Here is a 72,089-nt window from a genome sequence, read left to right on the forward strand (position 1 = left end):
ATGACATATGACATGTACTATATGTATTCCTGATTATATGTGGTTTCAAATAGGTCATACTGAGTTTCAGTATAAAAAAGTATCAACCATTTGGGAGTGATCTCTCAAGAATTTTGTGGGACTGCTGTAATGAAAACAGATGCTTCACTTTTCAGAAGAAACCCACTGACACTGCCAGTTATTTCACACCGCAATTCCTCCGTGAAGAAATCTCAAGCCTAACTCAAATCACAGGGATGTTGTAAAAAGAGGAAAACAGATCCTTCCTGTATTTTGTGTTTAGGTCCTTTTCTAACTTAAGAAGTTAAGGCACCACAGGAAGATAAGAGAAGTCAAGTTTTCTAGTAACATTTGGAAATCTTCAAAATGACACCTAAAGAAATGGAAGCCAAGCTGGTTACTTGCTGAAGGACACACCCAATGCTAAGCAGAGCTGGGATTAGTACCCGGTCTGGTGCTCAGCCCTGCCTTTAATCAAGCCTTCCTCAGGCGGAGCAGCTGACCTTGTCTTTAGTCACTTAACCACCAGGTCAGGGAGGCCTGTGGCGTGATAAAAGGAAGGCTGTTAAGGGAGGCTCATGCACCGTTTCCAGTTCGGATTCAATTTCTTAAATAGGTGACAAAATACACCTCCAGGGTGGATCATTGGAAGAGGCAGACTCTGTGCACATACTTTTTATCACCATGTCCTCCAGGGGCTTATACCACAGGCTCGCAAAGCACGCAGCTTTCCCAGGCCACTCAGCTTCTAAATCAGGGGTCGGGAACCTTTCTGCCTGAGAGCCATGAACCCCACATATTTTAAAATGTCATTCCTGTGAGAGCCATACAACGACCCAGGTATGTTACACATTAGCCAATAAAAATTTGGTGTTTTCCCGTAGGACAGCTGTAATTGGCTCCAGCCACCCGCAACCATGAACATGAGCAGTAGGAAATGAAGACTGTAATACATGAGAATGTTTTATATTTTTAACGTTATTTTTTTTTATTAAAGATTTGTCTGCGAGCTAGATGCAGCCAACAAAAGAGCCACATCCGGCTCTCCAGCCATAGGTTCCCGGCCCCTGTTCTAAAGGGTTAACCCTCAGCCGGTGCGTGGACAACTGGGGACTCCCACTTCCCCTCATCACCTGTCCACGGACCAGCACCCGTCTCTACCTCACTTGTGACGAAAACCCCTTATTCTGTTTCTCCAGGCTTTCCTCCACCCTTTCCCCTCTTATCTTCCACGCACTGCCCTTCCCTCTGCCGAGAACTCGCTCTCCCATTGTTCCCTTCCTAGCGCACCTCCAAGGAAGTTCTCCCTCTCAGCGGACCTCCCGCTCGCCTTTGTCTCTCTCCACTTCCGGGATCACCGTCCGGAAAAGCAGGGAAAGGTGCTGCGCACGCGCATTAACAGTGTCCCACCGGGCCCATGGGTACAATGGGCTGGTTTGACACTCTCACGCCTTGCTGAAGCCGCGTTGTGAGAAATCCCGCGATACTTGCTTCAGCCAGTCGGTTGCGGGCGACTGATTCTGAATCTGGTCCTTTTTCCGCCCGCGCTGCTGAGGGTCCCGGAGAGTTGGGACCAGCGCCATGACGTCCGCTCTGGAGAACTACATCAACCGTATCCTCTGGCGGCCGCCGCCGGCGCGAGCCGGAGCGGGGCAAGGCCCACGCTTCACTGGAGAGGGTCGGTGCTGCGGGGGCCGGGGCCGGGCCGGCGGGCGTTGGGACTGGCGGCCACTAAGCGGCCCGGTACGGGGCTAAGGAGCCAGCTTCCACCTGTCCCGCCCGGGGCTGGAGCGCGCCGCGGCCCCGGTGGGCCCAAGGCGCCTTTTAATTTTAACCTTTCAAAATGTGGTTCTTCTGAACTTGTCCCTGTGTGTAGGAGTCAGCTGTTGATGGATCCTTTACTTCTCCCCTGGGGGCCTGTGCAGTCAAGTTTGGGGCGAGGGGGCAGCCCCAGTGGCGACGGGAGCCGGTAGGTCCCTGTACTCGGTCTCTTCTGGGCTTGGCTCGTGATCGAGGGCAGCAAGCATCGGACGGGTGGTGCACAAACTGAATTTCTGCCCTTTGCCTCTTGGAGCCTCAGCTTCTTTGTTGATAGAATGGAAATAGTGCTGCTTAATGGATCGTCACACGGGGCAGTGACTGAAAAAGGCTCTGTGAAGTCTTCAGGTACTATTTGCATTTTTTTGGTTTGTTTGTTTCCGTTTAAAGTCAGGCCAGAAATGCTTCATTGTTTTCATATCAAGTGTGGGACACAAGTTTAATACTAAAGACTTTTAATGCAAAGGAGATTTCTACCTTGTGACACTTGATTATAGCTTTTCTATTGAATTTCAGAAGCCAAGTCCTGGAAGACATTGTCTTATGACACTTTCAATCATTTCAACGTTAACTGAACTCTGAACCATTTTAGAGATGAAGGAACAAGTATAGAAAAGCGGGAGATGACTTGCTCCAAGTGAGAGGCAGTATTTCCTGCTTCTAAGCTGTTTTGAGACAGGTTCCACCTGATCGCATGCAGAAAAGGCTTTTCTTTTGCTGTTTTTACCTTTTCTAATTGCATAATTGCCAGAGGAATTAAGGAAGTTAGAAACTTTAAGTTTTGATGCGAATGTAATGTTTGTGTTGCATAGTTGTCTCTTAATTCTGTCATTTTCCCCCTAGTAATTAAACTACTTTCTTACCAGATTCTAAGTTTTCAGTTTGCATTCCCCAAGCAGTCCTTTCCTTGATTCAGTTATCAGGAACTGTTGCTGTTATTACCTCTGACGGGAGAATGATAGTGGTAAGTATTTGGCATATTCATTCTCTGCTTTCTTGAGGTTTATTGGTTGTGTATTCCTCTGTAGAAGTTCTGATCTCTAATGCCTGTGCACTATAATATCGTATACCTGTATGGTAGATTCCTTGTGATTCAGCTTTTAACCTGAAAGATCACATACAGAAAAGGATGTTCTTTTTCCATTTTTTCCTTTTCTATTTGTGTAATTGTCACAAGGAATTGAAGAAATTAGAAACTTTAATTTTTTGTTGTAAATGTAGTAATTTTTCTTTATTAATATTCCTTTATTATGAAATGTTGAGTGTAAGTTACAAAGCATCTAGGAGCTAGGATGAAAAATAGATTGTGCCCTCAGACAGGGTTCAGTCGAGTCTGCAGATATCTATCTGCCTGTATGTCATATTTATCTTCCTCTTCCATGTTTTCTGTTTCCACTCTTTGATATTCACTACATGAATCATAGAATGTTTTTGAGATTTTGTATATGCATCTTAGAAACTTTTTAAATGATTTTAGATACTACCTATATAATGATGAACATTTAAGGCTTGTATGGTGTTAATATTCTTTGACTATTCTTAGGTTGTATGACTTGTCTTCTGTAAGGACAAATTATGATGATGACCCTACATTTATTCCATCTCATTTGTCTGTTTGTCGCAGTATCCCTTTAATTCCAGAAAAGTCTTGGATTCTCTTCTTGACCTGTACCTTGATTTGAGGAATTTATCCCAGAATTTTTGGCCACTTAATCCCTTCTTCACTTATAATTGATACAGCTGTTTGCTTTCAAAAAAGCTTTAAGACTACTAAACTTCCTCTATTTTTCTAACTGTATCTAATTCATACCATTTAATATTTTGTTTCTTGTTTTCTATTTAATCCTTGTCATTTTTCTCAATGTGTCCTTAAGTGACTGTTACAAAGTGTTAGACTTTGCCATTTATTAAATTAGATTATGTGCCAGGCATTTTACATGCATTATATCTATCATTTAACCTTCAGTATGATTCTGTGAAGAAGAATTATCCCTGTATTCTAGGTTAGGCATCAAGCTCAGAGAAAGCGAGCCACTTTCCCATAGTAACGGGTAATAAGTGGCAGAATCCAAGTTGGGATTTAAATTGAATTTGACTCCAAAGTAAAGTCCAGTTGCCTTCCTTCATTCTTAATCATGTGAACAATTATGTTTTCTTTTAGGCACCTCACTTTATATTTTGTCAAGGACAGTTTTAAATATTTTAATCTTACCTTAACAGTTTGAGAATCCTATCACTATTAACAAATATTTGCAAATAGGTTTTTATTTTGCAAAAGCAAGTTTAAATTTTTCCATTTTTGTTAACAGGATAGATAATGAATTGGAAAATTATTTTAGTTTTATAGAAGAAGGAAAATTATTTAAAAAGCATTTTGAGTACAAAGTTTGGTAGTTATGGATTTCTTTGGCACATGATTCACTTGAGAGAACAGTTATGTTTAAAATAAAGCCAAGAGGCTCTGTACGGGTTTGATTACTGTTTACTAAGTAATATAGTAAGTACTCTGTATTTAGTTTCTTTTCCAAGTTCTAGGTCATCATTTTCTCTTAATTTCAATCCAATTTTATGTATCTTTATTTTCAAAACATGAGACAGTTTAATAGTGAGCTTGAGAGATTTACACAATCAAAACCAATATAAGTTGATGTTTCTTCAAAAACTTGAGTAGTCTGAGTTAATGTGTTCTGCTAGTACCACGTCTTCCTTTATTCAAAATCAGGATTCTTATTTTTTCTTTCTTCTTTTCCAAGTGAGAGGAGGAGAGATAGAGAGACAGACTCCCACATTCACCCCTGACTGGGATCCACCCGGCAACTCCCTTCTGGGGCTGATGCACTGCCCATCTGGGACTGATACTCTGCCTGTCTGGGGCCATGCTCTCAACTGAACTAATTTTAGTGCCTGAGATGGAGGCTCCATGGAGCCATCCTCATAGTCCAGGGCTGATGCGCTGGGACCAGTTGAACCATGACTGCAGGGGTGGGGTGGTCACTTCTGTGTGCCCTGACTGGGAATCAAATCCAAGACTTCCACATGCTAGGCTGATGCTCTACCACTGAGCCAATCAGTCAGGGCATAGGATTCTTCCATAGAACTTTATCTGAGCATTTCTTCAAGGTTTGGTTCTAATTTTTGCAGTCATGTTCATATCCACCTTAGGGAGTGATTAGGAGGATCCAAAAAGTAAATAGATGTGAGGCCATTAAAACAGTTCTGGCAAATATTATGTACTCATTAAGTGTTAGCTGTTAACAACAGTTGAAGTTTGTACTTATTTATGGGACTTATTTGAATCTCTGTCAACGGTAAATTATATTAGCTTTTTCATAGTAGTAGTTATCTGGCTTACAAGCTGTCCTAGCTCCACTACTTGCTACCTATGAAACTGTGAGAGAGTACTTAACCTCCTCCCTATGCCTTAATTTTTCATCTGTGAAGTGGGAATAATTTTATCTACTTCAAAGAGTAAATAAAAAAATAGTTGAGATAATCTGTGCAGGTGTTTAGCACAGGGCCTAGTACTAGTATGGAGCATGAATAATAGTGCCACATTGCTATAAGCTGGTATGTATGCTTACACACCTAAACACGCACACACACGGGAGGGCAAAAGTAGGTTTACAGTTGTATGTGAAACAATTTATTTTTGTATTATATGTTTTTCCATACGAACGACTGTAAACCTACTTTTGCTGAGCCCTATATAGTTTTCCCTTAAATTTTAGTTGTTTTAGTTTGTGTCTTTAGAAAGTTAGCTCCTGGACAGGACTACCTGGGCTTTTATGCGACATTCTTGGAAATACACTGGTACATAGATGTCCTCTGTAACTCTCAACAACTTGGCACACTAGTCAGATGTATGGCATATTTTTTATGTCTTAAAATAAGAGATGTTTTGTGCCAGAAAACTGTTAATTATAAAAAGAAATTCTATTTTACAGTGGACTTATATTTAAATCAGCTACTTCTCTTAGAAGATCCAGCAAGTAAAATTGTTCTGTGGTTAAATTTATACATTCAAGTAAACTAGAATATTTATCGTTTATTCTTGAACTTTTTTTTTTTTTTTTTTACAGGGAACACTGAAAGGTTTTGACCAGACCATTAATTTGATTTTGGATGAAAGCCATGAACGAGTGTTCAGCTCTTCACAAGGAGTAGAACAAGTGGTCCTAGGGTTATACATCGTAAGAGGTGACAATGTGTAAGTCAAATATGTCTTTTTAAAGACATATTAAATGTACTTTAGGTGTACTGCTCTGCTATATGCAGAAGACGTTTTTATCCACTGAGAGTTGCCATATTTTTAGTGGGTAAATGGCCTGGAGAGGATCCAGAAAGGGTCCTGTCATACACCGACCACTTACAGAAGCTTCTTAGAATGTTTTTCTAAAATACCCCTTATTTCAGAGAAGTATAAACATACTTCTACAGTACCAAAGGTAGGATTTGAAATGTCTGCATGAACAATTTTAAATGATTCATGCTCTATAATATAGCTGAATTTATAAACAAGTACTTAGCATAATCGGCATACTTAATCTGTTCTTTGTTTATGCTGTGGCCTCAGTTAATTTGTCCACACTAATAGGACATTTTGAGAAGATATTTTGGTGGTGGCTATTTAGGAAACGTCAGTAGCAGTGTAGAGCAAACTGTTCGGTAGAGCGTTTGGAGGTGGTGGGAATGCTGTTTCTCTGCATTACCCTACTGGCCGTGTATGGCTACTGAGGACTTGGACAGCGGCTGGAGTGACTGAAGAACTGAATTTAAAAATTTTAATTATAATTAATAGTCACTTGTGGCTAGTTACTACTGTATTAGTGCAGTTATAGCAATTAGGGAGCTGTTGAATCACATTTTCTAGTGAGTATCGTACAGAATTAAAGCATGGCTGAAGCGTGGCAAAAGATCTCTGATTATTTGCAGGGACAGGCAAGAGATAGACAATGAAGGGATACTGTTCATTTGAATTGTTTATCTTACGAAAATCATCTTTAAATTATTTGATCTTTAGTAAAAATATTAGGGGTTTATAAAGTATTCTGAAGAAATGACATTGAGGTGCAGAGTTATAAAGTGAGCTGCAAAGAAGAGGAAGGCTGTACAGGTGGGCCCAGTCCCCTGACCAGAACACTGATTCTTTAATGGGGGTTCTATATAATAAGTGATTCTAAGAAGCTTTCTCTCCTGCATTAAAAAATCAAAACAAAACTATTTTTGGACTGCAATTTTAAAAACTTTGCTGTAGACCCAGTAGTATGCTGAAGCCAGCTTCTGCTGGCTCACAAAAGCAAATTGATGCTATCAGTTTTGCAGGCTGGTTGATTGATGTTTTCTTGGTAGCTTGAAATTGGCCATAGTGGGAGTATTTGTACTATGGGTGTCAGTAAGTGCTGTGAACTAGCCTCCCATTTTTTTCTTTAGATGACTGGTTTTAAAACATTTACCAGCACTCCACTGCCTTCCATAAGGATTTCAAGTGGTACTAAATTTTTAAGGGTGCAGTTGAAATCCTTTTTTTTTATATTGAGAAAATTGTGTTTTCCCAGGTTGGTACTTTCTATTATTAGAGAACTGAAGGCTTTATAGAGTTTAAAATGTAATTGGGTAAATTCTGTATTAAGATATTTATTTATAGAATTTACTCTCATTAAAACTAAATTTAAACAACCAATTTTTAGTGAAATAACATTCCATACATGTTTTGTGGTCTGAATGTGTAACAATGACTATCCAGCTAGAAACTCATGACATGTTTATTAATGTTATAGATGTTATGTTTGTATTGAATTAAGGAAAAATTTACTGGCTTTAACTCTAACCAATAATATCAAAAAATCATTTGTTACTTAAGTAGTTGTTACTGCTATTAATTTTGTATATAAAAAACTACTTTTTGATCTTGAATTTAAATTGAGTAAACTGAGAAATCAGGAGAATCATTAACAGATACTATATACCAGTGGTTCTCAAAGTGTGTGCCCTAGAAGATTTCCAGGTGCGCCCTATTCCAGAGAAATATGTGCCTGTTGGGGACCAAAAAACCAACAGGGTTTTTGGAGTTTAGATTTTTGGGGGGATAGAGGTGTGGGGAATTGGCTGTAAGCTGACAGTCTGCCCAACCCCCCACCTCACTTGCCTGACTAGGTTGCAAAAGGCTATTAAGCTGTGGTGCTGGATTGTTTACACTACCCCCCATGTTCCCCGGAAAGACTGGAGGCAAGTTTCTTCTATCCTTTGTTTGGTGTAAAGTTAAGATGCTATGTATGGTGGGGGTTTTCTTCACTCAACACAAGAGTAAAAAGAGAGGAATTCTTTAATGTATTGATGAGGAAATGAGAGTTTGCCTTTCAAATATATGCCCAAACATTGAAGAAATAGCTGGGACACATCAGGCTCATGTTTCTCATAAACACAAGAATGAAAAAATTTAACACATTTGTGCTGGGACCTGCCAAATTTACTAAATCTTACTAAGAATGTATCTATATATATAAAAAGATAACTTGTCGTTTTTTTATTTTTTAACCCCTTTTTTTTACGAATTCTAAAAAGCGTAACTCAAAAAATATAACATAAAATGTTTTTTAATGTCAGAATAAATTTAATTTTGTCATATTTATTTCAATTAATTACCATAAAAGCATGCTTGGACTTTATATTTTTTCTTTAATATTTGACTTAATTATTATAACATATTTCTTAGAAATTTGTATATAGTGCGCCTATATAGAAAGCTTTGTACAGAAACTGATTGTTCTGAGGTGACATATGGAATTTTTATGGTTGTGTACTTGTACAATTTTGACTCCATATTGATTCATTGTAATATGATATGTAAATTATTGGTAGGATTTTAAATGTGCCCTGACTTCAAAAAGTTTGAGAACCACTGCTATACGCCATTGATGGATTTAGTTCATTGAAGTTACTTAAATAATAGATGTTTTTATTTCCTTCTTTTGTAGTGATTTTGTGATTTACTCCCCTCTCCCCAGACTCCCCCAAAATAGTTCCTGGAATTGAAATCATAGAATTGGAAATTTTAGGTTGTTATATAGTGTGTCCATAAAGTCATGGTGCACTTTTGACCGGTCACAGGAAAGCAATAAAAGATTATAGAAATGTGAAATCTGCACAAAATAAAAGGAAAACCCTCCCAGTTGCTGTAGGATGATGTGGCAGCATGTGTGCATACGCAGATGATGACGTAAGACCATGTATACGTGGAGCAGCCTATGGTCATGCCAGTCGAGATGTGAACAGTACAGAGGAAAGTTCAGTGTGTTCTGTGGCTTGCTAAATTCAAATCTGTGACCAAAGTGCAATGTGAATATCGGCACGTTTATAAAGAAGCGCCACCACATAGGAATAACATTACTCGGTGGGATAAGCAGTTGAAGGAAACCGGCAGTTTGGTGGAGAAACCTGTTCTGGTAGGCCATCAATCAGTGATGAGTCTGTAGAGGCTATACAGGATAGCTACCTAAGGAGCCCTAAAAAATCTGTGCATGAGCCCACATCGAACTGCACTGAATAGGTATGAAACTGGGAGAGTTTTCCTTTTATTTGGTGCAGATTTAACATTTCTATTATCTTTTGTTGTTTTCCTGTGACCGGTCAAAAGTGCACCATGACTTTACGGACACACTGTATCTCATCTATCCTATTTGTGTATCTTTTCCCTTTAAAGACTTATGATCCAATCACTATATGAAATATGTCCTTTAATATTGGTTTCTGTAATAACGTTGCCTTCAAATGATTCTTTCTTGAGTTTTGCCACTTGACCTCATGAAAAGTTTTGTTTTCACCATAAGGAGTCCTTTTTACTTTGTCCTCTCAGGTTTATTCAGAAATGAAGATGGTCTGAACTCATTTTTTTCTTCTCTACAAATTGCAGTGCAGTCATTGGAGAAATTGATGAAGAAACAGATTCTGCGCTTGATTTGGGGAATATTCGGGCAGAGCCTCTGAACTCAGTAGCACACTGAAGAGAATTACATATACATTGGACATCTGTAAATCTTTGTACAGAAACTGATTATTCTGAGGTGACATGGAATTTTATGGGTGTGTAATTGTACAATTTTGACTCCGTATTGATTGATTGTAATATGATATGTAAATTAAAATATTTTTACATTTTCTTGAATAAACATTTTTTTGCCTGAATCATAGGTTTGGTAGCTTGATTTTATTTTTCTAATAGTTTAAAAATCTAATGATTATTTTGAGAACTTTTAGAAGATTCAAAAATTGAGGGTTAACAGGGTTGCATGCCTTATAAAAGGTCACATATGTGAATAACGGATCTAATTTACCCAGGCTTTGTGCTCCTTGTATAATACTGCTTCCAGCAGAAAGTGCATTCTCAAAATCTCTGCTCTCAAGTACCTGTCAGAAGCCTGATCGAAAGAAATACTTAGATGATCTAAGGCCAATCCCAAAGCTTCATTGTGGACCACTTCTGTAGTTACCTGAGATACTTTCACTATTCTTGGGCCTCCCTCTTACTGTTGAGGTTCAGTAGCTCTGGGATGCTACGAAATGGCATCTTCTTGCTAAAGAGCAAGTAAGGGAAGTGTGGAATTACTGAAAGAGCACTTGTCATGTCTGATGAGTCCCTAATTGTGCCTCAGAGTCCTTACCTTTTTGAGACAGGGATAATACCTGTCTTATGGAGTTGTGAAAAATAGAATTAGGCTGCATTTAAAACTTGCTATGATTTGGCCCTGGCCGGTTGGCTCAGTGATGGAGCGTTGGCCTGGCGTGTGGAAGTCCCGGGTTTGATTCCCGGCCAGGGCACACAGGAGAGGCACCCATCTGCTTCTCCACCCCTCCCCCTCTCCTTCCTCTCTGTCTCTCTTCCCCTCCCACAGCCAACACTCCATTGGAGCAAAGATGGCCTGGGCGCTGGGGATGGCTCTATGGCCTCTGCCTCAGGCTCTAGAGTGGCTCTGGTCGCAACAGATGGGCAGAGCATCGCCCCCTGGTGGGCGTGCCAGGTGGATCCCGGTCGGGCACATGCGGGAGTCTGTCTGACTGCCTCCCCGTTTCCAGCTTCAGAAAATACAAAAATAAAACAAAAAAATACTTGCTATGATTTGATTTGGGGATATAATTATAGTACTTAGAATAATAACATTTATTATTCTAGGTATTTAAAAGCCAATGTGAAAAAGTGAACAAATGTGGGTCTTGGCACCTTAGTTTATCAGAATCCCACTGGCTGTCATATCTTTGTAAGAGTGGAGTCTATAAATTAGGAGGATTTCAAGCCTCTATCATAATGTATTATATAGTAACAAATATATAATAAGATTACAGTTTTATAACAGTCTATAATTAAATATTTTATTGGATTTATTAGGGTTACATTGGTTAATGAAATCATACAAGTTTTAGGTGTACAATTCTATAATGTATCATCTGTATATTGCATTGTGTGTTCACCACCCCAAGTTATGTCTCCCTCCATCACCATCTTTTCCCCTCCTACCCTTCTCCATCTTCTCCCACCCACTTCTTCCCTCCTGTAATCCCCACAGTGTTGTCTGTATCTGTGGTTTTTTTTTTCCTTTGCTTAATCCTTTTATATACTCTTAATTTATGGAGTTGGAAAAAGAAAACTCAGGAGTCACGTTGAAACGGACCTCTCCATTCCAAGCTTGCATAGCTATAAATACCTTGTCTTATAAATTTACTTTTACTAATTTTAAACTTTATCTTACTAATTTTAGGCTCTTTTTAAAAAAAAAAATTGGCCTGTTGGCTCAGCGGTAGAGCATCAGCCTGACATGTGGATGGATGTCCTGGCTTCAATCCCAGTCAGGGATAAGGACACACAGAAGAAGCACCCATCTGCTTCTCCACCCTTACCCCTCTCCTTTCTCTCCCTCTCGTACTCTCCAGCAGCCATGGCTCCATTGGAGCAAAGTTGGCCTGGGTGCTGAGTATGGCTCCATGGCCTCTGCCTCAGGTGCTAGAATGGCTCCAGTTGCAATGGAGCAATGCCCCTGGTGGGCATGCTGGGTGGATCCTGGTTGAGCACATGCAGGAGTCAGCCTATCTGCCTGTTTCTAACTTCAGAAAAAAAAAAAAATGGGCTGTAATTCTCAGTTTGAAATTATGGGAAGATTTGGTAAAAATTCATTTCTGTTTACATTTAAGAAAAAGGATGTTGCCATGTCAGAGGTATCTCCATCCAGGTTGATCCTGGTCCATTTGGCAACATAGTTTTCTCATTCCACCAGTTGCAAATAAGTTAATTGCAAAGTACTTCATTCTTATTTTCCATCTTGCTTATAGGGATTATTCGTGTGAAATTGAGCCACATGCTTTGATGTGATCTTCATTTCTTTATATAGTGGGGACCTATGTGCCATGGGTGTTGGTCTTTGTGAGTCGATTTTCCCTCCTAGTAATCACTGTTTTTCTATATGTCCACAAACTAAAGCAAACAAACAAACAAATGGATTTTAGGAAATTTGTCAAACTATTAGTGCATATTACGGACTGTGCTCGAAGCTATGGATATGTCAGGGAATAATATTAACAAGCTCTTGTTCTTGTGAAACATAGTTTAGTTCTTTAGTACTAAATCATCTTGACTCAAAGATTTACCATAAGAGGTCATGAGTTATTTTATGAAATTTGTTAGTACTCTAGGATATAACTTGTGGAGCTTGAATTCATTTACAGCAACTAAAAACTGTCTTTTTAAGTTGGATCTAATTTGTACTGGTATTGAATTTTGCCAGCCTTTTTTCTGTTCTGAGACTGCAGAGTCTAGGTTGCACTAGGCAAAGGGTTAAGTACAAACTGGACTTCCCCAGCAGTTCATTGTTAACCAACAGCACACCATTCGTGCCTCCTGGCACCATGTGGAGAATGAAGAAGAAAATAACTCTCCAAGACATCATTTCTTAGATTTAGCATTAAAAAAATTTTAAACAGTCAATTTTTATATTTTGTTATACCTTTTCTTCCATATTTCTGTACATGTTTCTCTTTAAAGCACTTTTATAGATGTACGTCTTGCCAGAAGTGGCAACTCCTTTGCTGCTGCCTTGAATCAGAAAAATCTATTTTGAAAAAGAAGTGAAATGACCTATCACAGCATTTTCACTATTTGTTTGAAGAAAAGTTTTTTAAATTGAGAGCAATTTTCACTTAGAAGATGTGAAGAAATTTCAAAATATAAATGTCTGTCTCAGGAACAATCAATAGAAAAGATACAGTTGTGTTCAGCATATAGGCAGTGAGAAACTTTCCCAAAATACTAAATGGAATATCAATAAGTAAACTTTGCAACATATTGTTGCATTGGAGTGTTTAAATAAAAATTTGAGCATTTCAGCTACGAAATAAAGGGAAATTATAAACCTGTGCAATTGGAAATTCTCTTTTATTTACAAGTACTTTCAATAAGTCTTAGTTTTTAAAAATACTACATTAATACACATTCAAAAAATTGGGGTTTTATAGAAAAAAAATGCATTACCATAGGCTCATCATTGAAACAAAACGTTCAATTTTTGGCATGTTTTTGTAGTTTTAAAAATTTTGTACAGTTTTTTTTTTTTCTCAAAGGGAGTTTACAACTTTGCGTTAAAGAAAACCAGCACAGAGTATGCAGTCTTCATCGTGCCCCTTGCCATACCTTGAGCACATTCAGTGGGGTCTGGCTCCAGACTTGCCCCCGGACTGCCTTTCGCTGTCTCCTTGGGCAGCTTCCTTGCCCATATGGGACCTCAGTCAGTGCAGCCCTTCCCGGTTGTCCCTCCCTCCTGTCATTTGCAGTGTTTCTTAAGTCCTTCCTCTCTTCACCTTTTGGATTGTGAGTTCCATGAGAGCTTGAATTTTTTGCTCATAGTGAGATCCTTATCTATTGTAAAATGCCTGGTGTATAGTAGTTATTCTCCTTGTCAAATACATCATAATATAGCTTATCAGGCACTGCTCCAAGCACTTGACATATGTCATCTTCACCCAGTCTTGCTGAGGGAAGTACTGTTCGTATCCTCGTCATAAAATGAGGTACAGCACAGTGTAATGACTTGTTCCAGGTGACTGGATTACAATAGAAAGCTGAGAGCCGGATGCAGGCCCAGACATTATAGATTTGAACCCACTCTGTCTGACTCCAGGATTTGCCCCATTAACCAATATACCACACAGTTTCCCTCATGAAAAGATGAATGTATATCATCCTTGTAAACTGTTTTATGGTTTAGAGGGAAGATTTTGGTATTATTTCCGTCTTATTTAAACTATTTGCTCATTTAACTACGGTTGTTGAACCCCCAGCTAGTGCCGGGTGGTGTGGAGGAGGTGAAGCGGATCAGAAACACCTGACAATTCTTGACACCAAGTCAACACACATTTAATCTCCACTTTGGTTTAGAGCAGAGGTTTTCAATGGGACAATTTTGTCCCCCAGGGAATATTTGTCAATGTCTGGAGAGAGTTTGGTTGTCAAGACTGAGGAGGAAAAGTGGTAAAAAGCCCACATGCACAGGACAACCCCATAACAAGAATTTACCTGGCTCCAAATGTCAACAGTGCCCAGGCTTAGAAACGCTGATCTAGAGTCTATAAGTATGTATAGGGGAGTAAAGGTGAAAAATAATGTCTTACGTCTTCTGCCCTCAATGAGCACACAAACATTTAGTATTTCTCAACTACGTAATTAATGAGGGTCAGACCATGCGTTCTCTACCCTTATTAGCATAGAGGGAGGGAGTCATAAATTACCTAGAGCAGGTTAGGGAGGGTCAGGGGTGATTTCAAATGAAAAATTACTTTTTGGCTGAACTTGAAAGGCAATTAATATTTCACTGGATCTTGCGATGAAAACTTACTCATAGTGAACGCTAATTCATAAGAGAGGCACAAACGAGACATACAAGAATTGAAGGGAAGGATCATTTGTGGAAGCTTTACCAAGATTAACCCTGGTGGGGAAGAAGGGACTGGAATTAGGTCCCAAAGGTTGGGTGAGATTTTGACAAGGGACATCTAATAAAAACCTAGATGGGATAGAGGAAGAACTTTGTATAGTTTATCATTGGATTTGTGCTGACTAACCATTTGGGGAACATGCATACTCAAACACAGGACATTGTATAGTGCAGGCAAAGTGCAGAAATATTTGACAAGTTTAAATGTCTGCTCATTGTTGTGAATTCTCCCCAAGTATTTAAAAATCCTAGAATACTATCAAATTGTGAGTTGTTTTTTAAGTGTGCTTGGAGCAAGTGGGGTTGAGCAAACCATGTGCCCTGACACAGGTCTGTGCCAGAGGAAGAGTGGGTGCAGTTTTCCGATTTCTTCAACTTTCCTTAATGATACGTTCCTGGATTACCATCATGGAACACAAACTATAAGAACTTGGGCAAGAATCTTAAACTTTTTGCACTTGTTTCCTCATCTAAAGAACTTGTGAAAGTAAATGAGAATGAAACTATTCACCACAGTACCTAATAAGGAGGTGTCGCCTATATAAGTATTAGTTTACCTTCCTTTTACTTTGTGTTGAAAAAACAAAACTGTAACCCACTTCTTTTCTTTTGTCAATTTCCTTACTATTTCAGTTAGGTGCTGACCTTAATTGTAAAGCTCACCATAAACTTGCCTATCACCAAATTTCACATGACACTGGGTATATCATAATATTCCAAGCCTTTACAGAAGTGTTATCATATTATAGTAAATTGGAATACTGTTCAGCAAATATTCACTCACCTCTTCCTCACCCTCTTCCCTATCCTGCTGACTTGGCTTGCCCATGTGACTTCAGGAGTCCCAGTCTGATTTAGTGCAAATCTGAACTCATGCCCAGCTGATACCAGGAACCAAGTGAGGCCTAGCAGAGTTATAGCCAATGCTCATGAATAAGAAATAATTGTTTATTGTTTAAACCACTGAGACTTTGGAATTGTTTACTGTCCCAGCAAAAAGCTGACTAACACAAAAATCATGAAGAGAGGGCCCCAGCACGTAACTCCTGGCCATTTTATTTATACAGTTCCCAGGACAACTCTTCTGCGTCTTCTTGGATTCTACATTCCTCCCCTCTTCTAGCTGTCCCATAGCAGCTCATTGGGACCCTGTCATTGGTCTCTTCTGTTGTGAAGAATTGTTTTTCTTTTGTCAGTGAAACTTGCAAGGGACTTGTCAGCCTCAGAGTGTGTATCTTATGTGCTATATACTTACACAAGTACATTACTGTCAAGAAATCAGGCGTTTCTCCACAGTAATTCTACCAGATGCCAGGAAAAAAGTTTTCATTATGTGTTACGTTAGATGGATTCTTTCATCCTATAATCTTTTCTGACATATAAGTGAATCTTATTCAAGTTTAGGTAATCATTTTCTTGCTTTCAAAGAAATATCTGATATTTCTTCCTAAAGAGTTGTATCAGTTTCTTATTGTTGCCATAACAAATGGCCACAAACACAGTGGCTTAAAACAATACAGATTTTTTTATTTTAGAGTTCTGAAAGTCAGAAGTCCAAGATGGGTCTCACAGGGCTAAAGTCAAGGTGTCAGCAGACTGCATTTCTCTCTGGAGGTGCCTGGGGACGTTCTGTTTCTTTGCCTTTTCTAGCTTCTGGACACTGCCCATACTCCTTGGCTCCTCACTCCCAGAAAGTGAGTTACTCTGACCTCTGTTTCTATCCTCCCCTTTGCACACATAAGGGCCCTTGTACATATACTGGGCCCACCTAGAAAATCTAAAATAATCTCCCAGAGCAAGACCTTAAATCCAATCATTTCCTTCCCCTTTGTATTAATATATATCTTGTAAATAGGTACTTTCTGATAACAGCCATACTAACAGGTGTGAAGTAATATCTCATCAAAGTTTTAATTGCATTTCCCTGATGCTTTGTGATGTTGAGTACATTTTTATGTACTTCTTGGCCATTTGTACGTCTTCTTAAAACTGTCTATTCAGTTCTTCTGCCCATTTTTTAATTGTATTATTATCTTTTTTTGCTCTTGAGTTGTATAAGTTATTTATATAGAATATTAATCCCTTACTAGATATATGATTTGCAAATATGTTGTCCCGTTTTATAGGTTTTCTTTGTATTTTGTTGATTTTTTAAATTTACTACGCAGAAGCTTTTTAGTTTGCTGTAGTCCCACTTGCTTATTGATTTGTCTGAATACTTGAAAAATCAATGTTTCTGACCTATTGTCATTTTATTGAATATGTCCTTTTTCTTTCTTATAAGAGAGATGATTTTAATTTGGTTTAACATATTTGAATTCTGTAATTTCTTGTAGCAATCAACTCTACTCCTAATAATAAATTTATTCTTCCTTGAGCTATCATGTAATTTGAATATGTTTTCTTCATATGGTCATTAATATTTCTTCTTTAGGCATAGTTATCATTTATAAATGATTACACTGTTTTTAAATCTAGAGCATTTTACTCAGAGTTACTTTTGGTACATTTTCGTTTGAATCCTATTTCAATGGTGAATAGTTGTGAATTTTTTGTTTAGTTCTTACAACTAAGGGACATTTTCTGTACATAACTTTTCTCTATTTATTTATTTATTTATTTTTGCTTTGCTTCTGATTCATAAATAATTATATGGTAATAGGAATTTGGATAAGAATTTAAGGTCATTTTAGGATATTTTATTTTTTTTATTTTGTACATGCTTCATTTTTTTTTAAAAAAGCAAAACACACACACAAAAACTGCCTTTATAACAAAATTTATATTTCTATGATTATTTTTTGATCATTCTCCTTGTGTAATTGTTTGCCATCTAGTGGACAATATAAGTACTGCTCTGCTTTGTAAAATTGGGTTCTATGTAGGATACCTAGAGATGGAAACTAATCTGAGATATTTGGGGGCGATGTGTGTTTTACATTAATAAATACTAATTCAGATTATATAGGACAAAAATGTTTAATCTTTCTTTTGTCTTGTTATTATAGGCTGATATTATAGATATTCACGTTTATCATAGCTAAAACATATTGTCCTTATCACAGACATTATTGTTTAGGACCTGAGGATTAAAATAAAATTTATATAGAAGTAAGCAACAATTGTTTAAAGGAGTCTTAACTAGTTAGGTAGAGGAGGGGAGCAGTGGATAGGATAATAATGAGAAAAGCAGGGGTATAATGACTGACAGAGAAAAGGAGAGGGGAACAGAGGCATGGACAGCAGGGGGGATGAGGACCAGCCCAGAGATGGGGGTACCTGAGTAGGCAGAAAAAAGAAGTGGCAAGGAAAAAATGGGAGTATATATGTGAAGAGGCAACCAGACAAAGAATAAATGGGAAATTATATGGGAATTAAAAATACATCCAGGAAAAAGAAAGGTGGAGTTAAAAATAAGTGGAGAGAGAACAGAATTGGGCTTTAGTAGTCTGTGTCAGCTCTCTAAGCACCACCTCTCTGGTTTTGTCTGGAATATTCCAGCAAAGTGCCCCATAGATCATACTTCCTGATTACTATGATCAATATGTAGAGCTTATTACACATGTATGTGTGTTGACATTTTTTATTCTATTTTATATTTTTCATATTTAGAGTTCTCATAGTGCAGGAAATAGTGAGTGGAGCGGAGCTTTTTTCACTAGGAACTATTAGCCTCTGGGATTTTGTTGGAGTATTCAACCAGCAGGGGTACAAGTGCAATCTAGGACACCTGATTGCCTTGAGCAATTAAGGTAATTGAGAGTGCTGGAGAATAACGTTAATCAATGTACACTTTAGATGTCTGTTATTCACAGAGAGAAGTCGGACGTTGCAGTCAACAAATACTTACTGAATTCCCATTATATGTCCAATAAAGTTTTTTCTTTAGTTAATTAGGGAAGCTACAGATTAAACATCTCTTCTTCTTCTTCTTCTTTAAGAAATTATGTTTTAGCTCATATGCATCTCCATGCCTGCGTGATAGGCAGAATTATAAGAGGAACCCCAATGACCCATGCCTTGAGTGTGGATGGAACCTGGGAATTTATGAAATACCATTCTTGTGATTATGTTATCTTAGATGACAAAAGGGAGATTATCTGTTTAGGCCTTATCTGATCATATGAGTCTTTAAATATATGTATATAGAAAGTCAGACAGAGTAAGTCAGAGATGTAAGTATGAGAGACATCTGAAGAGAGGAGAATCCTCCTGCTAACTTTGAAGATGAAGGAGACCATGTGGCAAGAGCTTGCAAGTGGGCTCTAGGAGCTGAGGTCAGCCCCTAACCAAGAACCAGCAAGAAAAATGTGACCTTAGTCTTGTAGACACAAAGCACTGGATTCTTCCCACTCTTATGTGAGTTTGTAAGACAACCCTGAGGACCAGATGAGAATGCAGCTGTGAATATCTTGGTTTGAGACCTAGAGTAGAAAGTGTATAGAGCTATATTATTATAAGGTTTTTATACTACATGTGAAATTATATATTATTGGAAGATATACTATGATAAGGTATGTGTATATGTGTGTGGATTAAATCCAAGAGCAGCCACAAAATTAAAAAAATAAAATAGATATAACCAATAAGTCAACAATAGAGATGAAGTGGAACTTAACTAGTGAAAAAATATAAGCAATTGTTCCAAAAAAAGGTAAGAAAAAAAAGAAAAGCCAAAAATTGGAAATAAATAGAAAACAAGTAACACAAGGTAGATTAAAATTCAAACATATCAGTAATTCATTGAATGTAAATTATCTAAATACTCCTATTAAAATATAGAAAATATAAATAGCAGATTTTGAAAAAGCAAGATTCAAATCTATACTGTCTATGAGACAACCACTTTAAAACAAGAACAAAAGATTATTAAAAATAAAACAAGAGCCTGATCAGGTGGTGGCACAGTGGATAGAGCGTCGGAATGGGATGCAGAGGACTCGGGTTTGAAACCCCAAGGTTGCTGTCTTGAGCCTGGGCTCATCCGGATAGAGCAGAGCTCAACAGTTTGAACTCAAGGTTGCTGGCCTGAGCAAGGGGTCACGAGGTCTGCTGTAGCCCCCCGGTCAAGGCATATATCAGAAAGTCGTCAATGAACAACTCAAGTGCTGCAATGAAGACTTAATGATGCTTCTCATCTCTTTCCCTTCCTATCTGCCCCTCCCTGTCTGTCCCTCTCTCTATATATCTCTGTCTTTGTCACAAAAAAATAAAATAAAACAAGAACTGTTATGCCATATAAACACTAATAAAATGGATTAGTTATATTAATATTAGATAAGGCAGATTCAGAACACTAAATATTACCAAGGAAAAGAAAAACATTGCACAATAATATAGGGTTCATTTAATATAGAAGACATCCAACCCTAAATGAATATGTTTATAGTAACAGCTTACTGTGAAACTGATACTACTAAAAGGAGAGGCAAATCTACAATTACAGTTTCAAACTTCAACACTTCACTCAATAAATTATAAAACAATTAGACAAAAAACATTAGTAAGGATATAGAAACACTATCACCCACTTTGACATAATTGACATTTATATAACACTCCACCTGCAGCAGCAAAAGACTTTTTCTTTTTTTTCCCCAAGTGCATCGAGAACATTCATCTGTATCAACCATGTTCTGGGCCATAATGCAAATCTCAACATATTTACAAAGATTAAAATATTGAAAGTATATTCTTTGATAATAAAACTTGAAATCAATAATAATATGTCTAAAAATCCCTCAATACATGGAAATTAAACAACATACTTCTAATTAACCTGTATGTCAGAAAATATATTGAACTATTCAATAAAAGAAAATAAAAGGAGAATTTATAAAAATTTTGAGATGCTTCTTCTAAAGCAGCTTTAGCAGGACAGCTGGAAAAGTACTTAGAGTGAAAGTTATGTTATTCTTGTTAATATTAAAATAATTATTTCAAATGAATAATATAAGATTTCACCTTAAAAATTAAAAGGAAAAAGCACAAAGAAATCCCAAAGAAAGAAATGAAGAGCAGAAATCAATAAAATAGCATAAAAAATCAGTGAAACTATTGACTGGTTGATTGATTTTAATTATTATTTTAAAAATTTGATTTACTGGGATGGCACTGGTTAACAAAATAATACAAGTCTCAGATGTCCAATTCTACAACACACCTTTTTATACCTTATTGTATGTTTACCCAACCCAAGTCAAGTCTTCATCCATTACCATTTATTCCCCCTTTATCCTCCTTCTCCTGCTGCCCCTCTTTCTCATCACCACACTGTTGTCCCTGTCCATGAGTTTTTTCTTTTTGGGGGGTCCTATTTGATCTATTCCTCCACCTCCCTCACCCAGCCACCCGACCTTCCCCCATCCCTGACAGCTGTCACTTGCACTCTATATGAGTGTCTCTATTTTGCTTGTGCTCATTTTCTTCATTAGAGTGTACATTCAAGTGAAATAATATGAACTTGTCTTTCTCTGACTGGCTTATTTCACTTAGAGTAATGGCTTCCAGGTCCATTTATGCTGCCACAAAAAGTAAAATTTCCTTCTTTTATATCTGTGTAGTATTCTGTTGTATAAATGTACTACAAATTTTTTATTCACTCAATCACTGATGGGCACTTGGGCTGCTTCCAGATCTTAGCTATTTATTGTATATAATGCTGCAATAAACATAGGGGTACATATATTCTTTTGAATTAGTATCTTGGAATTCTTTGGATAAATTCCCAGATGTGGGATTTCTGGATCAAAAGAAGTTTTATTTTTAATTTTTTGAGATAACTCCACACTGCTTTGCATAGTGGCTGCACCAATCTGCATTCCCACCACTGTGCACAATGGTTCCCTTTTCCAATAGCCTCACCAACACTTGTTTGTTGACTTATTGATGATAGCCATTGTGACAGGTGTGAGGTGATATCTTATTGTGGTTTGATTTGCATTTCTGTGATGATTAATGATGCTAAGCATCTTTTCGTATGTCTACTGGCCATCTGTATTGTCTTCTTTGGAGAAATATCTATTCGGTCCTTTGCCCATCTTTTAATTGGATTGTTTGTTCTTTTGGTGTTGAGTTTTTTATGTTCTTTGTAAATTTTGGATATTAATCCCTTATCAGATGTATTATTGGCTAATAAGTTTTCCCAATCACTGGGTTGTCTTTTCATTTTATTGATGGTTTCTTTTGCTGTGAAAAATCTTTTTATTTTGATGTAGTCCCATTTGTTTATTTTTTCTTTTGTTTCCCTTGCCAGAGGAGATAGATAAGAAAAATTATTGCTGTGAGAAATGTCTGAGATTTTACTGCCTATGTTTTCTTCTAGGATTTTTATAATTTCATGTCTAATATTTAAGTCTAATCTATTTTGAGTTTATTCTTGTGTATGATGTAAGAAGATGATTTAGTTGTTTGGTGTTTTTTTTGCAAATACTTGTCAATTTCCCCAACACCATTTATTATTAGATTGTTTTTACCTCATTGTGTTTTCTTCCTTCCTTTGTCAAATATTAATTGACCATAAAGGCTTGGGTTGATTTCTGGGTTCTTTATTCTGTTCCATTGAGCTACATGTCTGTTTTTTATACCTGTACCATGCTGTTTTGGATACTATGACCTTGTAGTATAGCTTGAAATCAGGTAGCATGATTCTTTCATCTTTGTTCTCCTTTCTCAAGATTACTATTTGGTTCTTTTGTGGATCAATATAAATTTTTGAAATTGCTGTTCTAGTTCTCTAAAATATATACATTATTTGATATCTTGATAAGAATTGCATTGAATCTGTAGAATGCTTTGAATAATACGGACATTTTAATGATTTAATTTTTTCTATCCATGAACATGGTATATGCTTCCACTGGTTGGATCTTCTTTAATTTCTTTCTTAAGTGTCTTATGATTTTATGAGTATAGGTCTTTCACATTCTTGGTTAAATTTATTTTTAGGCATTTTATTTATTTATTTTTATTTATTTATTTATTTATTTATTTATTTATTTATTTTGTATTTTTCTGAAGCTGGAAACGGGGAGACAGTCAGACTCCCGCATGTGCCTGACCAGGATCCACCCGGCACGCCCACCAAGGGGCAATGGTCTGCCCCTCAGGGGTGTCGCTCTGCTGCGACCAGAGCCACTCTAGCACCTGAGGCAGAGGCCATGGAGCCATCCCCAGTGCCAGGGACATCTTTGCTCCAATGGAGCCTTGGCTGCGGGAGGGGAAGAGAGAGACAGAGAGGAAGGAGAGGGGGAGGGGTGGAGAAGCAGATGGGCGCTTCTCCTGTGTGCCCTGGCCGGGAATCGAACCCGGGACTCCTGCACACCAGGCCGACGCTCTACCACTGAGCCAACCAGCCAGGGCCTAGGCATTTTATTTTTTTTAAGCAATTTTGGTGGTATTGCTGTTTTGATTTCCCTTTCTGATAAATCATTATTGGAATATAGAAACACAACTGATTTCTGGATATTTCTTTGTATCCTGCTATATTAATAAATTCATTTATCAGTTCTAGAATTGTTTTGGTCGAATATTTAGGGTTCAGTATCACATCATCTGCAAATAATGACAGTTTTACTTCTTCCTTTCCAATTTGGATGCTAAAGAGTGTATACAGATGGCAATAGCACATGAAAAGAGTTTCAACATCATTAAGTAAATGAAAATTAAAACTACAAAGCAATACCACTGTATACCTGTCAAAATGGTACAATTAAATGAGTTAATATCAAATGTTGACGAGGACTCGGAGAAACCAGATCATTCACACATTGCTGATGGGAATACAAAATGATACAGTCACTCAGAAAATGATCTGGCAGTTTCTTTAAATACTAAACATGTAACTACTACACAAATCAGAAATTGCACTCTTGGGCATTTATTCCAGATAAATTAAAACTTATGTTCACACAAAATTCTGTACATTCATGTACATTGCAGCTTTATTTGTAAAAGCCCCAAAATGGAAACAACCTAGATGTTCTACAAAGAGTGAATGGCTAAACCAATTGTTTTATGTCCATGCTATGAAATACTGCTCAAGAGTAAAAGGGAATAAACTGTTGATACACCACAATCTAGGTGAATTTCCAGAGAATTATGCTATGGGAAAAAACCAGTCCCTCAATTTTACCTAAAACATGATTCCATTTAAATCATATTCTTTAGATGCAAAACCACAGAATCAATTGACAGATTAATGGTTGCAAGGACTTAAGGAGGTGGTGGGAGGTGGGAAGGAAGTGAGTGTGGTTATAAAAAGGCCACACAAAATATCTTTGTGATGGTGAAAATGATCTATAGTTTAACCTTACCAATGTCAATACCTTGGTTATTGAATATAGTTTTACATAGATGAAACCAAGGGTTAAATAATATTTCTTTTACTTACAATAATATGCAAAATGACAATAATCTAAAAATAAAAAGTTCAGTTAAAATTATAAACATATAAAAATAATTATTAGATCAAAATGCAGTCTTCTGAAGGTCTGGGTACTTAAAGATAGTTTACTTTTCACATTTAAGATAAATTTTAGAGAGCTTCATCAAACGATTTTACACCCTTTAAACATCCTATTACTATACACAGTTGCAGAGCCAGGCTCTGTTCTATATGTCCAATATTCATATTTCTTCAGAGACATGCAAATTGTTAGTAAAAATAGATTTTTTGACATATTCTTGTAAACAATAGATGGCATCTGAGTTTCACAAATAAAATTAATGATTCTTGCTCTTGTATCAGGAAATAATACTGTATTTTAAAAATTAGTTTAAAGCCTGACCTGTGGTGGCACAGTGGGATAAAGTGTTGACCTGAAACTCTGAGGTCGCCAGTTTGAAACACTAGGCTTGCCTGGTCAAGGCACATATGGGAGTTGATGCTTCCTGCTCCTCCCCCTTCTCTCTCTCTCCCTCTTTTCCTATCTCTCTCTTCTCTCTGAAAAAAAGGTTGAATAAATAAAAAAGTTTAAATCAATTTATATACATAGTACTTTCATAGTTTATGTTTCTAAGAATTGGTTAACTGACTAAAAGAGTACACATTTTTTTTTCAAAATAATTTTTGTTCAAAATAAACATTGGGAATTTTGCTACTTTTTATGAAAAATATCAAAATAACCTGTAGATTTCATAATGCAATTGTATGTCCCTTTGAATACATTATAATTTATACATTGTATGAGGATACTTTTCTCCCAAATCATACTGGAACTTTTACCTAAACTCTAGCAAATTCTAATGCATATCAAATGTTAACTTTTCTTATGTTAGTTAATATTATTTAGAAATGTAGAAAAATCTAATGTAAGTATTCAATATATGATTAATAATAACTTTAATTTTCTAATAAAATTTATATTATTTGGAAAAACTAGCCTTCCAAGTCTGTGAACTTTGACCATTCTTTCCGATCTGATCTTAGGCAACAAAGGTTTTCTTCTCATCCCCCTTTCGGATTTGAAACTTATTCTGGGTTGTTTTAAGCCTGAGGACCACCCTAGGTGAGACTAACCACTTCCTATCTCTTTCAGGTATTTAGCATTTGTTGGCAACTTCTATTCTAGTTTTTTTAAAAAAATGCCGAGAGCCTCTGTATTATTTCTCTAGTTGTAAACTTACATGTATATTCAGAGTTGTTAATTTTTCCCCCTGAAAACCACAGGCTATATTGTTCTGAATTTACTTATATTTTATGTTGTCATTCTTTCATGGTGCCTGTCAGCACATGGTCCTGTGGGGAAGGTCCAGAGGAAAGCCACTCTCCAGCTTTGCCATGCTGTCTGGATCCTGCCTTCACTCTCTATCTCCCAGCCTATAGGATTCAATACCTCAGCCCCGCTCCGTGAGTCATAGAAACAATTCCAGGTTTTCCACAGAGAGACTGGACTGAATTCATGCTCTGCCATTTTTGAGCTTTGAAATCATGATTAAAATTCCAAACCAACTAAGATGCAGTTTCATCTATAACATGATCTAGTGTGAGATGTGAGAATTAATTGAAGGTAAATAATATATGTGTAAACTATCCTACAATAGAAGATTTATTCATTTTTTAAAAATTGATTTTAGAAACAGAAGAAGGGAGAGAGAGAGAGAGAGAGAGAGAGAGAGATCAATTTGTTGTTCCACTTAATTATTGGTTGATCCTTGTCTGTGCCCTGATGGGGATCGAACCTGCAACCTTGGCGTATGGGGAAAATGCTTTAACCTACTGAGCTAGCCATTCAGGGCCTTGTTCATTTTAATTTTTTTTGATGTTCATTATAAAATAAAAATATAAAAGTAAATTTAATATTTTAAATTCAAGCTCTTGTTAGGAGAGTATTAAATAAAAATTTCTAACAATCTCTATCTAGCAGTTGTCAGCTATATAGCAAATTAGGAAAAAATGAAAATGAACAAAAAGGTGAAACTAAACATTTTTCATTCCATTTTGGTGCTCAGGGTTTAAATGTTCTGTATTGTCAAATTCTTACCCAGCTCAATCAAAATATTGCTCTAAGATCTTTGAGCGGGAGTTTGGAAAAGAGGAGCTGTCGTGAAGACGGCATGTTTTCACTTAAAAGTGGGGACAGACATCAGGAGAGATGAGCGGTGCGGGACGGGCTTTGGCACTCTGGGAAGGTGTTGGGGGAGAGGGGCTATCAATACGAATCAAGGGTGTGAATGCATAGCTTACAGACCTAAACGAAGACATGATCTCACAGCAATATATTATCATGTCATAGTCAGATAATGTCGATATTCAATCATTTCTGTGAACATATCTATCTCTGTAGGACAGCTTTTTTGAGTGGTGGTGCTTTATATTTCTATGTTCCTTAGAGTGACCAGCACTATAATTTATCATCTGATCATGTAACAGATAGTAAATAATGACTTAAATTAGATTTTCTGTCTGTAAAAATAAATTCTTAAACTATATATCTAGATTAAAAGCGGTTTTTATTTAACTGTCAAATTATATTTTATTTTAGCTTTTACTTTTATTCTTGTCAAGAAATTTACTGTAGCTGTCTCTTTAAGCAAGATTTATTTATTTTATATAAATTTGATGTGTTGTAATAAAAAGGTAAGGATGCTCCTAACTATATTTTATACTTGAGATCCTTATAATATATAGGGTGAAGCAAAAGTAGGTTTAAAGCTGTGAGAGCATGCAGAACACTGAGTAATTCTTGTATTATTATTTATTAAGTATTGTATTATTTTCTATATGAACAACTGTAAGACTACTGTGGCCCCACCCTGATGCCAATATGTAGGTGCCAATCAAGTTAATAAGGCAAATGTTTTGCTTAGGACCTTGCGTGCAGGGTGGGCAAAAGTAGGTTTACAGTTTGTTCATAATAAATAACAATAATTAATAAATAATACAAGAATAAATAAACTGTGTTTTGTATGCTCATAACTGTGACCCTACTTTTGCCAACCTCTGTATAATTAGCATGCAAGTGAAGAAAAAAATCCTTGTAGCATCAGAAGTAAAACAATTATTTATATGAGCAATCTCTCAGAACTTACTATGAATTTGACTTACGTAGGATATTCAGAATAAATTTTAGGTGCCTCAAAGAGTCATGTCCAGATATTATACTGTCTATAAATGATCAAATACAAATACAAACTATTTAATAAAATATCCGGTTCTAAAAGTTGGCTGAATATAATATTTTACTCCAAATATTATAAAATGATCAAATACATATACAACTTATTTAATAAAATATCCAGTTCTAAAAGAAGACTTGACATGAGGGGAACACACACTATAATATACAGATAATATATTATAGAATTGTACACCTTAAATTTATATAATTTTATTAACCAATGTCATCCCCCAAAATTCAATAAAAAACTAAAATAATAATATGTCCAAATATATAAATAATAAAAATAAGATATAATTAAGCTATATGAACTTATTTTAAATTTGGGTTCCATAACACAGAAGTTGTGTAACTTTCCTGGTGTACCATGGTGACAATGGACTGCGCTGCAAAGAACATGGTTGAATGTTAAATAGAATATGGATTCCTTGTAGTGTGGTTTTTTTTTTGGACTTGATTTATTTTAGCAAGCAATTTATTTATAATTAACTGGTCAAATCAAATTAAACCTGCTGGATTCCGAGTAAACATGACCTCTGCGTTCTGTGCTGAAGCATACATCTACAAACTGTCAACAAATTCTATCAATAGTCAATTCCCTGCCCACATACCTCTCCATGGCACGCATACACTTAAGGGAGAGGAGTTGGAGGAGGAAAATGACAGGGCCTGTCATGTTTTATTTATGGAAATGTGGTTCCCATCTTGTCTGCAAAGGGTAGAAATGCAGCAGCATGTTGCGAACACAGGCACTGTTCACTCATCTGTGAGCAAGAGTTTATTTCTGAAGATGAGCAAATGTAAGCAAGGGAGAAATATGCTTAGACCTTTTTGTAGAGCACAAATGTTGCCTTTATATAATATTTCTTTTTGCTTGGCAACACTGCTGAGCTCAGCATAACCTATTGGTGCTATAAGCTGTCCAATAAATCTCCAGCCTGTTATATATTGAAAGCAATACAGTAATATGACAAACACATCAGCAATGGAAGTGACTGTTCATACAAAATGATCTGGTGCTAAAAGTAGTTTGACTTAGTGATTTAGTGAACGTTCTATATTGTAGATAGTCTTAAGGAGATCTTGCTATTCATGTTCTCTATTAATCTTAGTAACACTGAAAGCTAATCCTTTAACTGCTAAACAGGGGCTACTGCAATGCTCTCAGTGGTGGTGGTGAGTTACCTCCTTGATTGGTTCTCTTCTGATAAGTGCGATGAATGGAGAATGCCATCTACTAACCAGCTTGAGAAGAGTAAATTATAACATGAGTGGAGTGATAAAAAACAAACAAAAAAACCCCAATGGGCAGCATATAGAATATCTCTTGACTCTGATTGTTATATCTCTTGACTCTGATTGTTATATCTCTTGCAATAATCAGAGTCCCAGAAAGAAAAAGAATCAAATTCAGAGGGTATGAGACTTTTAGGAATATAAAATTGAAGGAATCAGGGCAAGATTAAGGAAGTCAAAAAAGAAGTTGAAGAATTTAGAGACTAGCAATACAGAGACACCTTTACCAGCTCAGTGAGAGCTGGAGGCTGTAGACAAGGAGTGCAGGACAGAAATTGCAGCAGTAGAGGGATGCGAAACACCACCCAGAAACACACCCTAGAGGAGGTAGGGAATGGGTAATTTGCAACTTTCTTCCTTCTCGCACCCTCTAATTTACTAATGCCCCCAATTAGCTGAGTATAAGTGGGAGCCATTTGGCAAGATGCAGTCTGGGGAGTGCAGCATTTTAGAGCAGAGAGCAGGGCATGAAGACCAGCTAGGAACGAGTGTGGACAAGGTAGGTAGCCAAAGGCAACTAGCCAGCCAACTGACAAAAATAAACTGTACTAAAATAGCCTTCTATAATGGCTACTTCTCATATGAATTTTTCTACTTTGGGCACCAATTAAAAGGTCAGTTATAAGTCTTATCAGTTTAACAATGCTTAAAGAGACCCTTTAATTTGGAATTTGATATACTGTGGCTCAGTGGCTTTTCTGGTGGTGACTCAATCCCAAATAACACTTACATCTCTAATGTACACAGAGGTCATGAAGCTCAGGAGAAAGTTTTGACTTCTGTTCTTCAGTGGGATTCAGATAATTCGATGGTTAAAGAGGGCCCAATAAGTGTTAGTTTGCAGAGAGAAACATGAAAATGAAGTCTGGTGATCTAGCAATAGAGTCTCAGTTAGCAAGGAGTATAGGTTGTACCTACAAATACATAGCTAACCTCATCACCTGGGAAACCTTTGCTACAACGCTGCTGTCATATTGGTGGCTCTGGAACTGGAGGAAGCCATCCAGTGCCTCTCCACATGACTGCCCTGTCCTGAGCTTTGAAATTCCAACTGGGTTGCTGTGGTGACCAATGGAAAAGCTGCATCACTAGCCACCAGAATATTTTATATCAACAGCAGCGGGTTATTGTCCCTGCCTCTACTGAATGCAACACAGAAGATTCATCCTTGTCACATCACAGGGGCAATGGTGGAGATTTTCTGCTTCTTAGCCAGTCACAGTGATCTCAAAGGCCACACCATCTTTGTCAACTTTGATGCATTAGATCTCTGGCTTCGCTTGACAACAGTTGCTGGAGAGTGGGAACACAGAAGATGACAATGGAATTCCGGAATCTTCTGTGGAGATCAGTTATCACTATTGTGGGGCCATGAAATCTGCTCAGAGTTGTTTGCCAGCGCACACATGTTGTTGGGGTTCTAGGACAGAGTCTGAACTTCTCACAGTCCAGCAGGCAGGTAACTGAAGGCCGACTCGAACATTGTTGTGACTATATCTGCATTCACCACCTGGTGGAGCTCTCACACTGAAGTTATAAATAAATAAGCTGTAAGAGGACAATCTACTGAAATATTGATTAATTTGAGAAAGGAAAACTTCCCTGGTTTTCCTTTCTCTCCAGCTTAAATAGGTTGTTAGTCTTGGTGGTGTCTTGCCTCAGGAACTGGGGAAAACAGAGCAGAAGAACCTCACATCAAAGGCTTTTCTCTTCTTTGACAAAAGCAAAGAGAGATAGTCTTTTCAATAAATGTTGTAGGGAAAACTGGATATCCACATGCAAATGAACAAAATTGGACCCCCAAAGGATAAACCTCTTGAATTCCAAAGGAAATGCTAGAAAAGGCACAGAAAGATAGGAAGACTGCTCATAGATGGAGAATTGGGCAGATACCCGTGGGTTCAGAAATGGTCCTTTTTTTTATGTTAGCATCACAAAGAGGCAGTAGGCTCTTACAATCAGGGTTCCCATCATCCCTGAAGGTTCCTGTGTCCTGAGTGTGGCGTGGATACAACATAGACCAGAGGAGCAGAACAACTGGGAAACTGCTTCTCAGTACAGACCAATTGCTAATGACCAAGGCCTTACCAGGACCTCTGCATAGCCTTGCAGTGAGGAAAGAGCCCCACATGTAATTGTATTGAATTTCCTTCAGCTCAGTCAACAAAAGTCCAGACTTCTAAATAGTTTACATAAAATTTGATATAATTCTTGCATTGTTGAGTGTGTGGACTGAGATTTCTTGACCTTACCAATGGTTCTTATTACAAGGGGTTTTTTATTACTAATTTCCTGTAAGTCTTTTTTTATTAGAATCTGCTCAAAAGTTTTAACCAGAATGGCCAGGGGCACCAATTGTCTCTGTTCTTGTCTGAGTTGGATTCCTTTTTTTTTTTTTTTCTACCTAGGTCACAGGAATCCTCATGTGATTTTTTATGACCTTTGTTCTCAGTTTCTGTATATGCAGCTGCTCAAAGATTTCTCTTTGCAAAACCTTTATGTAGTGATACCTGTGAAATCTTGCCTATATATGCTTTTGAAAAATGTTAGGGATCTTCCCTACTTGTTCACTTGGTGTTCAATCCCAGGCTATATCCTAAAGCCATCAAAAATGGCTACAGAACCATGTAAAAGCCATTAAAGCCACTTGTTCTTTGGCTCAGGGAACTCCTCTTCCCACAATACACTCCACACTTCTCTTCCCATTACTGTCCATCTGCCACCATGAGTCTTGACTGTGTTTGCTTTGCATATGTTGAATTTTCTCACTAGTCACTGCATTTGAAAATCTTATTTTAGATGATTTGTTTATAGAAGGTATAAGATATAATGGGACCTGACTGCAGCCTATATTACAAAGCTATAGTGATCAAAATAGTATATTGGCATAAACACAGATACATAGATCAATGGAACAGAATAGAGGTCTTAGAAATAAACCCATGCATATATGGTTAATTAAATTTTGACAAAGGCAACAAGAAAATATAAAGGGGAAAAGATAGTTTCTTCAACAAATAGTGCTGGGAAAACTGAATATTCACATACAAAAGAACAAAATTAGACTCCTATCTTACACCATACACAAAAAAATGAACTGAAAATAGATGAAAGATTTGAACATAACAGTGAAATTGAAAAAATCCTAGAACAAACATAGGGTATAAACTTCTTGACATTGGTCAGAGTGATGATGTTTTCACTTAAAGCCAAAGCACAAGAAACAAAAGCAATAATAAATAAGTGAGACTACCTCAAACTAAAACATTTCTGCTCAGCATAGGAAACTACCAACAAAATGAAAAGACAATCTATAAAATAAAAAGAATATTTACGAACTACACATTCAATTATAGGATAATATCCAAAATATATAAAGAACGCATGCACGTCAATAGCAAAAATCAAATAACCTAATTAAAAATGGACACAGGAACTGAATAGACATATTTTCAATAAAGACATACAAATGATGAATAAGTATATGAAAGGCTCGATATCATTCAACATCAGGGAAATGCAAATCAAAACCATAATGAGACACTACCTCACAATTTTTAGAAAGTCTGTTATAAAAAAGACAGCAGTTGTCCCTGGCCCATTGGCTCAGTGAATAGAATGGCAGCCTGGCATATGGACATCCTGAGTTCAATGCCACATCAAGGCCAACATGAGAAGTGACCATCTGCTTCTCTTTTCTTCCCTCTCCCCCTTCTCTCTGTCTTCTCCTCTCACAGCCAGTGGCTCTATTGATTTGAGCATGGCCCAGCTCACTGAGGATAGGATTGATTGGTCTGAGCATTGGCCTCAGGTACTAAAAATAGCTTGGTTGATTCCAGCATCATCCCTTGATGGAAGTTGCCAGGTGGATCACTCTCAGGATGCACACCAGAGTTTGTTTCTATCTCCTGTCCTCTACCTTAAAAAAAAGACAATAGATAACAAAGATATGAAGAAATAAGAAACATTGTATACTGTTGGTGGAAATGTAAACTGGAACTGGTGCAATTTGAGTTTATGGCTTGTTATGTATATTACCATCTTCATCAATTGTTTTACTGACTCGAAATTACATGGGCTTTGTAATTTGACTTTTCTTTCACTAAAATGGGGTTTCTCAACTGTTACATTATTGATACTTTGGGATAGATAATTTTATTATTTTTTAGAAGATTGCTTTGGGCATTGTAGGATGCCTGATGTCCTTTGCCTCTACCCTTCATATGCCATTAAACATCCACTTTCTTTATCATGACAACAAAAATGTTCTGGACATTGCCAAAATCCAACGGGACAAAAATCACCTACAGTTGAGAACTACAGTTTTAGGATAACTCACAGTATAATTTCTTTCTGGATATGTTGTTAATATGCACAACACACAGTGAAAGTTTTGTATTCCCTTTTTAATCTCTTTTGTTTGTATAAAGAGTCATTAAGCATTGGAAAAATGCATTGATAGTGTTCTATATTACAGCCATTTCTCTTAGCTCTACAGATATAAACCTTGGGGGAGGATCTTCTCAGAAGACAACCTTTAGATTAAGCAGAAATGCATACAAATGTAGCTTACTCTTGAATAGTTAAGTGAATCTGTCCACATATAAATTTATTATTATGTCGGAGAACAGAAATTCAAATGAATAGTGGGAGCTTAGCTTAAAGAACAAAATCTGAAGAAATAGTGGTTAGTATTTCAGTACCTCCCCTCCAGAAAAAAGGAGAGCTAAAATTGCAGTAAAACTCAAAATAATTGGTTTTAGATACAAAGAAATTAGCTTTCCTCAAAATGTAATATTTTAAAAGTTTTACCAAAAGAGAATTTTCTTGTTTTAAGACAATCAACTTTACATTCAACACATTCAATTTGCTAATAAAAGCTATTCATTCATAAGAAATTCCTAAAAGTCATACTATAAGAAAGTGCTTAAGTTATTTCCCCAAAGTCTTTTTTCAAAAGATAAGCAAGCTCAAATTTAAAACTTCTTTATGGTTGTGCTAAGTACATCTATTACACCACTTTTTTTAAGCTATAAAGTCTCTTCTAATAGAAGCAGCAAAAATTAAACTTGTGCTCTGCATGCCAAATCTTCCCAGAGTTTCCCAGCTGGATGAGCATTTTAAGTCAGGATCTTTCTCTCTGGAGTCAGTGTAATGAGCTATAATTGATGGTGGCGATGAGGAGGAGGAAGCATGAACAGAACTGTTCTCATATAAGCTCATTCAAGGAGTCTGTGCAGTTATTTCTGTGTCAGAGGTATTTAAGTTTTTATAGTGAATGAATAGAATTATGTCTTTTATTACCCTCCATTTTGAATTTTTTTTTCTTTCTGACCCATAAATCTGAGAGTTTTTTTCTTGTTTGGGAGGTTTAGAACTGTATTATTTTCCAGACCTTAAGATTTCTCCAGTCTATCAACTTATTCTTTAAAATGTTTAATAATCGTGAGAAGAAAAGTTATGAGGTATAATATTAGGAAATATACTTCTTATTTCTTTTGAGGGGGGCTACAATAACTTTACTGTGAATTTTCAAACTAGTGTGCAGAATGTTATATAACCAGTGAGTGGAAGGGATATATAGCATTAAGTTAAATAATGTCCCTATGAATAAATTGTGCACATATAGAAATAAAAGTAAATATAGAGGCTTTTTATCTCAAAATTCAGTTAAGAATTATTGACTTGTCTAAACAAACAAACAAACAAACAAACAAACAAAAAAGTCTAGAATTGAAAGAAACCAGTAGAGGTCCCAAAGTTCAAATATTTCTAATTCACAGCAAAAATCTTTTCCAAAATCACTGTGATCACTGAAATGAAACTTGATGAGGAACTTTAAGGCATGATGAGGAACTTGAAGCTATGTAAGGGCTAGTATTCTCTCCTTATTAAACATCTTTATAACCCTGTTTTCTAAGTGCTAGCATCTTCAGTTTCTAGACTAAAAAAACAGAGCCAAGGAAAGCAAAGCAAATTGCTCATCAGGTGAGAGATGTAAAGTAACTAAGCTGGCATTTAAATCTTAGCTCTTCTGAATATAAGTCCAGCCAAAGTTTTCTCGCTTGAGCACATTTCTGCAATTCTTTCTTTTACCCAAATATTTAAAAAATAATTTTTTAAATATTCAGGAAACATGAAAGAACCTGTAATACCTTCTATGTAGATTCTTATGTTTTATACTTGCATTATCACACATCTGTCTATCCAACCATTCATTTTTTTAATTGTTGTAAGTCTAAGTAAGTCATAGCAAATACATCAGCATTTGTATTATTAACAAGAGTATAACATTTATTTATATTTTAAGATGATTCTTATATACAATAAAGTGTTGAAGTCTCAAGTATTCCAAGGGCTGAGTACCCACAAATGCATATATCTGTACAATCGAAACCTTATCAAGATGCAGAACGTGACTCAAGAAGATTCCTTCATGTCTCTTTACAGTACATCCCTTTCCTCCATCAAAATTATTTTGATTGTGTTTTGACACTAAATTATTTTTGTTTATTCTAGAATTTTACATTAAGAGAGTTACATACCATATCCTCTTTCAGCTAAAGCTTCTTTCAGCATACTGTATTGAGATTCATCAATGCTATGCATATTTTATTATGCTTTTCCTTTTCTTTTTTTAAATTGATTTTAATTTATTGTGTTTACATAGAGTCTAGTGTCTCCCCGAATGCATACGCCTCTCCCCCATATTCCCCTCAATTTAATTTTTTGAGAAATCTCCATACTGTTTTCCACAGTGGCTGCACCAGTCTGCATTCCCACCAGCAGTGCAGGAGGGTTCCCTTTCCTCCACATCCTCGCCAACACGTATTCTGTGTTGTTCTGTTGATGAGAGCCATTCTGACTGGTGTGAGACGGTATCTCATTGTGGTTTTAATTTGCATTTCTCTAATGATTAGTGATGTTGAACATTTTTTCATTTGTCTATTGGCCATCTGTATGTCCTCTTTGGAGAAGTGTCTATTCATTTATTTTGCCCATTTTTTGACTGAATTGTTTATCTTTCTGGTGTTGAGTTTTACAAGTTCTTTATAAATTTTGGTTATTAACCCCTTATCAGACATATTGTCAAATATGTTCTCCCATTGTGTGTTTTGTTTTTTTATTCTGTTCATATTGTCTTTAGCTGTACAAAAGCTTTTTAATTTGGTATAGTCCCATTTGTTCATCATGTCTTTTATTTCATTTTCCCATGGAGATAAATCAGCAAATATATTGCTGCGAGAGATGTCAGAGAGCTTACAGCCTATGTTTTCCTCTAAGATGCTTATGGTTTTATGGCTTACATTTAAGTCTTTTATCCATTTTGGGTTTATTTTTGTGAATGGTGTAAGGTGATGGTCTAGTTTCATTTTTTTTTGCAGGTAGCTGTCCAATGTTCCCAACATCATTTGTTGAAGAGGCTGTCTTTACTCCATTGTATGCTCTTACCTCTTTTGTTAAATATCAATTGTTTATAAAGGTGTGGGTTTTTTCTGGGTTCTCTGTTCTGTTCCATTGATCTATATTCCTGTTCTTATGCCAGTACCAAGCTGTTTTGAGTACAATGGCCTTGTGGTATAACTTGATATCAGGAAGTGTGATACCTCCCACTTTATTCTTCTTTTTCAAGATTGCTGAGGCTATTTGGGTTCTTTTTTGGTTCCATATAAATTTTAGGATTATGTGTTCTATAACTTTGAAGTATGTCATTGGTATCTTAATTGGTATTGCATTAAATTTATAAATTGCTTTGGGTAATACAGACATATTAATGATGTTTACTCTTCCTATCCATGAACATGGTATATGTTTCCACTTGTTTGTATCTTCATTGATTTCTTTTATCAATGTTTTATAATTTTCTAGTACAAGTCTTTAACCTCCTTGGTTAAATTTACTCCTAGGTAGTTTATTTTTTTTGTTGTTGTTGCAATAATGAAGGGGATTGTTTCCTTAATTTCTATTTCTGACAGTTCATTGTTGGTGTATAAAAATGCCTCTGATTTCTGAGTATTAATTTTATATCCTTGCTGAATTCATTTTATCAGGTCCAGTAGTTTTTTGACTGAAACTTTTGTGTTTTCTATATACAGTACCATATCATCTGCAAAGAATGATAGTTTTACTTCTTCTTTTCCAATTTAGATGCCTTTTATTTCTTCTTCTTGTCTGATTGCTGTGGCTAGGACTTCCAGAACTATGTTGAATAAGAGTAGTGAAAGGAGGCACCTCTGCCTTGTTCCTGATTTAAGGGGATCATTTTTAAGTTTTGCCCATTGAGTATGATGTTGGCTGTGGGTTTGTCATAGATGGCCTTTATTATGTTGAGGTATGTTTTCTGTATTCTCACTTTGCTGAGAGTTTTGATCGTAAATGGGTGCTGAATTTTATCAAATGCTTTTTCTGCATCTATTGAAATTATCATGTAATTTTTCTCCTTCCTTTTGTTTATGTGATAAATCACATTGATTGATTTGTGAATATTGTACCAGCCTTGCCTCCCCAGAATAAATCCCACTTGATCATGATGTATGATTTTTTTCATGTATTGCTGGATCTGGTTTGCTAATATTTTGTTGGGAATTTTAGCATCTAAATTCATTAGGGATATTGCCTATAATTTTCTTTCTTTGTGTTGTCTTTGCTTGGTTTTGAGTCAGGATTATGCTCATCCCATAAAAGGAGCTTGGAAGTCTTCTCTCCTCTTGAAATTTTTGAAATAGCCTGAGAAGGATAGAAGCTAGTTCTTCTTTGAATATTTGTTATAATTCGCCTGTAAAGCCATCTGGCCCAGGGCTTTTGTTTGTTGGGAGTTTTTTTGATAACTGTTTTGATCTGATTTGTTGTACTCAGTCTGCTTAGGTGTTCTGATTCTTCCAGATTGATTTTTGAAAGATTATATGTTTCAAGGAATTTGTCCCTTTCACCTAGGTTGTCCAATAATTTGGCATACAGTTCTTCATAGTATTTTCTTACAATATTTTGTATTTCTGTTGTGTCAGTTGTTATTTCTCCACTCTCATTTCTAATTTTATTTATTTGAGTCCTCTCTCTTTTATTCTTGGTGAGTCTGGTTAAAGGTTCATCGATCTTGTTTACCTTTTCAAAGAATTAGCTCTTGGTTTTATTGATCCTCTGTATTGTTTTTTTAGCCTCTCTGTCACTTATTTCTGCTCTGATCTTTATTATTTTCTTCCTTTTACTTCCTCTAGGCTTTACTTGCTGTTCTTTTTAAAATTATTTTATATGCAGGGTTATGGTGTTTATTTGAGCTTTTTCATGCTTCTTAAGTTATGCCTGTAATGCTATGAACTTCCTTCTCAGGAGTGCTTTTGCTGTGTCCTATAAATTTTGAGTTGTTGTATGCTTATTTTTATTTATTTCTAAGAATTTTTTTATTTCTTCCTTGATCTTATTGTTAACCCACATGCTATTTAGTTTCGAAGTGTTTGAGTATTTTTCAATTTTTCTGTTGTAGTTTATTTCTAGTTTCATGCCATTGTGATCAGAATAGATGCTTGATATGATTTCTATCTTGTAAAATTTTTTGAAACTCATTTTGTGCCCTAATATGTGGTCTATCCTAGAGATTGTACCATGAACACTTGAAAATAATATATATTCTGCTGCTTTACTGTGAAAGGTTCTGAAGATATCTATTTAATCCAGTTGATCTAGTGTGTTCTTTAAGTCTGCTGTTTCTTTGTTAATTTTCTTTCTTGAGGGTTTATCTAGTGTTATTAATAGGGTATTGAAATCTCCTACTATTATAGTATTGCTGTTGATCTCGCTGTTTATGTTCACCAAAGTCTGCTTTATATATTTAGGTGCTCCTATATTAGGTGTGTAGATTTTTATAAGTTATATCTTCCTGTTGGATTGCTTTCTTTATCACTATGTAGTCACCTTCTTTATCTCTTACTATAGCCTTTGTTTTAAAGTCTCTTTTGTCAGATATAAGAATTGCTACCCCATGTTTTTTTCATTTCCATTTGCATGAAATATTTTTTTCCATCCTCTTACTTTCAGTCTATGCGTATCTTTTGTTTTAAGGTGTGTCTCTCATAGACAGCATATGTATGGGTCCTATTTTCTTATCCACGCAGCTACCTTATGTCTTTTGATTGGATCATTTAATCCATTTACATTTAAGGTTATTATTAATATGTAGTTGTTTATTGCCATTTTATTCTTTAAATCTACATTCTTCTTTTACTATATTTTTTATCCCTTTGTTCTTTTTACAACAGTCCCCTTAACATTTATTTTTAGCATTGGTTTGGTTGTAATGAATTCCTTGAGTTGTTTTTTTTTTTTTTTGTCTGGGAAGCTTTTTATTTCTCCTTCAATTTTAAATGATAGCCTTGATGAATAAATAAGTCTTGGTTGTAGGCTCTGGTTCTGTATTACTTTGAACATTTCTTGCCATTTCCTTCAGGCCTCAAGTGTTTCTGTTGAGAAGTTGGATGTCATCCTTATGGGAGCTCCTTTGTAGGTGATTGACTTTTTTTTCGTGCAGCTTTTAGTATTTTTTCTTTATCTCTTAGTTTGGTATTTTAATTATGATGTGTCTTGGTGTAAGTTTCTCTTGGTTTCTCTTTAATGGATTCTCTGTGCTTTTTGAACTTGTGTGACTTTTTCTTGCATCAATTTAGGGAAGTTTTTAGCTATGATTTCTTCAAACAGTTTCTCTATCCCTTGTTCTTTCTCTTCTTTTTCAGGAACCCTTATATAGATGTTGTTTCTCTTTATGTTGTCACAGAACTCTTTTAGAGTTTCCTCAGACTTCTTGGGCCCCTTTCTTTTGCTGCTCTGCTTCCGTGCTTTTGTTTATCTTGTTTTCTGAATCCCTGATTGGATCCTCTGCTTCATCCAGCCTATTTTTAATTCCTTCTAGTGTGGTCTTCATTTCTGATATTGTATTTGTCATTTCTGACCAATTCTTCTTTATTATTTCAATATTCTTTTTGATGCTTGTTATCTCTTTATTTATTTGCTTATTGTGTTCATCCATTGTTGCTCTAAGATCTTTGAGCATTCTAATAATCATTTCAAACTGCATCCAGTAGTTTGCTTATTTCCATCTCACTTAGTTCTTTTTCTGAGGATTTCTCTTGTTGATTCATTTGGATTGCATTTCTATGTTTTCTCATTTTGTCTGTGTATACACTCCTCATTTGGGTGTGTTATTTGTGAAGCTAGCTAAGTCTAGGGTTGGTATTGTCTGCCTCCAATTTTCAGTTGTGTTATTACTAGGTCTTCTTGCGTTGACATCAGCTGTTTGTAATTTGCTGTGGGCTACTTATTTGCTATCACTGTTTCACTGTTCTTTTTGCTGTTTGTGTTGGCATTTTCAATGTCTTAGCTGGATCTGATGTGAGGAGCTCTTCCTTAAGCCTCCACTTTAACAAGTGTTGTTAGGTCCTGAATTGGTCCTATCCATATCTGGCCACTGAATGTGCATGCCCTGGACCTCCCTGTCCAGAGCCTGGTATAGATCAGTAGGGGTCACTGCCTATGACTGGCTCTTATCAACCTTTTGCGAACTACAGGTGATCCAGATCTTGTGGCTGCCTCTGCTTGGCACAGGTGCCATTGTAAATATCAGCTGTACTCCTAGGCTTGCTTTTATCTGCTCTTGACCTGGGGGAAGTTCCTTTAAAAGTTCAAGTTCCTCTGAGATCCACTTTCTGTTGCTTCTTATTGCTGGCTACTTGTTAGGGTCAGTACCATAATTTAGTGATTAGGTACGATATTGATGTGGTCTACCCCAAAGCCTCAGGTGTCATTCTATCCAGACTTTTTTATTTATTTTATTTTATTTTGTTTTGTTTTTTTCTTCTTTTTCAGCACTCAGTAGAGTGTAGTCAAAGGGGTCCTCCTGTTCTCTTGTTGTGTAGTCCATCCACTGGCCCTCCCTGCTTTTGCTGCCTGCCCCAGCCCGCCACCATAGCCGCCACAGCCTCTGCTACCCCGGGTGGGCTCACACACATCCACTTGGACTGCTTTCAAGGGTACCCCAGCCTCCTCTTCTGCTGAGGGTGGGCCTGCACCATGGGCAGGTTTGTGTACAGGCTTGGGCCTTCTACAGTGTCTGCCACAGCTTCCACCTCCACCTCTTCAAGTGGGCCCTTACATGCCCACTAGGACTTCTTCTGAGGCTGCCTCGGCCTCCACTGCTACTGAGGGCAGGCTCACATCATTGGGGAGGTTTGTGCATTGGCTCAGACCTCCTCAGTACCCTCCGTGGCTCCCACCTCTGTGGGTGGACCTGCGCATGCCCACTTGGACCACCCCCAAGGTCACCCAGCTTCTGCTGCCACTGAGGGCTTGCCTGTGCCACCGGTGGGTTGGCCTGGACCTCTGCAGGGTCCACTGCGGCATCCACCCTTGCTGGCAGGCCCATGTGCCCCTGTCGAACCCCTCCGCTGTTGTTTGGGCCTCAGCCCTCACCAAGGGTGGGCCCATGCTGCAGGCCAGACTGTGTGTGAGAACCTCTGTAGAGGCCAATGTGCTTTCCACCTCCAGGTGCTGGCCAGCATGTGCTTGCTCAAACCACTCTGGCTGGCCCACCCCCAGCGAGTACTCAGCAGCACAGGGGTTGGTGTAGCTTAGACCTCTGCACTCACTATTTGTGTCCCTAATGTGCTGCCTGCCTCTAAGCACCTTTGTTCTAACTGAGGCAGGAGAGCCTCCAGTGGATGGGGTAATTTCTTCCCTTGCTGGTTATGCTGTTCCCAAGAAAAATGTCCACTTTAGATTTGGGGAGTGACTCAACCCAGGTTTTAGGGTGTCCATCCCTCAAAGTGTCTCCCCTGTGCCTCTGAGACCATACTCTCTCCTGGCAACTCCAATCCTCCCAGCACTCCCTACTCCTGGAGCTCTGGGAAAGTGGCTGTGAGCTAGGCTCTCCATGTAGTCCCTTTAATATGGAGCCTGGGTCTGAGAGTTTACCTCCTTGTCTCAAACAGTATCTAGGCTCTTTTCTCTGCCAAATATAGTCTGTAAGCCCCTTCTAGGCTCCAGGGCTCTAGGCTGGGATTTCAGTTTGGGGCTGAGGATCCACAACTCACTGGGCAACCTTCCCCTTTGCGAGAGACTCTCCTGGTTGCTGCTTGCTCTCAGGAGTGGGAAAGCCCTTTCTGCATCTCTGCCTTTCTTACCAGTCTCAGTGTGGATTCTTTGGGGGTCATCAGCTATAGAATCCTCTTAGTTTAGTCCAAAATTTGTCTTTTAAGATGAGTGTTCTCAGAATTTAGTTGTAATCCACCTTGGTTCTGGGAAGTGGGTGTTGGAGCGTCTGCCTACTCTGTGGCCATCTTGTCTCTTGCTTTTCCTTTTCTTGTTGAATAGCATTCCATTGTTGACTATATCACATCTTATAAATTTATTTTTCTATTAATTGACACCTGAGAAGTGCCTAGAATGTACCAAGAATAAACTGCTGACTTCCAGTTTCGTGCTTAGCATGTAAGAAGCTTGGAAGTCACTGCTCTTTTTTAACAAGAGAAAAACTAAATACAATGAAAAGCAACAATTCTTCTTGCATCTTTAAGAGAAGGGAGAACAGAAGGCAAAGCTCTGGTCCCACATTGGAGATACAGGTGAATTCAGAAAGTTGTGACTTGTCAGAGCAGAGATCCACAGGCAGAAACTGCCACAGGAATAAGCAGGCAAACTTGCCAGATTGAATCGATGAGTTGCTGGCGTTGCAGTGTAGACAAGCCTGAGAGTGAAAAACTCCAGAGGAATCCCCACGATATTAAAAATTTACTTCCCGGAAGTTTATGGTGCTCCCTCAATAAATAGGGGAGAGGATCGCCTCCCGCTTTTGGCAGAGGGAAGGGGCAAGGAACCATTCTGAAATATGCCAGAGTACTCTGCTGTTTAGATTTGTCCTCAGAAGAAACATTGAGCAGAAGAACCTAACCTACTGGGGTATTACCAGAGTCTAACCTGCTGGGGTTGGGGATGGGAAGGGAAATACCCAGCTACTACCCTTTCTAACTGACCTGTCTCACCCAAGGAGGGAGAAAAATACTAAAACATTGTCAAGTCCACAACTCAGTAGCTTGGGTTTACTAAAAGTCTGAGAGCTAATCATAGGACCATAGACTGCTTTCTCTCTCCCCACACCTTATCACCATATTACTATAGGACTATTTATAGTTTTTTTTTTCTTTTACATCCAGTTTAGCTAACAGGAAAAAATTACAAAGTATATCAAATAGCATACAAGACTTTTGAAATGACAGAGCAAAATCAGAGCAACATGGCAGAGTGTCAGAATTATCAGAGCAGAAATTTAAAACAACTATGATTAATATGCTATGGTCTCTAATGGATAAAACAGAAAGCCTGCAAGAATAAATGGGCAATGTAAGCAAAGATGAAATCCTAAGAAAGGACAAAAATAATGCTAGGCTTTTGTTTTTTTTAATAAAGATAATTCCTTATAGTTGACAGAAGTAATGGATATCTAATAAATAACATTGGGCAATAAGGCTTTTTAAAATTATGCTACATGATAAATAATTTAGTATAGAGAAGATAAACAGAGTTATATGAAGTTATTAGCAGCATCCATTTTCTGACTTTGAAATCACATTCATTATTTTTCTAAGTTGGTAATGTCAACATCCAGCATTTGTTTTCAATATTGCATTCTAAATGTTTGTTCCCTTTGGCTACAATCATCATTCCCAATAGGGAAAGAATAGTTATGTCAAGACCCACATTTAGAAAAAAATTTATCTTAAAAATAGCCACCAGTTTTCTCAGAACTCTGCAGCTTGCCATATCTGGACAAAATTATTTTTTATTTTTCATTAAGATGATACACTAGATGGTCCCAATCATGGCGAGCTGCCTTCCCACTTATTATTTTTTTATATGCTGCTACAATAAAAACTTATTATTTTGGGGTATGGCTAGAGAGACTTATTTTTTAGAATAAAGTTAAACACAAAAATTATAAAATCATACAAAAAATAACTTTCAATTTTAAGCATATTTGGTAACTTTTAATGATGACATCATTCTAGGAAGATATCTCAATGGATTACTTTAATAAACAGATCAATGAACTACATTTGTAAATTGTTGCATCTACTTTGTTTTATGTAGATCTTCTAAAAGTCCATGAAATTTATTTTTCTTAACAAGCTTGATTAAAATTTCAGTGCTAGAAATGATTTTGGAGATCACTTGTTAATTGAGGAAATCAATTTGTTTAGCAAACCCATTCTTTACAGAAAGTAAAATGATACATTTCAGTCCAGCTCAACTTGAATGAGCAAACATACAAGATTATGCTGCATTACTTAAGATTTGAATACAGCAAATATGTTTGACTTAGCCAAGAATTTATGTATATATATTCATACTTAAACTCCTAACATAAAAAATTTACTATATCAATGAAGAATTTAACTTACAGATAAATTATAATTTCAGAGTAGCAAACAATCATTTTTAACCAAAACAAAAATGTATGGTTTCTCTTGTGACTTTAAAGTATTCTTATTTACAGTATAAAAGGCATTTGTACATGCTTAAAAAAATTTACAACATTTTACCTTGGTAAAAAGTTTTAGAAGTCTTGCAAACTTCTGAGTTTTAAATATTTTTTTCTTGAAATTATTTCCATTATAAGATACTCAGTATTTATGTTTAGAGACTATGAAAGTTATTTTTGGTTTTAGTCCTTTTGAACAATTTTTAGTATCATTATTATCCAGTTAACTAAAATTTACCTAACAGAATTCTAAGTTTAAAAAATTTTAAACTTCATAAATTTACAAATTTACTCCAAGAACAATACCTCTTCATTTATGCATTTGTATGCTCACCATATTCTGGTGCTCTGATAGAAATCTCTGCCGTGATGGAAATGTTCTCCATCTGTGTTCTCCAGTATGGTCACCACTAGCCATGCGTGGCTACCGAGTTCTTAATGTGTGGCTACTGTAAACAGGGAGCTCATTTTTTAAGTTATGTTTAATTTTAATTAATTTATATTTAAATGGTTACATATTGCTTGTGACTACTATGTTAGACAATATCGATTCCAGACTTCTATGTTCCTACCTGAAATTTCTACTTTATGCCATGAGTTTCAGCTTAAAATAGCTATTGTTTAATTCCCAACTTGTCTACAATACTTTTTAAAGTTCAACAGTAACTATTTTTATGTTCCAGTATCGCTTTATTTTTGATACTAAATTAGTTAGATAAGTAAATGGGTTATAAACTTGATGGTCAATTTGCTAATATACTAACCATTGTGAGGTGTTCATAATTTCCAGGTACCTAAATATTCCAATAACATTTGACAAAAATCATTTTTTATTAATAAACACTGACCACCTCTCTATTCATTTGATTTGTAGCTCTTTCTCATGTAAAAGAAAAAAATAAAAATAAAAATATTAAAAGATGTGAGAGATCTGAGATGTGCATTTGAGTTTACATAATGGGGAAATGCAAGAACAAATACTAACTTTAACAAACAAAAGAGTCCATCAACCTATGTTCTGAAGAGACACAAGATTCAATCTTGGGAGAGGTTCCAGAAGTGCCTGAGTGTGGAGTCTTGACAGAAAGACCCAGGACATGGGCTCTGGTTAACAACATAAACTGTAGAGGCAGTCCAGCTCCTGGCCTTTCTGGGCTGCTTGCCTCAGCTCCAGCTCTCATGCTTTTTCAGGCTGCCTGACTCAGCAACTGCGGTCATTGTGTTGATGTAATGTTGGCACCATACTACTATTGTCCCTGAACAGTATATCTATTGTGTTGGTACTTCAAGGTGGGGACAGCATGGAATAAGGACTGCAGGACTACTGGGCAGCAGGAATAAGGAATGTAGGAAGGAATAAGAAGGAGAGAGGGGCAGCATAGAATAAGGAATGAGGAAGGACTGCAGGACTGTAGGAATGCAGGAATAATGAAGGAATAAGAAGGTGGGAGAAATAAAGCACTGAAGCATGTCTCATCTCCCTCTGACTCCTCTTGCTTTCTTTACCTTGGGGATCTCACTGCTTGAATCATCCATTGTGGAGTAGGAAGGTGCCGACAATAGGCGTCAGGAAAAGGATGTGCTCTGACACAGAGGTTACCTAATAACTGTGGAATATACTAAAATAATCAAATAGCAAGAATTTACTGAGCTCTTCTGATAGGCCCAGCATTGAATTACGTAACATGGGAGATACAAAAGGACTTTAAGATATCATTTCTTTTCTAATGAGATTTCAATTATAGTGGTAAGAAATAATATATATATATAAATAGTTACATTTTGGGATATGCACATGGGAAATAACAATAAATCCAGATGAAACAGGCTCAGTAAGAGAAGTAAGTAAAAGTTGCACAGCTGTAAATTGGCCAGTGGAGGGCCAAAGACTTTAGGAAAAACGAATGATTTGTGAGGGTACCTTCCTAAATCAGTCAGTTATATTGTTTCTAATCTGAATACTATATTTTCATTATTATATGATTGGGATAATGACTATGAGCATTTGTTTTTCAATTGGAATAACTTCTGGTAATTAATGTAAGCATAATTGCAATTGTCAGTATAATGTGTTTAGCTGGCATAGGGCAGTGAATACTTACCAAGAGGGGAAAAGTATGCGCTGTGGCTGATGCATGACTGTGAATAGAGTCAAACTTGATTTCCTGACAACTTTTAGTATCTATTTAAAAAAACTACATATAGTAGTATTCACTATATTTTGGTGTAGGGTTCTGTTAATTTCAACACATGCATAGATTTTTGTGACAACTATCCCACCTTGTTATAGAACAATTGCAACATGTCAGATGATTCCCTGCTGTTGACTCTTTTTTTAAATATATTTATTTATTTATTTATTCATTTTAGAGAGGAGAGGGAGAGAAAGAGAGAGAGAGAGAGAGAGAGAGAGGAGAGGGGAAGGAGCTGGAAGCATCAACTCCCATATGTGCCTTGACCAGGCAAGCCCAGGGTTTCGAACCGGCGACCTCAGCATTTCCAGGTCGATGCTTTATCCACTGCACCACCACAGGCCAGGCTGTTGACTCTTTTAATCATATCCTGTCTCTTACCCTTAACCTCTGTTAACCTCTGATTTTTTTTACCATGTTCTAACATTTTTTTCCAGAATATCATATGAATAGAATCATATGGTATGTAACCTTTTGAGACTTAATTCTTTCACTCACCAAAATGCCTTTGAGGTTCAAGTTGTTATGTAAGGTAGTAGTTTATTCATTTTTATTGAATTGCTTTGAATGATGTACCACAGTTTATTAATTCACTCACTGAAGCATATTTGGTTTCTTTTATTACCAATTTAGGGCAATTTTAAGTAATAGTGATATAAACATTCTTATACATGTTTCAATTAAAAATGCTTGCTCTGAAAGAACAGTTAAGATAATGAAGGGACAAGCCACAGAGTAAGGAAATATATTTGAAAATCACATTGTGTTCAGAATATGAAAAGTTTCTTCTTGAACTACATTAGAAAAGATTTTCCCTGAAACAAGGAAAATAATGTGAGGGAAATTGAATAGTAATTCTAAACCAGCTAGGGTTACATTTTGTTCGGAAAGAAAACAATAATAGGAGCATTATAATCTAGCTATTAGAGTGATGCAAAATATTTATAATATGAAAAATGAAAAGATGCTTATATGCAGGAAGGCTAGATTTTGGTAGATGTTTATCTATAAAAGCATGAAAAAAGGGTAAGATATTTAATGCAAAATTTAAACAGTGAGAGAAAGCAGTCATTGCATGGCTGCTGCACTTATTTAAAATATGCAGGTGTCTGCACGCGAGCCCTGGCATTTCAAGAACTTCAGATCTGGGAAGCCAGGTCACAGAAGTGATCAACCAAAATGCCATTATTCACAAAATATGTAGGAAGAAGGACATGTCATTTCCCAGTTGTCTTAGGATGAACATTTTAATAGAAACCAGAGAACAAAATGGAAAATTGAGCAGAATTGAATCATGTATCACCTGGAGCATAAAAAGGTAGGTGACAGGAAAGGCTTTGGAGACCAAACGTAAAAGGATGTGTGGGGAGAATGGAGCATGAGAAGGTGTTTATGAAGAAAGTGGAAAGAAAGAAAAATTCCTAAGTGGTGGCTTATGGCCGTGGGTGTTTTCAGAAATGGCAGTCCCACTTCAGAACTCTCGCGTAGACAAAGATGGATACTTCAAGGATAGTTGCAGCTGTGCATGGGGAAATAAAGAAACCTACACTGTTTCAGAAGAAACTCGCTTGAAGAAATGTAATACTGGTTATCACATTCCTTTGCCAGGTGTTTTTTTGAAATTAGACTGTGTTCAGGCCCTGCCGTTTTTAATCTGATAGACTCTTGTAAACCACAGTGTGAAGCAGAGCTTTCTATAGAGAACAGCATCTTCCCCTAAGCATTTGTGCTATAATGGATGATATCAAATAGCCCACGGAAAACAAACAATATGTAATAAAAACAAAGTAATAGGTGATAAACAAAGACATTTAATAAACATATTTTTATATGCTGTTATGGGACTAAGTGCTTTGCAAACTCCAGTTATAATTAAGAATAGTAAAAAAATGTCTCACTAGATGTTAGGGTAGAAGGAAGCAATGATCTGTAATCGTCTATACTTTAGATTACAGATCATTTACCTGTTGTGGTTGTTATTTAAAATATGAGTAGCAAATTAATTTGTTTCTACTTATCTATATCTATCAATACATACCTCATATGCATATCTACATATGCAAAATGGGAGAAAATATCTCAAAGGGATATTAGAAAAAAACTACGGGAAAAAGCATTAGCAGTTTGAAAAAAACATCAGCAGAGCTGTGAGTTCAAGTTTCACCTCTTGGACAATTTACATAATCTTATGGAGACTCAGTTTTCTCCTCTTTAAAATAAAGATAAAAATACTCACTTTGTAATTTGTTCTGGGAGAGTAAATCAAATAACAGTGTAAAGAGCCTAACAGAATATGTCACATGCAATAGTTTCTTGAAAAATAGCCAATGAGATTCTCCTTTCCTGGTTGTAAGGTGACCAATTGTCCTCTTTTAAGGAGGACAGTCCTTCTTTTGTAAGTTCCATCCTCCTTTGAATAGTGTCCTCCTACATGTCCTCCTTTTTGATATTGGAAGACTAATCTGTAAATGTCCATATTCGATCAATGCAGAGTCGATCCATTGCATGTGATGTGACGTATTTGTATCTAAATGAGTACTTTTTTCTTACACTTATTATTAAAAATTAATAGGCATGTAAGCATAATTACAATATAAAATATTACAAGTGTTTTTATTATGCATTTATCATGTTATAGTGTATTATTGTTGCAATGAATAAAATGTTTCTTTTATTTACAATATTGTTTTCTTCAATTTATTTTTGTCCTCCTTTTCATTGTTAAAAAGCTGGTCACCTTATTGTTTGCTAATACTATTCTTGCTAAACAATTGAAGCATTGCTTTTTGACACTAGAAATGAAATGTTCTAACTTTATATTTCCATTTTTTGGAACTTATAGATAATCGGAGTCTTTGGCAGAGGTGCTATTTCAAGCTACCCATCTTCCACAGATGATGAAACATTCTTCTCCAGAAAGAGTGACCCCCCCCCCCCCGAGGTCACTCATCTTGAGGCAGAGAAGATGTGGAACTCAGGGAAGGGTATCAGATCCTGTGAAACTGCTATGGTCATTCATGCCTCTGACGCTTTCATCTCCCTGTTGGGTTCACCTAGAAAGCTTCTTCTTCTGTCCATCTCTCTGTGAGCCATCTTGTCTTCAGATCCCAGATCAAGGGTTCTTTCTCCATGAAGCACCAGCATTGCCATATGAGACATGTCTTGAACTTTCAACCATGTTTCTACCATACAGTCAGTATAACACAGTCCAGTGTTCAGGCATACATTATTCCTTTGTGCTGTTGGATCCAACTGAAGTTTCCATGGACTTTAATTTAACATTACATGTGGCTCCACTCAAGGCAAACTGATACAGATCTCCAAATAGACAAGGCAATAGCGATTCATTTAATTATCACATAGTCTGGTCAAGGTTAGAAAAGTTGTTTATTAGACAAAGTCCTTGAGAAAGTTCCTGCCTCTTCATCATGCTATGGATTTCATCAGGACAAAGGCAACTAGTGCAGATGTGTAGTGCATGCTGCTTGCTGGACAGTAAGCAATAAACTGTCTAAACCCATTTGGACTAGTTACCTCTTTGTCCACCAAAAATGTATGGCAGTGTGCATGTCCAGTTCACAGTAGCCCCTGCTCTTCTGCTCAGGACTAGCTTGACTGACTTCCAGGCCAGAGGAAAAAGTACAAAATGTTACCCATGTGCTCTTTCTGCTTCCCCCATATCTCTTAGTATGATAACAATTCGTTTTCAGATCTGAGACATTGGAAAGTATGAAAGTTCCAGGAAGTGCTTCTTAGGAAGATATGGACAAAGTATTGCGTTCAGTTATCTAAATTTGGACAACTTGGTTATCCAACTTGGTTAACAAGGCCTTTGGCTATCTTTGCCCACCTCCCAGCCCTACCACATTGCCAAACAAAATTGGGTTCTGTTATTTCAAAACATCCTTAAGGTAGATACCAATATGTTTTAGAGCTGAATTTCACATATTTAGAAAAAAAAGAGTCTTGTTTTACATCTGATACATTTTTGAATTGCATGTGCTTGTGATTTGTTGTGTCAGGCCACATTTTACTGAGATAGCACGTAGACTGAGACTGCTGCAGAGGACGCATATCTGAAGGAGCCTACGGGGGAAACTGAAATAAAAAATTGGTGTCTTCAAAATCCTGGTCTCTGGGGGAAAGAACTCACTTTATGCTGAACAGTTTAGTGGATCAGTCTATCTCTGAAGCACTGGAAAAGATATGAGCACCACTTACCGACATGTCTAACAGAGCTTTCATAGGGACAGAAAGGAGTGCCAAATTAATGCCTTTGATAAACATTTTAATAGGGGTGAAATATAATGTCAAAGTTCCTATGTGGACAGAAGTAATAAAATAAGTGCGCAAACTCAAAGAAAGATTCACTGAAAGTGAATGCAGGCCCTGGCCGGTTGGCTCAGTGGTAGAACGTCGGCCTGGCGTGCGGGGGACTCGGGTTCGATTCCCGGCCAAGGCACATAGGAGAGGCACCCATTTGCTTCTCCACCCCCACCCCCTCCTTCCTCTCTGTCTCTCTCTTCCCCTCCCGCAGCCAAGGCTCCATTGGAGCAAAGATGGCCCGGGCGCTGGGGATGGCTCCTTGGCCTCTGCCCCAGGCGCAGAGCATCGCCCCCTGGTGGGCAGAGAGTCGCCCCTGGTGGGCGTGCCGGGTGGATCCTGGTCGGGCACATGCGGGAGTCTGTCTGACTGTCTCTCCCCATTTCCAGCTTCAGAAAAATACAAAAAAAAAAAGTGAATGCAACAGGAGTTTCAGTCCTCCTGAGTAAAAGAAAAGTTTGATTGGATACTTCCTTGTGGATATTTTGCCAGTTTTCAATAGAAAAATATGTGCTGAAACTTAAAAAGAAAAAGGCATAAAGTATAAGGTAATTACAGAAAGCTAATACCTAAATACAATTATACACACATGTGATGAGAAGAAAATAAACTACTTAGACATTCATTATAAAATAACATATGCTAAGAAAAAGAGAAAGAATTATTATTCATGGTGAAGAGATGCTAAAGTGAGTAGATGTTGAGAGTAACTGTCAAAGTTAAGTGTGAATAGCTAGTACAACCCTCTCTATACTGGTTGATAGGTAAGTGATAGATATAATTCTACCTACAGCATTAGAAAACAAATGTACTATCAAATTTCTTTGGGGAGGAAAGCTGTAATTATTTTCAGGTTGGAAGGAAAACTTCAGTTCAGGTGCGTTAATGGTAATTTGCTTTGTTCTGTGTATTTAATATACCGGGGTCCTCCAGGGGCAGCCGGCTGGCTGGAAAGGACAGGACGATGACACCCAAGTTTGCATCGAATGCCTGTTGCAGAGTGGCCTTTACTCCACTCTACCTTAGGAGTTCAGGCTCTTGGTCAAAAAGTGTTTCCATCTGGAAACTTTTAACTTGCTTCTTTTTAATTTGAACTCAAGGAAACACCCAGCTTGCTGCATGCGTTTTTAGTGACCTGAAAATCTCCTGAAGTCGTGTCATTTATTCTTCAGGGGGAAAACAGTTTGCATTAATAATGAGAAAATGTCCATTTCTATGGCTAACGTATTTGTTTTATAAACACATGAATGCCCTAAAAGATTTCTGAGTAAGTTCTTCCACTATGTAAATTTTACCCATGAAGGTCTGTAGTGCCCTGTTTAGCCCCAGTGAATAAATCACTCTTAAGAACTATAAATTCTCTGAGGGTTGATAGAAGTGGACTCAAAATTGCCTATTCTAGATTTTTCCATGGAAAACAGATTGTGTTTCCAATGTTATAGAAATACAAAAATAAATACCTATGTATCTAATAATAACAACCCTGTGGCCACATACCTCATACCACTTACCGTCTTGCTAAACAGGAGCTTTGGGAATTTAGAACAGATAAATTAGTCACCAAACACTTTATTCACCTGTTTTCCTTAGTGGCATAATTGCAGGAAAACATCTCTTTTTTAAAACAATAAAGCAGACATATCTTGGCATCAAAGACATTATACTTCTTTATTTAAAATACATAGTCAATTCATCATCAAAAGTTAGATCTGATTTATGACACCACATATGCAACAAGAACACATTATGCTAAGGGTTATTAGTAAGAAAATTATGGGCCAGAGAAGAGGGAGAAAGAGTTAAGAAAGTATTGTTTTTCTAATCAAATTTCTGTTCTTTACAGCCTACAGATGTAGTCCTACACTTAAATTATTGATTACTATGGATTTTGAGTTTCTATTTTTATTTATGATGAAATATAAAATGTGGAATTCTGAAAAGAAATCCTCTGGTTTTTAAAAATCTAGGCGAAATGAATACTGTTGTGATTTTCTTTCTAGTAAGTTTTTAATATGCAAAGTTCTGTTTGTAGCAACATTTAATTTACACAGTAATGATCTTGCTACCTTCTGTTACCACATTGGCTCTTAATTCCCTGGAAAATAATTTTTGTTTTTGAACATCTATAGCAGAGTTGAGTTTGAGAACTTAAAAATCAACAGCCTTCATTGGAAAAATTTTACTTATCTCTAGATCGAAAATTCACACATTTTGGGTACCTGTTTTTACTGGATTTGTTTAAATCTATCATCAAAATGGCTCTGAAGTTGATGTTTTTATGCCTACAAGTGAACAAAATCCAGACTCACAGAAACTTTACCAAACTAAGGAACAGAGTCTGGGTTCAAGGTCACATATTCTGATTTCAAGTTCAATGCTCTTTCCTGGATTTCATAATTTCATAATAAATTTCAGGGTCCCAGTTCTTGCAAGCTAGGTATCTTTAGAAGAAAGATGGTTAAATCCTTCAGGAAAGAGAAACACCCTTTAATTGTTTTTGAGAGAATGAAAACAGGAGGTACAATTTTCTTCCACAACTTAATAAAATTTTTTAGAAGAAAATTTCCAGGTTGTAGAGTGAGACTCCAAGCTGAAGAGAGACCAGTGAAGCTCTTGAGTGTGGAGGCAAGCGAATGTGGTTACATTTGACTAGGGAGATGCCAGATCTGCAGAGGGCCATGGAACATGTCACTGCCCGGGAAGTGAGAGGTTTGTCATGGTAGTTGAGCACCGTTTGCTAAGCCAGCCAGGATGGTCACCCTGACATAACTGACGAGGGAACCCCAATCTCAAGAGATAGTTAGCAGGAGGATAGGAGAGATTTTCAACCCATTTTCCCTAGAGCTGAATCAGAACTGGGTACAGAAATGTCAACGAATTCGGGCGGACTGTGGTCAAATGGATTTTGTGACATCATCCCACAATATACCATAGCAATTAGAAAAATAAATCATTGTAGATGCACCTACATATCTCTGAGCATTGGGTGGTACATAACTGACACATACCGAGTTTTCCGGGCTCCAGCTCAGTGAGCCTACTCTTCTTTTCCAGGCATCGGCCACAGCTTGTTAGACAGGACCCATCTTAACTCTCTGCAGACATAGATTATAGCTTTAATGGACTTGTCAATTTCATGCTAGACAGGACCTGAAAGCTACTGAAAACTGTATCATTTTCAATCTTTTAAATGGCTTTTAGGTCTCTGCTAATAAATTTTGAATCCATAGTTCATAATTTTTGGTTCAAACACATAATTCTTCTTATTCTGTTTACAGTCTCAAGAGTCTTAGCATAAAATGCTACTTTCGTCATTCTAAGCATTTAAGAAAAATTACCTGTCAGTTTGAATTAAAGGTAGTTTTTTAAAAAAAATATTGTAAGAAAAATCTTGTTGTTTGGAAGAACTAAACAAGCTCTACATTTTTTTGTTTCAGATACTTGAAAAATGTACTGAAGAGGATGAAAAACCCAACAATAATTATAAATTTAAACTATTTCAACTCTAAATCTGTTACTATATCATAATAATTTTATTTGTTATAAATTATAGATAAAGATTGTGGAAAACATGCAGGAAGATAGCTTGGTGCAATGAAAAGTGCCTGCATTGGGTTCAGATTACTCTAGATTCATTTCCAGTTCATCTTAGTCATGTGACCTTGATGGAGTCATCCAACCTCTGAGTTTCACTTTGAAGTCTGTGGAAATAATATTTGTCTCCCACACATTATTGACTGGTATTTAACCCACATATTTCCAGAAGTAATATGAAGGAATTTTAAAGTTCCCTGTCTTGATCAATACCACTGTTAGGTAATGTAATGATTAATATTGAGCAGCAAAGGTATTTTTGTTATAGTTAAAACTATCAGGAGTTGAATATTCACTGTGAAGGCAAGCTTTTCAACTTCATGCTGTGTAGACCTCACCTGAGTACACTGTGCCCTTTGCTCATTGCCTGGCCATTTGCAGTCTTCAATTTGATTGAAATGCTTCCTTTAATTAACTTAAGAATCTCCTTTAATCAAATTAAGGAGAGTACATGCCCTAGACCAGTGGTAGTCAACCTGGTCCCTACCGCCCACTAGTGGGCATTCCAGCTTTCATGGTGGGTGGTAGTGGAGCAACCAAAGTATAAATAAAAAGATAGATTTAACTATAGTAAGTTGTTTTATAAAGATTTACTCTGCCAAATTTAGTGAAAATCCGACATAAAGTACTTGCTAAGTAATTATTGTTATATGCTTTAACTTGCTGTAACTCTGCTTTATAAATTTTATAAAGTAAAGTTACTTCCCTACTTTATAAATCACCATTACTGTGGAACAAGTGGGCAGTTAGAAAATTTTACTACTAACAGAGATACAAAAGTGGGCGGTAGGTATAAGAAGGTTGACTATTCCTGCCCTAGACAATGAGCATGGTCTGAGGTCACTGACTAGTTACCAAGAGAGTTGAACCTTGTTCAGCAGTCAGGCAACTACAAGCAGCTTCAGAATGGAGCCAATGAGGCCACCAGACATTCAACAAAGGCACCTGTGACTTCATTTTAAGGCTGCAGATGCAGAGCCCTGGCGATCACCTGTCCCTCCCACTGTGTGTGAAGACAAGAATGTGCCCTACATGTTTGTGTGGTGGGCCTGTGAGTCTCCAAGCCTGTGGTCACCTGTTTTATCACCATCACAGAGGGCTCACAGCTGACACAGCAGATCCAATCCATCAGCAGTCCACTGAAAGTCTCTTTATCTAAACAAGTGACCTCTGCCACACTCTCCTGCTGGCTCCTCCCCTTGGGGCTGTCTTCATTGTCTGTGTTAGCACTGTTTCCAGCTACCTTCTATTATTATAAAAGATTGCACCAGTAAATTCAGTTTTAACATGTTTGTATTATTTTTGTTTTGTCTTAAAGGTCATTATCCCCACCCCACCCCTGCCCCTTCCACATTCTCTCTGCCATCTTTCTTCCCTTTTGAAAAATGAAGGAAAGCCCAGAATAGGGGTAGAGCATGTGATTACACTACTCAAACCCGGGGAAGAGCCAGGCATTAATCCCCTTCCGTGTGCAGGGCATGGTGAAGTCAGCACCATCCACTTGTATTCTATGAGACTGTTGGTTGTATGCCCAGGTGCCATTTGCTAAATGTTAGTTATACTCCTGCTGTTTACTTTGGTAATATGCTATGTCTGTCCCCCAACTCCCAACCATGCCCCTGAGGGTGCAAGACAGCAGCTTACCAGGGAGACCTGTGCTGCGGAATTCCAGTGGGGAGAGGGAGATGTGGAGAAGTTCACCTGGGTCTCAGAGGAGTCCCTAGTGGCATAGAAGTTAGGTATAACTGGTGTGGGAATGAAGGATTCTGGGCAAGTCACAGAGACCTGGGAGCTGCAACAGCAATGATGGAGTCCAAGGAAACATCCTCTCTTTGGAGAACAGATTTCTTCAGTGGACAGCTGGCACCAACTATGAGAACCCTCACCCATTTCCTGCCATGATGTTGGTCAAATGTTTGTATTCTTTTTAAAGAAATCTAATTTATGGTGGTGACATTGGTTAACAAATGTATGTATTCTTATTACATCAGAAGGACAGTGTTCATGTGTCATTCTTATGAGAGTTCTAGGAAAGAAATATATTTATTTAAAAAAAAAGAATTAAAAAAAAAAAGAATTGGCTTAGATTATATCTTAACTGCTAAGGCCCCTTCTTTCATTAATATCTTATAAGTTTGTCACTTTTATTACTATTTATTAGTATTATTGGTTAATTGAATTGGAATCAAATAGTTTTTATTCCTTATCTGTTTATATGTAAATGTATAACTTTATTTCTAGAAAAGAACACGTGAAAATTAAATACATTTACATCACTGCTTTGTCTTAGTTCACACTTCCTCAGGTAAACACCAGTGACAATGAATTTGTTGTATTTTCTGCTCTATCTTTTCATGGCTTTTGTGAGTCATAAGAAGATTTTTTTCATTTTTGATATAGTCTTATTTAGAAATTATTAAAAGAGTAAGGACTGAAGATTTCAATTCCAATGTTTTATGATATTCTTCTCCTAATATGTGACTAGTGGTTGTCCATCTTACCCTTGCACACCTCAAAATGCAGGAACTTATTAGTTATTAAGACATTTCTGGCATCTTTGGATAGGTATTACTTCTAGAGAAATTCTTCCTTTATATTGACTAAAATTTTTCTTCTTGTTACTTGTTTTAGTTCTCCACATTGACACCATCCAGAGTGAATCAAACCTCTTTGCTACATAAACAGCTTTCTGTATTTTTAAAGACAATAAGCCTGACGACTAACCTCTATTTTCTTCAATTCCTGTTGAGTTTTGAGAATCGTCACCACTCTGGCAACTTCCCTCTGAAATTGTATGTGTGTGATTTCACACACACATTTCAAAGTATGTTGTTTGGAATGGAATATAATCCTACTACAGTTGTGATCTGGCTATGGATGGCAGACAAAATTGTCTTTTTTCACGTTTTCTTTCTTTTTTTCTTCTTTTTTCCAAGTGTGAAGAGGGGAGATAGAGTAACAGACTCCTGCATGTGCTCCGACTGAAATTCAGGCAGCAACTCGCGTCTGAGGTCCATGCTTTGCCCATTTGTGGCCATGTTCACAACTGACCTAAGTTTAGCCCTTGAGGCAGAGGTTCTAAGGGCCACCTGTGGAGCCCAGATCCATCCTCAGCAACTGGGAACAATGCACGCGAACCAATCGAACTATGGCTGCAAGAAGGGAAGAGAGAGAGAGAGAGAGAGAGAGAGGAAAGGAGGCAGAGGATTGAAGAATCAGATGGTTGCTTCTCCTGTGTGCCTTGACTGGGAATTGAACCCAGGACATCCACACACCAGGTAGAAAATGAACCAACCAGCCAGGGCCTTTCTTTTTCTATAGTGAGTTCATTTCTGTTAATAAAACCTAAGGTTTTACTGTTGTTGTTGTTTTGTTGTTGTATTCATACCTTACACCTGACACATTCCTATATACAAACAATATTTGTTGAATGTTTATTATGTAGTCAGTCTCTTCTAGGTAAATGAAACAGTGAACCAAATAAAAATACATATTAGTGAAGTATATTTAATGAAAATCCTCATTCTTTTCCATAAAGTCTGTCATTAAATGATAGTTTCTACCTTGACATATTATATTTATCATTTATTTAAGTGTAGTATTTCACATTTTTTCTAATTGTTTTATCTTGAAATATTATATATATCATATTATTTTAACATTCTGAAATTTTTATGGAGTTTTGTTTTTATTATCCAAAGCATTTACAATGATTTGACTGAGTGAATAAAAGTGATAAAATTTCTATCATTATTCATGTTAAGTATTAAAATGTTGAATGAGAAAAGGCTGAAGAAGAGCCATGTGGCACTGACTACCGAACTCCAGGATGATGCATAACACATTGTTCAGTTCCTTGTGGGTATAAACAATTAATTATGTATTTTCCATTTGTTTGAATCTACATCCAAATGTTGTGTGTGAGTGAGTGTGTATGTGTGTGTGTGTTCGTGTGTGTGTCTCTGTGATGAATATGTCCCTGTACTCAGGAATTTTATAGTCAAGCCAAACAGAAAATGTTATTAGGGTGAACGATGCTCAGGGATAAAGGCTGGAGTCAGGCTACTGAGGCACCTGACATGAAGTCTGTGTTCTCATCTATTAAAAGAACTATTAAAAGATTTTAAATAAGAATAGAATGGGGAAAATTTTTTGATTTATGTCTTTTTTTTTTTTTGACACAGACAGAGAGAGAGTCAGAGAGCGGGACAGATAGGGATAGACAGCCAGGAAGGGAGAGAGATAAGAAGCATTATTTCTTCATTGCAGCTCCTTAGTTGTTCAGTGATTGCTTTCTAATATTTGCTTTGATCAGGGGGCTACAGCAGAGCCAGTGACCTTTTTCTCAAGCCAGTGATCTTGTGCTCAAGTCAGTGACCATGGGGTCATGTCTGTCATCCCACGCTCAAGCCAGTGAGCTCATGCTCAAGCTGGCAACCTCGAGCTTTCGAACCTGGGTCCTCTACGTCCCTGTCCGACACTCAATCCACTGTGACACTGCCTGGTCAGGAGAATTTATGTCTTAAACCTTTTTAGTCTTAAGAACTTCAGATTTATCAATGATTTTTGGGAAAGACTGGACATGCAAATGAGTAAACCCTGGATTCATTTGTAAGAATGGTGAATTTGATTCACAAGAAATAAAAACTTAAATGTAATAGCTTAAAATAAAGGAACAAAAAAATATATTAACTCACCTCATTTCTGAGGGTCAGGAATATGGGAGAGGTATTAGCTGAAATAGCCTGGCTCAAGGTCATCTATGAAGTTGGAGGAAAAATGATAGTCAGAACTTTAGTTGTTTTAAGGCTTGACTGGGTTTGAGAATCAATTTCTAATAAGACTTACTCACTCATCTTTTTATTGGAGGCCTTAAGTTTCTCATTGAATATTGACAGAAAGTCTTAGTAGAGAGAGAGAGAGAGAGAGAGAGAGAGAGAGAGAGAGAGCAGAAGCCACACTGTCTTAAAAAATATAAACGAGCATGGCTTTATTCCAAAATCATTTAATTTTAAAAAATCAGCAAGTTAAATTTAGACTGTGTGGCCTATTTTGTGATATCTTCTCTGCACATATACCATTTCTTTGACTTGCTATTCTCAAACTCTCTCACAGAAAGAAAGTAAAATGTCCACAATTTGTACTAAATGACCACAAGTTACTGCTTGGTAATTTTGGATTCTTTTCACAGCCATATGCTTTGTAGGCTCCTCTTCCTGACACTGGAGTTCAGGACTTGCGAGCCCAGGGTGAGGCTGGGATTCCTCCTTCTCATGGGGAATTCTGCAGCTGAAATATTCATCCTGATTCTCAGTCACAACATGTGGTTGTGGGGGCAGCAGGTTTTGTGTCTCTGCCCCTCCTACCCATCTCCAAGTGGCTTCGTTTTATAACCTTAGTTATAAGACTTCTATTCAGCCTGTCTTCAGATGGTTCTCCAGGTGGACTGTTCTACAATTTAGTTATACTTTTGCTGTGCTCATGGGAGGAGTGAGCACAGTGCCCACCGCCTCTGCCACCCTGCCAGGAGCCTCTGTCTCCTCTGCTCTCTTTAATGCCCACTCCCTTTGGAGGCATTTTTGCACACGGCTCTCGTCCCCGCTTCCCTGTGCTCTTCCTTTAGTGCTGATCCACTGGACGCCATTCTGTCACCTGAAACTGCTCTCAGTAACAAAGATGGAATTTATTGTTGAAGAATATTTACCTGGAGGTCAGCACTTTCAGTCTCACAACTCAAGCTTCAGATCTGTCTTCAGTAAACACCTCCCTCAGACCATGATCTTGCCAGTGTTTCTGTTGCTGTTATTGTGGACAAGGTAGTGTTAACTCCTCATATCCACAAGTCTATTGCTTTTGGGAAATAAAGTTTAAAAGTTGACTCACTATAGTTCTACAGTTAGGAACAAATCTTTCCACCCCAGACCTGGTAAGAACTTAATATGAAGATATTTAAGTTAATTTTATCTCGTACTTGCCTCCTTGTTTTGATGCTGGCGGTTTACTAGCTATACCCTAAGATGAGCTGGCAATGCATCAGATCAGGATGGGGATAGGAGTTGGGTAAAAAGAAGAAATCCAGTGTCTTTTATGTTTTGATAGAAGTTGTAAATATGTATAAGAACATTATATTATTTCATTTGAACATTAAATTTTAAAAATTATATTAAATTAAAAAACATTGCATTCTGTGTGTTAAAATTAAAACACATTATTGCTAGTCCAGTTTGAGAAACTCTGAGAAAGAGTTTCTGAGCACAAGCATTTGGGAATGCTTTTTCACTAACATCTGCTCTATTTGATTAAAGAGGCCATTTTTTCTGCCTTGGTGATATTTCAGATTTTGCAAGCACCTAGCATTAAAAACCTTTCAAACATCTCTCAATGCTCACTAACATTATAATTGCTACACATCAAATTGTACTTTCAAATTGTATTTACTAAAATATTAGAAATACTTAAAAGCAAATATTTTATTTAATTGATATATTTTTCTTTTATTTATTTTAGGTGTAAATATGAAATTTATTTTTAAAATATAGCAGTATTTTTTTTCTGCTATTTTGAAAATTATAATGTTATCAACTTGATTTGAAAATTGAGATGTGATATGAGCAATTTTGGTACTTTTTTTGAAGATAATGAATAATTAATGTAATCTTAAATTTTACTATTGAAATCTGACTCCTGGAAACAAAGAAAAACAACTAACTATTATGGAATTAATTGGGGAACTCAAAAAACAGGTTATCATTGCTATAGTTTACTTAAATTTATAGAAACCTACTTTGGACTAGGGCTCCTTACAAAGATTTCTATTATAGCTCTTATGCCTATCAGAATGGCAAAGATAAAGGATGAACATGGATATATCCAAATGTTAAAATAACTATAATAGAATGTTGTATAAATTGGTAATCAGCATATTTTGTGCTGAGCAATGTAGGGGGTTATTAAAAACCAATTAAGTAAACTGAGAATTGAAAATGATTAACAGTACAGTAGTTGCCCCATATTCAGTTTTGTTCCCCATAATTTGTTAGCCAAAGTCAAGATGGAAAAATATTAACTGGAAAGTTCCAGAAACAAACAATTCATAAGTTTTAAATTGCATGCCATTTGAGTAGCATGATGAAATCTTGTGATATCCCATTTCATCCCAGAATGTGAGCCATCTCTTTGTGCAGAGGGTCCATGCGTATAAACTCCTCGATGTTTCCCCATTAGTCATGTAATAGCTAGCTCAGTTATCAGTTTGGCCATCAAAGAGAGTGAGAGAGAGAGATCCCATTCACAAAACATATACATTACAGCATATTGTTATAAATGTTCTACTTTATCTTTAGTTATTGTTTTGTTGTTAATCTCTTAGTGTACCTAATCTATCAATTAAACTTTATCATAAATATTCAATATATATGTATGGGACAAAACAATATATAAGGTCTACCGGAAAGTTCTGTTCGTTTCTATCACAACAAGTTTTGACACGTAAGCACAAGTTTATTTGGCACATGTGTGCCTCTCTTTTTTTTATCACTTAATGTATACATACTGACATAGCAAATTAACTAAAACAAAGTTGACTCACGTTAGTCTTATGTGTGAAGCGATAGTGTACCCATGACTACTGATAAAGTTCATTTACGCCACTGTATTTTTACAAATTTCAACAAGGAAGAAATGCTACAGAAGCATGTGGAAATTTATTGAAAGTATTTGGTGAAGGTACAGTTTCTGATAGGACATGCAGAAATGGTTTGAAAAATTCGAAACAGGTGATTTTGACCTTTCTGATAAGCCACGTTCTGGGCGACCATCTTTGATCGATGACGATGTTGTTAAGACCATGTTGCAGCAAGATCCTTTTCTGACAACATTGGAGATCACAGAAAGGCTTAATTCAGCTCAGCAAACCATTTCGGGCCATATTTGGAAGTTAGGATTGGTGTGGAAATATATTATTTAATAAAGTTTATTGATGATAAGAAAAATTTGTATTTTGTTTTATTCCAAAAACAGACAGAACTTTCCAGTAGACCTTTTATATATATATAGGGGTCTTGCGATATTCCCACTAAGGGGCTTAGAAATATTGCCCATGGAGAATGAAAAGACTACTCTAATTTTCAAATGCCAAAAACAACATTTAGTTATGTAAATAATGATCTATATGCCTAAAGAGTGGGTCCACTCCCTTAAATAAAATAGAATGAATGTAATATAATTTCCTAGGAATTCTGATGATACCAGGCTATTTGAATAGAAGGCTTCTAATCATGATTATCTCTTAAAGTCTGTGCTTAATAAGCAGAGAAAATCTGGGTGATAAGATAAAAGTGAGCAGAAAGATATAGATGAAAAAAATAATCCTTAATGAGGATTACATTGAAATACACTGTCCTGGGGAACCGATGAGAGAACTGTTATCTGTGTAAATAAAGCATAACCTGGCTCCAGCTGCTTCTATTAAAATGTTGGCTAACATCGCTTTTGAAGAGACAGACTGACATAGAAATGGCTGTAGGTCAATTAGCCTAAAGTGAATTCACTAAATTCTCTTGTTTCTCTTGACTATATTAGTTTTAGTTGAATAGTTTTTGTTTTGTCAGCATAACAGCTTTTTAAAACCATAATCAATTTGTTTCTTTTCCAATTTGCTAAATAATGTTTCTTTCCTTTCTACTAAAGCTGGAGACCAAGGGCTGGAGAGAGGGAAAGACTGGTAGGCATAAGGACATATTCATTTGTGTGGTTTTTTTAAACTTGCTTTTTTTTAAAGACTTTATTTATTCATTTTACAGAGGAGAGACAGAGATAGATAGATAGATAGATAGATAGATAGATAGATAGATAGATAGATAGATAGATAGAGTGAGAGAGAGAGAGAGAGGGAGAGAGAGAGAGAGAGAGAGAGAGAGAGAGAAAGAAGAGCAGGAAGCATCAACTCCCATATGTGCCTTGACCAGAAAAGCCCAGGGTTTCAAACCGGTGACCTCAGTGTTCCATTTCGATGGTTTATCCACTGTGCCACCACAGATCAGGCCTTAAAATCTTTTTTTGAAAAAAAGCTTGCATAAAGCATTTTTATTGCAATAATAAAACTGATACTCATATGTCGTGTGAGATGGAGGATGGGGTGTAGGTAGCAATCACTTCTCTCATCCAATAACTACACAAGACAGCAAAGGAGTGAGGGGGACGGGCCAATGGAAGAAGCCAGGAAACTTTGAGATCAGCAAGAGGAGCTGATGAGCATCAACAACCAGGAGGTGCTGAAGCTGTGATGATCAGCTTCATTTTCTTAAGACAACACTCAAGGGTTTGTCATAAAAGTTATGCTTTCATTGGGTGTTAAGTGTCTACAAACCGCACCTTTAATTTAAATTTGTAAATTCTTAATTTTGGAAATGGAACTTGAATAGCTATGAGATTAAAAAGTCCTGAGTATCTACTAGAAAAAAAAACACAGAAGGGGGAAGAAAAAAAGCCAGACCACGAAGAAAAGAACTTTAGGGGGCCCTGCTCTCCCAGGGGCAGATCCCTGCAGTGCCCAGCAGTGCAGTGAGAACGATTTGCTTTCAAATGGCAGAGCGTTGGAAGAGTAGTGAGGATGGGCAGTGGAGGAAAGGGCTCCCTCCTCCTCAATTCAGTTTTGGGCAAGTCTCTTAATTCAACCCAGGACATCTCTCAACTTGGAGAATAATTCGGCTCTCAACAGTGCCTCAAATCTGCTACGGTTTTGCAGCAAGGCAGCAAAAATGTTTAATATACAATAGATACAAATGTCATCCAATAAAATAAAGATTCTTCCGTATTCCTCACACCAATACCTTGTCTAAAGTTAACCCATTACTTGTGCTGTTAATACTTGACTAATAGTTAATTGGAAACCTAGATCCAAAACACTGAAACTGAATCTTCACCCCAAATCAAAAACAAAACAGAGTAACGGAGGAGGTTTTTGGCATGTAGTTTAGGTCTCCACACTTAGAGGAGAAAGGGCAAGAGCACAGAGGGTGACAGAGCGCATGCAGCGGTGGTGGGTTACAGATTGCCGCAGAACATCCTGAAAAGCTCCTCACAGATGCGAGGGCGCCGTCCGGGGCGCCAGATCCTCATGGCACATCCAGGAACAGGGAGCCCAGGAAGTAGGCCATTCCTGTCATTACAGTTTTAGAGGCTCCAAGGCAAAGACGAGGGTGGCATTTGGGGGGGATGATCCTGGGTGCCTAGTGGCACCGTAAGCATAGCTGGGAAAAGAGCCCGTTTGGCTCTGTGACTCACAGTCGTCTGGGCAGCCTCTTCTTCCCAGCCTCTGATAACCTCCTCCTTGCCCTAGAATATCATTTCTTTCCTTCTTCAAGAATCACCCGGTAGTGCTTTATGCAGGCCTGGCCACACTTTGAGTAAAGGTGCCATCTCCCGGGGAGATGGTCCCCCATCTGCAGTCCAGTGACAGCTGTGGCTCAGGCACCTGCAGGGCAGGTAGGCATGGAGATGTGCAGACTGCACCTGGTCGTGTTTACAAGTCTCTGCCTTGTGTCTCTACGCAGCGCCTGTGCATGCGCCCCTGTATGGCCCTGCGTCATAAAGACATGAGTTTGATGACAAATAATTCTTCTTAATATATTTTTAATGAATATATACATATTTTTAGGGATGTATTCTTCATGTATATAGTCGTATGGATTTGTATTTATAAGTATCTTTAGGAGTAGATTGTTATTAATATATTTTTCTTAGAAATAGGAATAAACAACTGGCTATGAATATTTTCAAATATGAGGAATTTCATATTTTTAATTTTAGTCTTAAATTCAGTCTGTTTCTCCCTTATAACTCAGTTCCTCTTCAAGTGCTAGCTCTTTAAATGGCATCATGAAGACAAAATAAGAACCAGCCGATCAGTAGGAAGAGATAAGTAAATGAGGGGAAATAGTGAGTTGGTCAACTTCTGTGAGGACAAAAACTTGTTGAGGGAAGTTAATCTCTACTATTTTCTAAAACAAATATAAAGATGACAGGAACTTTGTCATAAGAGCAGAATAAATGAAGTCAACTAGCTTTTACCACAAGTGCTTAGAATGAGCATTTTATAACTGAGATGGGTTATTCTTATATTGCCTACATTGTCAAGATTTATAATTTTGATGCAAGATTGATTTAGATCTATATTGCAATTATGTCAGATATAAATCTGTTACTTCACCCTACATAAATTTGGAGAAAAATAAAGGTCTCTTTTATTTTTTTTAGTAAGAGAGACAGAGACAGAAAAGACAGAGAGAGACAGAGAGAGGGACAGATACACAGACAGAAAGGGAGGGAAATGAGAAGCATCAATTCTTCATTGCAGTACTTTAGTTGTTCATTGATTGCTTTCTCATATATGCTTGAGCCCTTGCTCAATCCAGCTACCTTGGGTTTAAGCCAGTGACCTTGGGCTTCAAGCCAGGTACCATGGGGTCATGTCTATGATTCTATGCTCAAGCCAGTGACCCTATGCTCAAGTTAGTGAACCTGCGCTCAAGCTGATGACCTTGAGGTTTTTTATCTGAGTCCTTTGCATCCCAGGCCTAAGCTCTTATGCACTGCACCACTGCTTGGTCAGGTTACAGTTCTTATATATTATGGTCTTTTAACATATGTGTGTATGTATGATTTCCCCCCCCCCAAAATGTTATCGAATGCAATAAAGTAAAAGAGAGAAAAAATGAGGCCCTGGCTGGTTGGCTCAGTGATAGAGCCTCTGTCTGGAATGTGGATGCCCAGGGTTCAATTCCCAGTCAGGGCACACAGGAGAGGCGACCATTGGCTTCTTCACCTCTCTTTTTCCTTCTTCTCTTTCCCCCTTCCACAGCCATGGCTCATTTGGTTCGAGCTCATCCTCCTGGGTATTAAGGATGACTCCATGGTGCCTCTGCCTTAGGCTCTAAAATTAGCTCAGTTGTGAGCATAGCCCACATGAACAGAACATCAGCCCCAGTTGCCAGCTGGATCCCTGTCCAGGTGCATGCAGGAGCTTGTCTCTCAATCTCCCCTCTTCTCACTTGGAAAAAGAGGGGGAAAAAAGAGAAAAAATGGTAAAACTTGAAAGCCTAATAACTTTTAAAGAAAAGAGGCAGTAAAATCTCTGGCATTTCTCTTAGCAATATCTTTTCTGATTATTTCGTCAAACAAGGAAAGCAAAAGAAAAAATAAATAAACAGGATGAGATCAAACAAGAAAGTTTTATACAGCAAAGAAAATTATCAAGAAAATGAAAAGACAATGTATTACTAAATGGTAATACATATTTGCCAATAATACATCAATAATAAGGGGCAAATATCCGAAAATAGATAAGGAACTCATACAATCTAACATCAAAAGAAACAATCCGATTAAAAAAATGGGCAGAAGAACTGAAGAGATACTTTTCCAAAGAGGACATAAAGATGGCCAATAAACATATGAAAAGATGCTTAATATCACTAATCAACAGGGAAGTATAAATTAATATCACAATAAAATATCACTTCACATTTTTCAGAATGGTTGTCATCAATAAACCAACAAATAACAACTGTTGGCAAGGATGTGGAGGAATAGTAAACTTTGTGCATTATTAGTAAATTGGTGCAGCCACTATAAAAAATAGTATAAAAGTTACTCAAAAAGTTAAAAATAGAACTACCATATGACCCAGCAATTCCATTTTTGTGTAGTTATCTGAAGACACCCAAAATTCTAAGTTAGCTTTATTTTAAAATCCAAAAAGTATGTATAGTATCCAAAAAGTATCTATAGTGCTTACATGGGAAAGTTCACTGGTGCTCTCCCCAGCATTATCTTTGATGATTTCCAGTTTATGGGGGGGAGTTGCCTTTCATTTATGTCAATCAGTGCCAGTCCCCTTCTCCTAGCTGTCACTCTACCCCCTGCTGCTGTCCTTTGACCCTGACTGCCTTTGTCTCATGCTGGAAATGATCTGTCTTCCTTCACTTTCCCACAGAATCATCCCATGACTGTCACACCTGGCAGTCTTTTACTGACATTTTAGTGATTGCAGGGAGCCTAGACAAAAACTTAAAAACACTTTTCACTATTTCTAGAACCTTCCTGCCATTACTACCATGTACTTCCTCACCTGTCTTGCCCTCTGGATGGCTCTCTCTTCCTACCATATTGCTGGACTTGGTTTTGCTTTCCCACTATCTCCTTTCTATTGGAGAAAGGGCTATTTTCAAGAACTTTACATTTTCCCTCCTAGTTTTGCAGTTTTGTTGTTGTTTCATCCTATCTTTCCAAATCACACTTTGGGCAGTAGAGGAAGTATAAACACAGCAGTTAAGTTCATGCTTACATTAATTTGTCAAGGTATTTTTATATACAAAAATGACAAGAGAAAGCACTACCTCAGATCATTATTAATATTGACATTTCCCTTAAAACCAAAGCCCCTGAACTCAATGAACCTTGAACTTATTCTCAGATTCTTTTCAGACTATACCTATTCAGTAACCTATTAAAGGGTAAGGGCTCTTCTGAGCATTAATTCCAAGAAGTGTTCTAGGATGTCTCTCTATACTTTATGGTCTGTGTGACTGAAGGACAGATATTGATATTATAGACAGCAGGAATAAAATGGACTTCTGCTAATGACACATGGAACTTGAGAATCAGAGATGAGTTATTTCTAGCACCATGTGAGACTGAGAGAGAGAGAGTTGCCTTTCAACTTTAAGAGGTCTATCTTGGGATCAGTTCTATTTAATTATGTGGCTCCCACAACTACTTTCCTAACCCTTGACCAAAGGAACAAGTTATAAAGAAATTAACATCTCATAAAAATACAGATAAAATTTATTTCCTGTTATGATTGTGAGGTGTCATTGTCATTGTTCATATTTTACAATTAAATAATGAGAAATGCAGAATAATGAAACAACTGTCAACACTTATATCATATAATTGGCAGAGTTGAAAAATAAGGTCAATGAACTCTAATTCATTATTTTCAGCTGTGGTGAAGCTTACTCTCTAGTATGCAGAAAACTTGAGGAGCTTTATACATACATATATATATATATACATATATATATATTATAGCAAAGAAACTTATGCAGTCAAACTTATTAAAGGCAAAGGATGAGTCTTTTAACCTCACAAACAGGTTATGTGATCTGGCTCAGTTAACTGATGGGTGAAATTTCTATTTACATATCCTCTGTGGTTTGAAACCTTGCAAACTATACATGATTAATGTGCTGTTCTTGTTTTCAAACTGTTTAAATAATAAACATATGAAATCACTTCTTATTGGCCAAATGTGAAAGAGTCAGGAATGTGTACATAATAAACCAGTTTAGGTTGAAGTGACTGGTCATAGATTGAGATGAATGATATGCTTACTTCTACATCATTCTGTCAAATCCACGGGGAGTATCACAGTTAAACATAGCAAGAAAGCAAGTTGTGATTCAAGCAAATAATAAATGTGAGTTGTCTTAAATCACATAAAGTATCTGTGATAATTATGACCTCAAGTTTTTTTGCCCTGTAAACTTTTAAAATATCTTATCTTCTCTCAGCTTGAATAAAGAGAAAGATGTAGTCTTCTCATAGTTATATGGTAAGCGCTCTCAAATGGGATAAGGTACCGTGAGCAGTTTCTGGCATTTAGTAGGGGCGAGTTTCCCTTACTGCTGTTCATGAAGTTTTTAAACAGGTAACCAAAGAAAACTTTTCATGCCTCTACAAACTAGAAATACATATTCAAGATATTTTCAGCCTTATAAATTAGTGTGCTTTGCTAAATTAGTTGGTTTTACTGTGGTTTTTATATTATTGCTCAGCAAAGATGACACTGTTACCTTTTGAATTATGATTTTGCACCGTTTAGACACTAATATAAGTAAAATTTTGTATTTGCCATGCATTGACCTGAGGAAATTATGTCCAATATCTCTCTGAAAAGGCAAGGGCAGGAAGTCAAAAGTCCTGCCATCAAAATGTTCTGCCACGGGCATTACAGGCTAGATTAAACACTCGTTACTGAAGAAGCACTGTCTTTGGTGTAGTGTGCTTGATGTTTCATCCCAGAAGCAAAATACTTATTCTAAGTTGTACTGTTAACTCTATGAAAACATTACATTTTATTTGGCATCATTATTATCCAGTGACATAAAATGTTAAAGAACCCTAGTAGAAGGTGTTACGTATAAGAAATAGGAATGATAATTTTTAAGACAAACAATAAAGATATGCACCAAAACACCTATTTATCTAAAATGAAGTAATTGGGGTGGTTACCTTTCGTTTTGGAATCAAAGATGAAAAACTCATCTATATATTTAGGTAGAATTATATTTATAAAAATTAATAATGTCAAATGATTTTTATTCTTTCATATAAATAGAAGTGAAGAATTTATACTTAGTTACTATAGGCAAAGCTGATGTTTTTAAAAACAAAACTATTTGGGAAGAATTTACTCAAGTATGTATTCTGATGTTGCTGATGGAAACTTGACTGTCATAATGAAAGGGAACAAGTACATGAATAAACAATAGCTTTTCTCCACAAGTTTTATTTTAATTTTAATAGAGTCTTGAGACGCTATTAATTTCTAAACAGGTTTTGAATTTTAACAGTAAAGAAATCTTTTGTTGCAGTGTTTTTGTATTTTAAACTTCAGGGTCTCTGTTATGATATTCACATAATAATTAAATACATTAGTTTTTTTTCATTTTTCTGCTAATCTCTTAAGCCACAATGTGAACAATCAAATGGAGATAGTGAATATAAATATTTAATGAGAATTTTATATAACCATTTGTATTTATCTAGCTCTTTAAGGTTTTAACTCATTTTCATGTTCTTCGTCATTCATCCAACATCTGTGTGCATATAAATGTATGAGCTTTGTTTCTTGTAGAGGAGGCAGAAGTAGCCCCTGAGATAACAGGTTGTAGCATTGGGCATGAGGACTTTCTCTTTTTTCTCCTTTGTCTTAAATTTATTTATTTGTTTATTTGAAAGAATCACCTAGTCCCTGTGCTGGATTTAGGTTATGTCAACTGAGGGGATGGGGTAAGAATTACACAATGTTTAGATTAGTGGGGTATTATTAAGGGCTCAGTTACTTGGAGAAGTGTACCAGTTTAACATAGCCTTAGCACTTTTAAGTATTAGGCAACAAGCATGAAAGTTAACATAGTCTTCTATTGTTGGTCCAATTCAGCCCTCATCTCACCCTTTTAATCCACAAGAAGGAGGTCAAGTAACCAAATTACGCTGAGGCTCACCAGGGTTCCCAACTTCACTAAGCTCACCAACCACTTCAGTGTTCATAGAATGAGGAACAAGACACCTCTGGGGCTGTTTCACACCTCCACACTCTTGCTCTCTGTTCTTGCTTTCTGAAACATTGTCATACCAGAAAAGCTTTCTTGAATCCCTGCGCGGGGTTGGCAGGGTTGTTAGTCCTGGCCTCAAACTAGGTTTGTATGTACCATCTGCCCTTTACTACGTGAGTAACCTGAACTTTGCCAGGTCTCCTGTTTCTCATCAGTAAAGTGGAGTATTCATCATATTAATATATGGGGATTCAGTGAGGTGATACTTATAAATGACTTTAGTTTAATGCTTGGCATTTAGTATGTCTTAAATGTAACAGTTACAATGGGGAACAGTGGATAGGTTTAAAACATGGATCCTCTGGACAAAGGGATTACTCACATTCTGGGATGAAGTGGAATATCGTGAGATTTCATTATGTTACTCATATGGCATGTAATTTAAAACTTATGAATGTTTATTTCTGGAATTTTCCATTTAACATTTTCACACCTTGACTTTGAGTAACAAATCATGGGGAACAAAACTGGATAAGGAGCAACTACTGTACTTTTAATAATTTTCTATTCTCAGTTAACTTAATTGCTTTATAATAACTCCTTTCATTGGTCAGCACAAAATATGCTGAAGCCCTCATATACAAAATTCTATCCATCTTCATCCTTTACCGTTGCCATTCTGATAAATATAATAGCCAAAATAGGAATCTTTGTGAAGAACCTTCATCCAAAGTAGATTCCTATAAACTTAAGTAAACTATATCAATGATAACATGCTTTTTGAGTTCTCTAACTATTCCATAATAACTAATTGTTTTTCTTTGTTTCCAGGAGTCATAATTCAAAAGTAATATTTAGGATTATATTAATTATTCATTATCTTTTTAAATAAAAGTATTACAGTTTTTCATATCACATCTCAATTTTTTTTCTTTTTCTTCTTTTTCCAAGTGAGAGGAAGGGAGATAGAGAGACAGACTCCCACATGTGCACCAAATGGGATCCACCTGGCCACCCCGTCTGGGGCCCTGCTTACAACCTGCTATTTTTAGTGCCCAAGGTGAAGCCATTCTCAGCACATGTGGGCAATGCACTTGAACCAATCAAGGCATGGCTGCATGAGGGGAAAAGAGAGAGAAGGAGAGAGAGACAAGGGGGAATGGAAGGGGGAAGAAGTAGATGTTCACTTCTCCTGTGTGCTCTGACTGCGAATCAAACCCAGGACATCCACATGCCAGGCCAATGATCTACCACTGAGGCAATCGGCCAGGGTCACATCTCAATTTTCAAATGAACTTGATAACATTATAAAAAATAATTTTTACAATAGAAGAAAAAAGTACCAATACTGCTATATTTTAAAATATATTTTATATTTTCACCTCAAATAAATAACTTCAAAAATATATCAATTA

General features: G+C 36.9%; 1 protein-coding gene across 1 annotated transcript; it reads left to right on the forward strand.

Moving 5' to 3' along the window:
- The first annotated feature begins 1,415 nt into the window (after positions 1–1,415).
- On the forward strand, positions 1,416–9,999 carry LSM8 (LSM8 homolog, U6 small nuclear RNA associated). Its single transcript, XM_066366145.1, has 4 exons — positions 1,416–1,612; positions 2,742–2,782; positions 5,898–6,025; positions 9,728–9,999. The coding sequence occupies exons 1-4, from the start codon at positions 1,582–1,584 to the stop codon at positions 9,816–9,818; spliced, it is 291 nt and encodes a 96-aa protein (XP_066222242.1). The 5' UTR covers positions 1,416–1,581; the 3' UTR covers positions 9,819–9,999.
- Positions 10,000–72,089: the final 62,090 nt, after the last annotated feature.

Source organism: Saccopteryx leptura, chromosome 2 (genome assembly GCF_036850995.1).
Source record: "Saccopteryx leptura isolate mSacLep1 chromosome 2, mSacLep1_pri_phased_curated, whole genome shotgun sequence".
Classification (NCBI taxonomy): Eukaryota; Metazoa; Chordata; class Mammalia; order Chiroptera; family Emballonuridae; genus Saccopteryx; species Saccopteryx leptura.

What these genes read in the sequence shown, in the direction of transcription:
- LSM8 (XM_066366145.1), top strand. Translation starts at nt 1,582, where the DNA reads ATGACGTCCGCTCTGGAGAACTACATCAACC. An exon ending in TCTGGAGAACTACATCAACC is followed by an intron (nt 1,613 to 2,741) that starts GTATCCTCTGGC and finishes TTCAGTTATCAG; the next exon opens with GAACTGTTGCTGTTATTACC. An exon ending in CTGACGGGAGAATGATAGTG is followed by an intron (nt 2,783 to 5,897) that starts GTAAGTATTTGG and finishes TTTTTTTTACAG; the next exon opens with GGAACACTGAAAGGTTTTGA.